The 55,278-nt window shown below is 35.7% G+C and overlaps 4 protein-coding genes and 1 long non-coding RNA gene across 5 annotated transcripts; 1 reads left to right on the forward strand and 4 right to left on the reverse strand.

Moving 5' to 3' along the window:
* Positions 1 to 6,790: 6,790 nt before the first annotated feature.
* Positions 6,791 to 9,238, reverse strand: LOC132270818 (7-deoxyloganetic acid glucosyl transferase-like). The gene is made up of 2 exons (XM_059772025.1): positions 8,254 to 9,238; positions 6,791 to 7,986 (listed from the first exon to the last, which is right to left on the reverse strand). Exons 1-2 carry the CDS (start codon positions 8,765 to 8,767, stop codon positions 7,049 to 7,051), a joined length of 1,452 nt encoding a protein of 483 aa, XP_059628008.1. The 5' UTR covers positions 8,768 to 9,238; the 3' UTR covers positions 6,791 to 7,048.
* Positions 9,239 to 14,825: 5,587 nt separating this feature from the next.
* Positions 14,826 to 15,657, forward strand: LOC132269875 (receptor kinase-like protein Xa21). Its single transcript, XM_059771108.1, has 2 exons — positions 14,826 to 14,937; positions 15,353 to 15,657. The coding sequence occupies exons 1-2, from the start codon at positions 14,826 to 14,828 to the stop codon at positions 15,655 to 15,657; spliced, it is 417 nt and encodes a 138-aa protein (XP_059627091.1).
* Positions 15,658 to 18,432: 2,775 nt separating this feature from the next.
* On the reverse strand, positions 18,433 to 19,230 carry LOC132270819 (small ribosomal subunit protein bTHXc-like). The gene is made up of 3 exons (XM_059772026.1): positions 18,996 to 19,230; positions 18,811 to 18,875; positions 18,433 to 18,727 (listed from the first exon to the last, which is right to left on the reverse strand). Exons 1-3 carry the CDS (start codon positions 19,213 to 19,215, stop codon positions 18,599 to 18,601), a joined length of 414 nt encoding a protein of 137 aa, XP_059628009.1. The 5' UTR covers positions 19,216 to 19,230; the 3' UTR covers positions 18,433 to 18,598.
* A 27,572-nt stretch (positions 19,231 to 46,802) lies between these two features.
* Positions 46,803 to 48,273, reverse strand: LOC132269877 (syntaxin-31-like). The gene is made up of 3 exons (XM_059771110.1): positions 48,156 to 48,273; positions 47,023 to 47,291; positions 46,803 to 46,922 (listed from the first exon to the last, which is right to left on the reverse strand). Exons 1-3 carry the CDS (start codon positions 48,271 to 48,273, stop codon positions 46,803 to 46,805), a joined length of 507 nt encoding a protein of 168 aa, XP_059627093.1.
* Positions 48,274 to 48,713: 440 nt separating this feature from the next.
* LOC132270820 (uncharacterized) lies at positions 48,714 to 51,216 on the reverse strand. Its single transcript, XR_009469582.1, has 2 exons — positions 50,922 to 51,216; positions 48,714 to 50,599 (listed from the first exon to the last, which is right to left on the reverse strand). It is a non-coding gene; the product is annotated as an uncharacterized LOC132270820 (long non-coding RNA).
* Between the last annotated feature and the right edge of the window lie 4,062 nt (positions 51,217 to 55,278).

The following is a 55,278-nucleotide window of genomic DNA, read 5'->3' on the forward strand; positions in this document are numbered from 1 at the left end:
ATCTGCCCCTAAATTCACTAAATTTTATTTTATTTTATTTTATGCGTATAAGTAAGTATTTATAAAATACCCCCATTAAATTTATAAATTATCTCCCACAAAATTATCTATTTCTAAAAACGTCTTTAATATTCATTTTCCTTCTTATTTTTCAAAATTCTTTTTGTCATCTTCAAAAACTTTTGTATTCTCTTTCTATAATTAAAACCTATTTTTGCCTTCAAAATTCTCTCATATTTTTTTCTTAAAAAATTCATTTTTCTTCTTAAAAATTTCTTTTTTCTTGCACTCATGCATAATTTATGTGCAATAACCTTCTTTTTCTTTTTCTTTTTTCTCTTCTTTTTTATTTTTTATTCACATATTCTAATGCTATGTTGTTATACTATTATATTTTCGGCCTGTTTGAAAAAAAATTATTTTGTCAATATTAATATGCCCCTAAACCAAATTCATGGCTCTGCCCCAACGTACATGTATGTATAATGGTTAAGTTTAGAAGGAACCACCCATTTGGGGTTGAGTGGTTAGGCGCTCTTGAAATGCTGTTCAGCCTTCAATTTATCCTCTTCTCTGTGAAACTGTTTGTAATGAAAATAACGCAGAAGCACTTTTACAGCTCTACTGTATTTGATAGTGAATAAGCCTTCGTCACACATATGCACTTTTACAGCTCTGCTGCTAATATATTTGCATACATTTTTATTCATTTTTAGTTGGTGACACCACCTGACCAACATGCCGTGTTATATATTACTATTGAATTGAAGACTCTTCTTGCTCTGATTTGGTTAATGCCATGAGAGAACATGAAGAATTATAAATGCATGATGCTTGGCACTCATGAAGGCGATTGTAAATCAAGGTTTGAAGATATCAGAAAGTACGAGGATGACAACTACGTACAGCAGGTGAGTTGATATGACTCCGCTGTCTTTATGGACTCATAAATGCATGATGCTTGGCACACATGAAGTAGATGGATGCTAGGTATTCTATATATGAATTTTGGAATTTATTTTGCCATCGTAAGCAAGGAAAGTAAAAACAATGTCATAGTTAATTTGTTCATGCAAATCGTTCACAAAGAGAACAAAGAGTTACTTTAAATTCACAAAGTAAAATAAAATTTATAGAGAATTTTGAAATATTATTAATAGTTGAATTAAATAATTTTTTGCTCTTTGCGGTACATATATTTATATTAATGAAAACCCTAAAACTGTAAAAGAAACTCATACAAAACTAACACCAAGTAAAAAAATAAACCCAAATTAAATTTTAAAAAAATCTAAAACTCTAAAGAAAAAACATTGAATAAAAAATCTAATCAATAAAAACTAATGAATATAAAAATACAGAACATTCCGACTTCGTTTAGACCACGAATAAGAATCTCCAAATAATCAGCATGCCCACTATAAGACAAGAAAATGCGATTTCGAAGTCCTAAACAGAGATTTTCAATCAAAAATCAACATAGTTAGCGCAGCTTGCTCAATGAGTCATTTCAACCACCAAAAAAAAAAAACTCCTTTCATATTAAAAACGAACTTGTCAAACTATCCTGCATTATTAATTACCCATGCCCACCAATGGTTACAATGTTACACCAGTCTATACATTATTTCTTTTTATGTTGGTCATTAAAAAAAAAATTGTAATCCCCATATTTACTACTTACATGCGTACCAAGCTGGGTTAGGTAGGGCTACTTAGCCCAAAAGCAGAAAACAAGGCTAGGATGCTATTTGACTGCTCAATTCAGCGCTTAATTCTAAATGTATTCAGCACTTATCCAATTAAATGTGTTTGATAATACACTTTGAATATCCTAAAAACGGTATGCGCCACTTAAAATGGGATAAAATTTTAAATGACAGAGACATCACTTATCACTGGTGAAAATTCAAAAAGATATTAAAAAATATTTATTTATAAATTACCACTTAAAAACTTTGAACACTTCAAATTCAACTCTTAAAATTTTTAGTACTTAATTTCCAATTTTATCAAAGAGTACTGTAAAACCCCTAATTTTAAAATAATAGTCTCAGTATTATTTTAAATGTTTTAATTACATTTTTATTTATTTACTTGATTATTTGGCTATTTGATTACGTGTTTAATTGAATTGGTTAATTAAATATTTTATTTGCTTAAATGCTTTATTTGACTTAACTGATTAATTGAAAGTATGTGCTTGAATGTTATTTGAATTAGTTGATTTAATTGATATGTTTTGTTTATTTGTAATTAATTGTAGATTAAATAATTAAATATTTATTTTGTTTTATTTTATTTTATTTTATGGATATGGTTAGTAATAATGAACCTACCAATTGGGTCGCATGGACTACTTAGATAGGAGGTTTAATGGGTAAGGATAATTACCCATGAATATCTATATATATATATATATATAAGAAAAGTAAATAATTAATTAATATTATTGTAACTTAGTATTAATAATCTAATGTATATATTTTATATATTTGTGTAATAAAGATATATATAGATTATGTACGTAATATATTTTTAGTTACTTTTTTAATATTTTAATTTTTTATTTTCTTTTATTAAGTTGATTTAGATTGGGAAAATGATTAGGTTATTTTGTAAGTTAGTAAAAGGGAGTTAGAAATTAAATCACGTAGTATATTTTGGAGGAAAAAGGCAGGGAGTTTAGAGAGACAAAGAAGGAAAAAAAAAAAGAAGGAAAAAAGGAAGAAGGAGGTTAGGATTTTTATTAAAATCCATAAAGCGAGTTCTTTTCTTCTGTTCTCCTTTGTTTCAGATTATATACATGCTAGATTAGTTTCAGAATTATTTAATTAAATTAATTGAACTTAATTGCATGATTAAAGTTGAAATTACAGTGTATGTATATATATATGTAATGGGTTTGTGTATATGCTTGGTAATTTGGACAAATTGATGCATGATGTATGTTTTACAATATTTAAATAATGTTTATGAATTGGGGTGGAATTATTGAGACGTTCTGGGAGGTTGAACTGTTATTAAATCTGTTTTAATGATTTTAAATTGTTAAATTAGATTTATGTAAGATTTTAAAAACATAATTTAAGTACACATGTTAAGTATGAAATTTAATTAATTTAAAAGGTTAAATTAATTAAACATGGTTGGATTAAATTATTTTAATCAATTATTTGATTTTAAATAAATTTGATCAAATTGTAGAGAAGTACAATTATTTGAGATGCATGTTAATTTTTATGAGATAAATTCAATGCATGCTACTTAGAATTGTTATATTTTGCTCAATTAAATGCAAAAGAATATCGGTATGATTTATATCATGCTATGTTTGGATTTATTTGATGTGATGTCATAACTGTAGCATCATTTTTGGATTGTATGCATTATATACACTAGTATGGGATGGTGGCACATTAGAGATGGATTAACTAAAAACGTTAAGTTCTACCTATTCATATATAACGGAATGGATTAACTAAAATGTTAAATCCTACATATTTTCATATCAAGTCAACTGAATCATTTGGATGACATACCGAAAATTTATTTTATATTTGGATAAGACAGATTATATATATATAGTTATATGTCAGGATATGAGCTTGAGTCTCAGGGTCATGGTTAGGGTGCGTATATTGCCAAGGATGTGTAGCTAGATATAGTATAGTTGTGTACCCTAGTAAGTCTAGGTACTTATGCCCACTATATGTGCGTTTTGCATGTTACCTGCTATTCAGGTTGAGGCAATCCTATAATCTAATGAGGTTCCTTTAGTATGTATATATATATATATATATATATATATATATATGGACTATTAGTTATTGTTGAATTAATTAGGATGTATATGAGTTCTGAATATTTGTTTAGGATATAGTATATTAGAACTTGTTTGTGGGCCTAACCCACCATTATTTTTCAGGTGTTCGTCAGTTCCAGACTTAGGGATTATTCGTGCTGAACAGAGACGATCTTTTCACTCCTCCGTCTTAACGTATGATTTCCTTATTATTGTTTTAGTCAGATATTATTTTATTTCCGTTAGATTTTGGATAAGGGGTCCACGTGATGGATTTCCAAGTTATAATTTTAATTAATTACTGGTATCAGAGGATTTTGTTATTAGAGGTTTATTATTGGATTAATTATTAAAGAATTTATTATTTTAGTTTCTTTCAGTTTTATTATTTATTGTTAAATCTATTTTGTATTTTGTATTCGTTTAAATACTTTAATTGTTTGATGTTTTCTCGGATTTGGATTTGGGCCTGATCAACCCATGTCTCGGAGTCGAAGGATATCACATGTACCTAGGTCTTCTAGAATATTTATAGACATGTGTCATCTCTTGTATACTTTGTGTTTTAGTACTAGTATAATTCAATGCACTTTAAATTGACAATTCAACTGCAATTTAATAACAATATAACGCTCATATATCAATGGGTGTTGGATTGTCAATTTAAATGGGATGTGTATTAAAACTATATACTTTGGAGATCATCGAAACAATACGTAGGTGGAATAAATATATCCTCTACATGCAACTGAAATTTTTGTTCGAATCACTAAAATTGAGTGAGGGTACAACTCAATTTCACAACTCCTTATATATAAACATGTATATATATACAGTGACAAAACTTGGCATATGTAAATACATTGGCAGGGTGTGAGTGTATTGTTGCTTCGGGTAATGGTGGGGTATTAACGTCAATTAACATTACTGATATTGTGTGATGTAAATATGACATTTAAAATTTCAAATGCCAATGTAAATAAGTACATTGATCGTCGTAATGACCCAAACCTAAGAGGTGTCAGTGCAATTTACCATATATATATATATCATAACTCAAAACTCATGGGTATGGTTCACATTCCTACCATGGAATATAGGATATGATTGCTGTTAAATTGCGTCTATTGTCAAGTCCATTTCATGGTAGACAAAGTTCTCATTAATTGTTGTTGGGACACTTTAGATTCATGTCACATTTCGTTCAATCAGCTTATTAAAGCAATATCTAAAGGATAATATTTACCTACTCACCAATGAGTTGAAAGTATATGCTTACCTTGACGTGGTGCAAAATTAGTGGAACACGTATCCCTATAATATACAATAATAAAAATTAAAAGATTTAAGAGGTTATCCAGATTAAACCCAATATGATCCAAATTTAACTCTCTTCCCCTCTCTCACGTTACTCTTTTTATTCAGGGAGTGAATGAGAAGAGGATCTTGTCTCGAAAAAAAAAAATCATTTTAAACTAAAATTCTTAAATAAAAAAATATTACAAAATACAAACAAAGCACCGGATGATGAATAGAAAGAATAACTATAAATGTAATGATACATAAATATTAGTTTTCCACTAAAAAAAAAAAAAAAAAATTCAGAAATAAGCAATAACAATCTATCCTCTAATCAACAAATTATTTATCAAACTATGTGAACCAGATTTTATGTAATTTGGTGTACTTTGTATCAAAATAATTGATATATATATATAAGGATTACATATTAAATCATGAAAGATAAAAGTCAAAATTTCCACTATTAACAGTAGTTTAAGAAAAAGAGAAAGAGGGGAAAAGTTAAATTAGGATTTGATTTGCATCCATTTGGATTGACTTGGTAAGCATTAAAAAATTTTAATTTTTATTATTTTCTGTGACTGTTATATTCCTCCAACATATTGGGACCGCCATGGTTGGCTCTCCATGCCTCACTCTTTCCATTGCTAATTCACAACCATGTTTTCTCCTAAATCCAATTGTTTTCATACTTATATACGCACGCGCGCCCACAGAGTAATGAAAGTATCTTTGGCATTCATAGAAAGATATATATATATATATATATATATATATATAGGTTATATGCAATTTTTATAAACAAATCCTTGCATTTTAGTACTAAGCCCATGTGTACAAGGGTTCAAGCCTGTAAATTCTATCAAACATACTTATGAGTTGCGCCGACCAATTTGCACCCTTAATTCGTCTATCAATGTATCAATGTGTATGGTAATGCTCAATTTGGAAGAAAGGAAGGGGTGGGAGAAAGACAGGATGGAAAAAGCAAATTTTCTTTGTAAAGAAGATATATAGATGAGTCATTTTTTATTTTTTACAAATTTTATCACTCCAAGTACAGATAAAAGACGCGAAAAATAAAAAATAAATAAAAGACTAGACTATTATAGAAGTTATAATTAAAACTCTCTTTCATTCTCTTGTAATAAACAAAATAAGGTATTATCCTATTCTATACTCTTTTTCATCTAACCAAACCAAAAGAGGAAAAAAAATTTCTTCTTAAAAATGTCTCATTCATCTCTTCTTTTCTCCCTTTCATCTAACGCAACTGCACTTCCACAATCCAATAGTTATAATGTTACACCAGTCCATACGCTATTTCTCTTCCTGTTGGGTAAGGCTGGTGTACCTTTTACATATCTAAATGACATGATGGCCCCTGTATAGCTACAAGCCACACAAAAATAATAATAATAATAATAATTTAAATTAATTTGTTACGTGGGATGTAGACATTCTTTTGATGGCCCATATTTACTAGTGTAGGACTGTAGGTCCAATAAATGAACTATGCCCAGCCCCACTACCCTACATGGCAATAACTAACAACAGGAGTCGATGCCCATACTTTAAATTGACAATTCAACTGCAATTCAATAACAATATAACGATTTTGAATGAATGGGTGTTGCATTGTCTATTTAAATAAGATGTATGGTAAAATTATATCCTTTGGAGATTACCGAAACCACATATCGATGGAGTAAATATATCCTCTCTAACTAGAGATAGAGAGGATATATAGAGTAATTAGAGATAGGGTGGTAGGGTTAATAATACAGAAGTCGGTTGGAAAGTAAGGTACATTCAACTAATGCACAGAAAACATAGCCCCTGATATGAGACAAATACAGAAAGAGTTACAGTTATTGTGTGATCCTCACTTTGCTTCAAAAGTCCAGTTTTAATATAAATAACATCGGATTAAATGTATGATCATACAATCATCGATTTTATGCCCTGAATTAGACGGTCCAAATTAAAGTAGGATGATCCACCTTCACTCACAGCTCGTTTGGCCTTCTTTGCCATCTGATCCGCTCGTTGTTGGAACTCATCCTTCCTCACTTCCATCAGGTCTCTAACCATCTTCTCAACCACTACTCGATCACATGTATCTTTCATGTCTAAACCGAGCTTCCAAACCTCACTCACTAACCTACTATTAACCATTTGGTCCGCAAAGTAAGACCAGCAAATCATTGGCACTCCTGCAGTTATACTCTCCATACTCGAATTCCACCCACTGTGAGTCAAAAACCCTCCAGTAGCAGGGTGTGCCAACACCTCTTCCTGTGGGGCCCAACCCACCATGAACCCTCTTTTTCTTGTACCCTCCTCCAGCTCCGTCAGAATCTGACTCTCCACATCTTCGCCGGAGGCGAAGAAGTCCGGCCGTATGACCCACAAGAATCGTTGCCCACTATTCACCAAACCATACCAGAAGTCCATGTGTTGCTCTCTTGTCATGACAGTGATACTTCCAAAGCTCACGTAGATGACAGACTTGGACGGCTGTGAATCAAGCCAAGTCAAACATTTTCTGTCTTCTTCCCAGAAACTGACAGAAGTGGTTGAGGTGGAGGATGAGATCATCTCGGCGACAGCGAGTCTGATTCTCAGGTGAACGTGTAGTGGTCCGATGGTGTATATATTGGGGAAATGTGTGTGCATCTGAGAGAGAATGGATTCTTCTAAGTCGTCAAAGGTGTTCATTATGAGGGCATGCGCTACAAGATTTTTTCTGCACTCAGTCTTTAAGAATTGAAGCTTTGGATCATTGATGTCGTCAGCACGGAAAATCGGGAGGTCACGCCGCCGGAGAAAACCTTCCATGCCCGGTACACTTTTAACAAGCAAGTCCATGTCATTTCCTGAACGCATACTGACTTAATGAGAGCAGCATATGATCATGTGGTTAGTCAATGAAAAGAGTGTCTTTTCTTTTCAGGTCATTAATTTTCTCATATTAAAGAAAGAGGTTTGTTGTCTACCGTTACCTCCCTCGTATGATTGGTCGGAGAGCCATCGTGTGTTGAGTTTACAACCTCTCTCTTTCTTTTAGAGAGAGGGATGGCTCTCCTCTCACACGAGAGTTATTATCTAAATCTCATAAAGAAAACAAGAGTGGCAAAACATGCCTTTCAAGGGAATTTCATCTGCTTCAATGACTTGGGGAATACAGAAAGAAGTCCAGTAGGAGCAAGCACTGATGGAAGGGAAATAAATGAATGGTATTCCCTTTTCTATAGCGAAATCACCTAAAAAACTTAGGATCGCGTCTGCTATGATGCACGTCAGGGGCTTTCGGGTTTCAGAGCCCAGGCAATTGGTGGATGTCATCAACTCCCTGAAAAGTGGTCCTACTATGTTAGGAGGTGTAACTTCCATGACTCGCATACCAACACGCGGATGGTCTTCGGGGAGGCCATCCGATATGGTCTTAAAACATAATGCAGGATGGAGAAGGGTGCCAGATTGGACATTGCCGAGGCGTAAGAGGCGGGTACGGCAGTACTCAGAGATGAGTATGGTGACATGGAGGCCATGAAGACAGAGAAGCTCGGCTAGGTTGAGCGTGGGTTTCACATGGCCCTGAATTGGAAAAGGAAATAAGAGTATGTGAGGTGGGAGTGTTGCTGGTTGGTGGTCCATCGGAAGATTTTTTATTCTCCAAGCAGAAACACAGTGAATGACCAAGATTTTTATATATGGTGTGAAAGGTGGAGCTTGAAATGTAAGAATGAACAAGAGAAAACCGTATCACATACAGAAGGATAGGCTGGGATTAATTAACCTTCCAGTAGGTTGGGCCTAAGTTAATTGGTGCATCGGTTGAAGAATGGTCCTTTTCAATGGTAAAAGGGTACGAAGCACCGTCGCCATTGTACCTGCAACAACAATTCTTAAATTTGTGGTTCTCACTGTAAAACTCACAAGATAAGTCCAACTCCTCTTAGCATTCCTCTTTATATAGAACTATGGAAATTTTGGTACCACGTGTGTTTCTCACTAGTCCACATAAATTGTGTTTAATTTTTGAACTAGGAAAGTTCGGGGGGTATATGGAAAATCATAATTTGTGAGAAAGAAGGCTAATGTAAGTTGAGAATATTATAAAGGTATGATGGTGTTGTCCGAATAGCAAATAATCAAATCTTAAAGTGCCTCTACCATATGTCCCTAGGTTCAAATCTGCTTCCTAACTCCTACCAACTCTCTTACCATTGATAGGTTAAAAGAATATATTTGAGATGGCAAGCCTCTGGTGTCTTTATGAGCTCGTACTCAACCCATTTTGTCTTTTCAACATCCTCACCCTTCCGCCCACACTACCAACTACTACCACATTAATTCTCAACAACAGTAATTAAGTTGGGTGTTTCAAGGCCACTCACATTCAGTTACACATTTATTTATCCCACCTCCAGCATTAAGCTTACAGACAAGGATTCTTTCCAATGCTGGACTAGGGTGAGATTGAATTGTTAAATGGGACTCATTAGTGGTGATACAATCTCACTCATTGAATTCTGTACAGGAGAGGTCCAGCACTGGAGAGGATCCTTGTCCTAAGCTTGCATGGCAGCGGCAGCGACAGACGTGAAGAAGAGAAGAGGTGCGTAAAGAGAGAAAAAGAGAGTTTACAGCAATGGCTCTAATTTAGATGGTATAAGCTCTCTTTCCTTTGAAGAGGTTAAGTGTTCGAACTCTAATGGTGCAAAAAAATATATTAGTTGATATGACTCTACTATCTTTATGGCTTGTATTCATCACTCTATTTATATACATACACATTCCAGCGCTGAGAAAAGACTTCATAAACAACTGCAAAAGACCAAGAAAATTTATAATATATATATATGTGTGTGTGTATGTATAATATATATATATTATACTATATATATATATTATACATACACACACACACACACACATATATATATATATATATATATATATATATAAAGCACAAAAAAAGTGTATGTTTCACATTGATCCCACAATGGAATATATGTTATGATTGTTGTTAAATTGTGTCTATTGTCGCATTTCAAGGTAGACAAAGTCCTCTTTAATTGTTGTTGGCGCACTATATAAAGCACAAACTCGTGTATGGTTCACATTGATCCCACCATGGAATATATGATATGATTGTTGTTAAATTGCGTGAAGTGCATTTCATAGTAGACAAAGTTCTCCTTAATTGTTGTTGGGGCACTTTAGATTTATGTCATGTCATGTCTTGTTCAATCAGCAATATTTAAATGCCCAATAGTAATAGTGACGTGACTGTTGCATTCCTCTACCATATTGGGACGCCATTGTTGGCTCTCCATGCCTTCCCTCTTTCAATTGCTAATTCATCTATTCTCCATCATGTTTTCTCTTAAATCCATTTGTTTTCATACTTATATACGCGCGCCCACAGAGTAATGAAAGTATCATTGGCACTTATTGAAATATATGCAATTTTTATGGCAATTAAACAAACCCTTGCATTTTAGTACTAAGCCCATGCTTGGTCAGGAGGGTTAAAGCCTGTAAATTCTGCCAAAAATACTTGTGAGAAAATAATACTTAATGAGATGGCCCACTCAAATGCTGCATTTGGTAAGAAGAAAGGAAAGAAAAGGGGGTGAAAAGAAGATAGGATGGAAGAAACAAATTTCTTTCATTTATGCTTCGTTTGGTTGAAGGGATGGAAAAATAGATAGAAGAGATAGAGGGAGGGAGGGATGGATGAAATTTCCCTAGAGGAGGGAGGGTGTCTTTCCCATTTTATATTTGGTTGAATGGAATGGATGGTAGAAAGAATAAATAGAGTGATACTTTTTTCTTTTTTGGTTAAAATGAAAGGAATGATAGTTTCTTATATTATTTTTATTAATACACCATTTTATATAAAATTATAAAAGGTAGATATTTATTTCAAAATTTTTTAAAAGGTTAAAATTATAAATTATAAATTTATAAGTAGTTATGCCTTATTCTCTCCTCTCTTCCCCCCAAAAGTGGGGAATAGAAAAACATAAAGGAAAGAGTGATGAAGCATCCCTCCTTGTTTCCTCCCTCTCTTCCCTTCCCTCCAACCAAATATGAAAATATTTATCCGTCCCTCCTCTCATTCATCCCCCCCTCAATCCTTTCCTCCAACCAAACATAACATTAGTATAAATGGATGAGTCATCTTTTCTTCTTTACAAATTTTCATCCCTTCAAATATAAAAACAAAGCTATTATAAAAGTTCTAAAATTACAAAACTTTCTTTATAATTAACACTAGCCTCTCTTCCCTCTATTCTAATAAATAAAAGAAGGTATTATTACATTCTCTTCTCTTCTATTCAACCAAACAGAAAAAGAGAATCTTAGGGATATCTAATTCATCTCTTTTTTTTCCCTTCCATTTAATTTTTTTTCTTTCAACCAAACGAAACATAAGAGAAATGCTAGAAATAGTGGTTAGCGCAACTGCCCTTCCAGTAGTTTATTTTCCCGCTGTGTTACACCGGTCCACACACTATTTCCTTTCCTGTTGGCCAAGGCTGGTGTAACTTTTACATATCTAAATGACATGATGGCCCCTGTATAGCTACAAGCCACAAAAAAAAATATAAATAAATAAATAAATTTGTTACATGAGATGTATACAGTCATTTGATGGCCCATATTTACTACATACCAAGCTGAGTTAGGACTCTAGGTCCAATAAATGAACTATGTCCAGCCCCACTGCCTACATGGCAATAACTAACAAGGCATTGTGGGCCTTGTGGCCCATACAAGAGATGAAAAACGTATACAACAACGGGTGATATTTTTAATTAAAAGAAATTATGATAGTGAAGACATTCCAGATTTGTTGAAAATATATAAAAATATATTTTCAAATTAATTATATAGTTGATGTTTGGTGTGAAAAAAAACACGCGCGCCCTTTCTGAAATATTATTTTTATTACTTCGTATTTAAAGTTAAAAGGATGTTCCTCTATAAGATTTAAAAATTGGGACTGTTTTGTTGGTAATTATAAAAACAGACAACTGTACAAAAAGTTCTGTTTTGTTCAATTTTCTAAAAACTCAATTATAAAATTGTCTCTTTTATTTTTTTCTTCTTAATTGGTACTCACACACACATATGCCTCCATTGAGGCTTAAACTCTTAATCTCTCTTTGAAAATTACAGACCTGATACCACTAGGTCACTGACCTGTTGGTAAAAAAGTGTTTATTTTCATATAATTATAAAAGATTGTTCTCTGATAACAGTTTTCTGTTTTATAAGTTCAAAGTTACAAACTAAGCAAGCCTAGTGTCACACATTTTAAACTCTTTATATCCCGGGAGTTATATATTTTTCAACTTTTTAGCAAGGGGGGAATTACTTGCCCGAAGTAAGTTTAAAAATCAAATAATTGTATAGTTTCCAACAAAATTCATGTATGTCCAAAAAATAATAATAATATAGAATAAAATTAAGACAAAACAGCATAATTAAGGCGGTTATAATTTGAAATCCATGCACCAGCAGGGAAGAAGGGAATGGGATTGGAAGTTTAAATCCAATCTTGTAAGGCCGTTGGCCTCAAACCACGAAAAGTACTTATTCTGTCTCCGTTGAAAGACAACCAATTATTGCCGGCCTGTTTGGACTTGGGTCGATTTCATACTTCAACCATTTGAACAAGGTTCGCGACATGGTATATTTTAATTCCTTAATGAAAGAAAAAGAAAATGGGCCGTTGCCATGGTTGTAATCATTTGCTCTAAACATGCTCAAATAGGTGACAAATTAATCCCAATTCAAAGTTTGTCATCAAATTTTACTTTTTATTTTTTTTTCAAAGTTAATTTGAATAAAAGTAATCCTAAGCTACCCCGCACATAACTCCCGCTAACAGTGGCGAGTGGGAAGTCTCAAGTCATCCATTAGGTGTGGTTCCCAATTCCCCAATGGATCAATGACTTATTTGAGACGATTCAACTCCCTACGAACACTATCTTGTGTTCATCACCTTGCTGCATATGATCATAAGTATCCTCCCCAACGCCACTGCCAGTACTAGTAGCTTTAATGGAAATGAGAGAGATCTTCTTGCCTTGCTGAAGTTCAAGTCAAAGATTATTCATGACCCTCGAGGTGTCATGAGCTCGTGGAATGATTCTTCCCATTTCTGCGAGTGGGAAGGTGTTAAAGGTGTCGTCCAAAGGTTTGGTGGGTTCATTGTCTCCTTATGTAGGATACTTGAGCTTTCTTCGAGACCTAATGCTCTACAACAACACACTTCAAGGTGAAGTCCCTCCTCAACTTGGTCAACTGTTCAGGTTGCGGAGATTATACCTCAACAACAACAGCTTTGAAGGAGAAATCCCAGGTAACCTGTCACAAGAAACTACCACAAGAACTTGGTTCAATGTCCAAGCTCAAACAACTTATCATTCATGTGAACACTTATTTAACGGGAGAGATCCCTTCTTCCATTGCCAATCAATCTTACTCTCTCATTCTCTGGAAACTCTCTCTACCCTTCAAAATCACTTCACGGGAAGTTTTCCAGGTGCTTTGGGTCAATTGAAACAACTAAGAGAAATTGGTTTATGTCGCAATAAATTCTCTGGTCTGATACCTACTTCAATGCATAATCTATCCTTGCTTACTATTCTCTCCTGGTGTGATAATCAACTTCAATGTAATCTTCCACCGAGCATTGGTTTGATGCTACCTCATCTCCAACTCTTTCAATTATGGGGTAACCAATTGTCCAATAGTCCAACTGTTCGAATCTAGATTGGCTTGAACTGGAGGGCAATAATTTCAATGGGAAAATAGCAGTTGATTTTAGAGGCCTCAAGAATCTCTGGCAATTCAATCTAGAAAATAATAGTTTTGGAGGTGGAGAACCTGATGAACTAGACTTCATTGGTTCCATGCCAACTGTAGCAATTTGGAAGTATTAGGTATAAGATATAACCAATTAAGAGGGATGTTGAAACCTAGACAATAGCCAATTCACGGGTACAATTCCAGCTAACATTGGTAATCTTCAAATATTAAAACAATTCGATCTTAGAACAAACAAATTCTTTGGAGAAATTCCATATTCTTTTGGAAACTTGTCATTGTTGATCAAGCTTTACACGGGAGACAACAGACTAGAGGGGAATATTCCGTCGACTCTTGGAAACTGCAAAAATTTGTTAAACCTGGAACTTTCTCATAACAAACCTTGGTGGAGCCATACCCAAACAACTTTTGAGATTTTCAGGTTTATCAAATTTGGTTGGTGTGGGAAGTTATGGATCTGTCTATAAAGGAATCCTTAACCACAATGATGCAATTGTTGCAATCGAAGTATTAAACCTTCAACATCGAGGAGCTTCCAAGAGTTTCACCGCTGAGTGTTAATCAATGAGAAATATTTGACAAATTTGGTAAAGGTCATAACTTCCTGTCAAGCATACATTTTCAATGTAATGATTTCAAAGCTCTAGTTTACAAGTTCATGCCCAACGGGAGTCTAGAGAGGTGGTTGCATTTGAGTCCAGAAACAAGTGATGGACAGAATGAGCTGCAAAGCCAAAACATGCTTCAAAGAATAAACATTGCAATTGATGTGGCTTGTGCAGTAGAATAATTACACATCCATTGTGAAATTCCCATCATTCATTGTGATCTAAAACCAAGCAACATCCTACTTGACGGTGACATGGTTGCTCATGTCAGAGATTTTGAGCTGGCAAGGTTTCTTCAAGAATCCGAAATTCAAAACCAAAGCAGTACAATTGGAGTAAGGGGAACTGTTGGCTATACTGCTCCAGGTAATCACTGTACATTACTATTGTTTTTTTTTTTTTTTTAATCTATATTTGTTTCCTCTAGGATTACAATAAATTTGCTTCGGTAAATACGCTACAAGTTCTCTGTTAGTTGTGATGTAACATAGAACTGGAAAAGAAGAAAAAACAATATGGAATTGTTAATTGGTTCCTAGTTCATTAAGGCGTAGAATTTCTGATCATTAGAGTTTAGTCACTTTTCAGCCCATAATTTCAAATACAAACAAGCATTCTCATTTTGTTATGTGCTTCCCACCTTTGTTAATTTTTCTGATCTTTATTTTTTTATTTTTTTTATGATCATCGAAATCATGTTTGATTCAATTGCCAAAATAAAAGAATCATGCTTGGTTTTGTTCTTTTAATTTTGTGGAATTTTAACTTCTGTGCATGGCAGAGTATGACTTGGGAAGCGAGGTGTCAACAAAAGGGGATGTATATAGTTATGGAATCTTGGTGTTGGAGATGATGACTGGAAAGAAACCTGTTCACAATATGTTCAAGGAAGGCCTTGACCTTCATACCTTTGCTAGGATGGCTTTGCCAAACCATGTTACGGAGATAGCAGACCCAACGCTTCTAAAAGAATCAAGAAACAGCAGACCCAACGCTTCTAAAAGAATCAAGAAACGACATCGGAAAGGAGTGTTTGATTTCCATGATCAGAATAGGAGTTGCCTGCTCCATGGAATCACCACATAATCAAATGGACAATACTGATGTTATTCATGAGCTGAATTTGGTCAAGAACATTCTTCAAGGCATTCGAAGAGGTCCTAAGGCATAATAGTAAGAGTCAAAAAATCAAACTTACATGCCTGTTATTATTGGTTGAACTCCTCAGTATCCAGAAAATGACAACTCATCCAAGGGCCCTTTTTTCTCCTAGGTACATGATGATTGTAGTAATGGGAAAACTTGGTCTTCATTTCTAAGGTGTGCTGAATTTTGAGCAAGCCTTGTCCATGGCCAATCATTATTCAATTAATATGAATTCTATACCTTGAAAACACAATTCCATGTTTTAAGTGCATATAGATATATTTATTAAGAATCACAGGTCATTAGGATAATAGTTTCCTTGATAATTCTCTCTTCTCTTTTGATTCTTCACAGAGTTTACAGGGTCATGAAGTTTGAAAGCGGTGGTCTGAAGAAACAACCATAACTCATGTTTGAGAAGCAAGGCAACAATGCCTGTTATTGCAGTACATAGCAGTCATGGGTACTGGATTCATATGTATGTATACGAGTACATATATCTTTTATATGCATAAAATGTTAAATACCCATAACGTATAGACATTGTTTCTTGTATTGTGCATCTTTTATACGAGTACATGTTATTACAAACATATAGACATAGTGTGGGTATCTAAATAAAAGAGGTTGGATAAAGTTCACAAACAAATAAATCATATCTAAGAATAGTAAGCAATTGATCAGTTTTGGGACGGGATTCTTTTCCATCTCCGTCACCGTTTAGTATAGCATCCCTCATTCCTGTCCAAAACCGTTTAGCAGCAAATCCGAATATATACATGCACAATATCTAATGTGATCGCAAGCCTTGTGAGCAAGGAGAAGCCTTTTTATATTACCCACCTCGACACCACATTATCACTACATAGCCACCCCTATAGATGCAATGCAGTCCCTGTTGAAGATACAACAGTGCCGCCTCCTCTCTTTCCTCCTCTGCTCACATGTCCATAAATGACTTCTATGTCAACCCAATAGCCTCAAAGGAGAAAGTCCTGTATATGTTCAACTTCTTCTCCATAAATTTTAAATGTGGAATATATATATATATGTGTATATTAAGTCGAGAAATAGGTAATTGCTATTAAAATACTCTGACACTAATGTATTTTGACACCTCCATCGATCTCACCTCTTAATCATAATTACAAAAAAGCTTTTAACATGATCCAGAGACAGAATTTACACCAAATTATGAAGAGCTCTGGCATATTAAGAGTTTTAGAAAGACCAATTTTCACATAGAACAGTACCAGCCCTTGGTAATGTTTTGACCTCAAGAAGTATTTGATAACCTTTCACTGTCCTTTCTACAATTTGGAGTTCTTTGGGTTTGCGCCCCGAAAATGGAGCGTAATAACCCTAATAACTTTTTCCTGATTTGCAATTCTTTCTACCTTGTTTCAAAGTACAAAAAGGCAACCCTTTTTTGGCATGCAAATTGCTACTCTGCTAGGTACAATACGTCAAATTAGATGACTGTTCAAGGGAAGGGATTTTTAATTTAAAATAACTCTTGTGTGTTGGACTGAAACCTTCCACCACAGATCGTGATCCTTTTAACTGCTTAGATCTCTTAATTTCACAATATTTTTAGCATTCTAGTTCAGCCTTAAACCAGAATCCAATAATTTAATCATCAGCACAACCTTTGTGGACAAGCATAGGCCTCAATAGTCAACATAGGGCATCATTGTCATCATCCTTACCTTAATCACATAAACATAGGTAAAATACTATAACCAATAATGTAGGTAACCGGTAACCTAACTGTTATGTTCAACAATTTGCTTAAAGAAGTATTCCACCTTTCATCAGTGCTATCAAACTGCTATTTTCTAAATATGAAATAAGCAACAGAAGAGAATTGAGAAGAAGAGGAAGAAAGATGAGCATGTTTATCGTATGATAATCTTCCCAGTTAAATCCTTTTCTTTGAGCCTTTGACAATATGCTGCTAGGGGTCTCTAACAGTAATATGGAACTAAAATACATCTAGAATGATATGGGCTGCCTAGCAAGGCTCTCCTGGCTAAAATAAAGCCAACAATGGCCATCCTGTCCTACACAACTTAGAAGATGAGAGACACTAGAGGATCTCTATCAATTAGTTTCCTGATATTGAACAATCAAATGGCACATTTCTCTAGATTGCACCATTTTTATGTCCACTACAGGACTCTACACCAGAAAAAAATAAATAAATAATTTTGTTTGAAACAGGGTATCAGCTACTCTAAAACTCAGCCAACATTCATAAATGATTTATTAGAACTACCATTAACAGGCAGTAACTAAAGAGAAGATTCATTTAGCCCACCCATGTAGTTGGAAATATGCACTTCCTATAATACCAACTCCATCTAGCAAATCACCCAACATCAAAATACTTTTTTACTACTCAAAATTAAAATTTTCATTTCTAAAAGATATGCATATGATAACAGAGATAAACCCTTAACTCCCAAAAAACTTGTGGAAAAAGTTTCAAAGTGCTTTGGCCAACAAAAAAGTCCCAGCTTTGTCTCCGTTTTCCAATGATTTTTAACACTAATTTTACCGTTTCTGTGGACCTTATCCATCCTTAACCATTTTCATCCTTTCACACTATTTCTAGTCATTTGAAAGTAGACCCCAATAGTCACAAGTTCATAACCTCAAATTTTGTACGTTTTTCCGAACAGCATTGAATTTTATGATGAACTAATTCACTAATTAAGATGAAAAAACCCAATGCGCAGATTCACAGGGAAGACATTACAAACAAATTGCAGTAATGATTTGCAATTACGAATACGCAAAAGCACAACTTGTAACAACAAAAGTAATATAGAGATCAGAAATTACATTGCCAACCAAATTGAGCTCTCCATAGATTAAACTAGAACAGAGACTCATCAATGTCGATCTTCACCACCTCATCGTCATCAAAACGGTCTTTCTTTGGCGGCGCCGGAGGAACCGAAACCCTGGGAGGGCCTCTCCCCTTATTCTTGTTCCGGGGCCTCGCCTATACACACATTTATCATAAAATTTAAAACCCTAATTTCATGTAACATACAAAACCCTAACTATTATCAAAAGAAAACTCACATTTCCGAATGAGTGGTTGAAGCGCTTTCCTTTGGCGGTCTTCTTGTCACCTCTGCCACAGTAAACTAATAACAAAGAAATTAAAATTTGAAACAGGAACAGATGCAAACATAAATACATATATATGTGTGTGTATATATATATATATATATATATATATATATATATATTGTGATTTTACATACTTAGTGGAAGCGATGCAGAGGTGGAGAGTGAAATTGAAGAAGTTGGGACAGAGATGCCAACAGAGGATTGAGAGTGAGAGAAGGATAGTGAAGGAGAGAGCTTCAGTGACTGTGAGGCCATTGGTAGTGTTCCGAGTACCACTGAAGCCATCAGTGTGACGAATGAAGAGATAAGAAAGATGAGTTCTTGACCATTCGCTGCTAAATACATGTTCTCCATCGAAACGCAGCGTTTTAAATTAAAAATATCAACAAAAAAAAATAGATATATATATCAATTTCATCGAGCAAAAACAATTAAATGGTTTTATTCAACCAAAAAAACAAAAACAATTAAATGGGCTATGGAACTTGAGCCAGAGCCCGATATATGGGCTTATAAATAGTGGACCTGGGCCTGAACTCATTCTTGAGAGTACCCATCATGATGAAGAGTTGGGATCCTCTGTGTTGTGTGTGAGTTGAGATCCGTCCGATGTTATAATTCAGAGTTGGGATCCTCTGTGTTGTGTGTGAGCTGGGATCCGTCCGATGTTATAATTCAGAGTTGGGATCCTCTGTGTTGTATGTGAGTTGGGATCCGTCCGATGTTGTGATGCAGTGTCCGTTCAAGAACGGAACATTTTGAAGAATGCCCCAATCTCAAAGATTATTAAATAGAACACACAAGTGGATTCCAGACACTATATGTGGTGATGAGGAATGAGTTGTTAAATAAACTTATGAACTCCATAGCCACATCATTGTTGCTTGAATCTTGCATTTCTAGGCTATGAATATACATGCGTAATAAGTTATTATCCACAAAATTTAATTTTAGTCCACAATCTAATGGGTCCCAGAATAAAATCCTACTCCACTTGAATTATATCTTGCCCCAGTTTTTTCACGATGAAGAGTTGGGATCCTCTATATTGTGTGTGAGTTGAGATTCGTCCGATGTTGTAATTCAGAGAGTTGGGATCCTCTATGTTGTGTGTGAGCTGAAATCCGTCCGATGTTATAATTCAGAGTTGGGATCCTCTGTGTTGTGTGTGAGTTGGGATCCGTCCGATGTTGCGATGCAATGTCCGTTTAAGAACGGAACATTTTGAAGAATACCCCAATTTCAAAGATTACTAAATAGAATACACAAATGGATTCCAGACACTTTATGTGGCGATGAGGAATGAGTTGTTAAATAAACTTATGAACTCCATAGCCACATCATTATTGCTTGAATCTTGCATTTCTAGGCTATGAATATACATGCGTAATAAGTTACCATCCACAAAATTTAATTTTAGTCCACAATCTAATGGGTCCCAGAATAAAATCCTACTCCACTTGAATTATATCTTGCCCCAGTTTTTTCATCCTAAATATGATAATGATTGAGACATTTTTCTTTTTCCATTTTCCTTTTTCTTTTTTTCTTTTTTTTCTTTTTTTTCTTTTTCTTTTTTTATTCCTTTTGATAGGTTATAGACTTCTAGTCAAGAAATAAGTTCCTAGTTTCAATAGGCAATTTTATTAAGACACATGCTCCCATTGTGACTTGAAGCCATTTGAAAATGTAGAGGAATTTAGCAATCATCATGAAATAAAGTTGGAATATAATCAAAACAAAAATTCATCCCACCCATAAATAGGCCAGCTTGAATTCGGCCTAGCCCTGGTCCATGCAATTTCGTCACAAGTGCACAAAATAAGGAAAGAGCTCTTTAAACAGCTACAGAGAGTAATCTTACTTCTCTAGTCATCCATCACCTTAAATCAGCAGATAAAATAGAAATGAGGTATACCAACTCATTAGAACTATTTCTTTGAACATTAAAGCTATCAAGAAACACAATGGGTTCACAAAGTGGTAGGCAAAACAATGGACTGATTTCAACTAGTATAATCAAAAACATTCTAAAACATCTGATCATCCTCATGCATATACTGCATAAATAGTCATTGCAGAACACAACATATGAAAACATTCAAGAAAAATCATGAACCAGAAAGTCTAAAAACATCCGATGGGATGCAGTTTGGAACCGAGTGCACAGTACAACTTGGATTTTTCTATTCCATGGAGGGATGGTACCTGTTTGCACACGCAAAAGAAGAAACAAAAGTTTCATGTCCGCCTTATCTTTTCTGTGCAACTATAAAGTACTGTACAGACTACATGCTGCTCATAAGAGAGGTTTTATATATCCCAAGGGTTCACATCCCACCTGGTCTTGCGCTTGGCCCGCGCCTCTGTCCCACGAATCACATTTTCTGCTTGTCTTTGCGTTGTAGCTGATGTAAATGAAATAGCCCGCCATGGGGTTAGTTCTATAAAATTGCCGGCCTCGTCATCATCATCACTACTAATCCAACCATGGCAAGGTTTTCGCCTTTGGGTTGGAAAACTACTGGCTGGTGGTGGGGAGGGGAGCAGAGGTGGTGATGAATGCATTTGAGTGTTGTCACGAGGCATTCCACTGTTTCCACTTGTAGAATTGCTGTCAACACAGCCGGTGGCATTAACTATCTCCTTCTGATGGCATTTTTGGTCCAAACTACTGTTTTCCCCTTTTCCATCTCCTTCTACTGACATAAGATGGTGGGAGGGGAGCAGAGGTGGTGAAAAATGCATTTTAGTGTTGTCAACACCACCAGTGGCAGTAACTATCTCCTTCTGACGGCGGTTTTGGTCCAAATAAATGTTTTCCCCTTTTTGATCTCCTTCAACTGTCATAACATGGTCATTAATTTCTGCAAAGCAAGAGCATTTATCGTATCAACAAAGAAAAGTATGCGGATTTTGAAATTTCCAGTTACAGTTTTTTAATGATTTATTCAAGAATGCATTCTTGGTAGATGTGTGAATTTCTGGTATACTTCATGCTTGAATGTTGTTTGCTTAAATATGGAAAGAATGAAGACAAAATATATCATTAGTTGTCGATAAATGCTGGGTTTTAGCAACGAAAGAACTCGTGCTACTCATAGAGAAAATGTGAAAAGCAAGGATAACAGTTACCTGTTCTAATAGTCCCTGAAGCAGTGTCCACAAACTCAGAGCATGTAAGTGGAAGAACTCCTCCCGAGGGTCCAGCAGCAAGTCCCATGGGATCATCTCCAGCTCCACCTTCTTGCAATGAGTCCGCAACCACAGAGCATGTAAGTGGAAGAACTCCTCCTGAGGGTCCAGCAGCAACTGCCATGGGATCATCTCCAGCTCCACCTTCTTGCAATGAGTCCACAACCTCAGAGCATATAAGTGGAAGAACTCCTCCTGAAGGTCCAGCAGCAACTGCCATGGGATCATCTCCAGCTCCACCTCCTTGCAATGAGTCCACAACCTCAGAGCATGCAAGTGGAAGAACTCCTCCTGAGGGTCTAGCATCAACTGCCATGGGATCATCCCCAGCTCCACCTTCTTGCAATGAGTCAATCTACGAAAATGGAATTACAGGTAAAGGAAGAAACCAATGGTTAATTACCAAAAAAAGAGTAGTCAATGGCATTACTATTTCATCACCTAGGACTCTGTTGCAGCTGCAACCTAATCCATATGAATGATGTGCAAACTAACAGTCATTCTTTAACCAAGGGCCTCGTGGCCAAGTGGTATCTCCTCTACCTCCCAAAGTGGATAGTGAGGGTTCGAGTTCCCGAAGGGGCAAAGTGGGGTGTGTGCGCTTCTTGCCAATGAAAAAAAAAAACAACCATTCTTTAACATTGAGATTGCAATCTTAGGTTGTGATTGATTTCCTTATTTTTAACAAATTAACTATATGTATTAAGAGACAGAAGGATCAACAGTAATTTATGGAAATCCATAAGCTTATTTATGAAATTTTGTTGGGCTTAAGAAAGCCAAGTGAAAGAAGTGCACATCCAGGTGAAATATAAGTGTAACATTAAGATGTCATACGATACACACACATAAAAATGGGGGTTTACACACACATGCATAGACTAATCCGCCCAAGAAAATTTGAAATCTTATCCAGATTTACCAAAGAACTCACCATCATACATGAATTAAAAGTAGGTTCTGCAATAGATGAGATGTGGTAATTATACAAATGCTATCAGTTAAGAAATTAGTCAGAATTCTAATCCATGAAAAAAATCCATATCAGGAGTACTTATAAATGCTATATAGACATGTTATAAAATATAGATGCATGTATAATCATCACCCTTGCCTTTTCCCATTTTTCCTATTGCAAGTCATTTCTCCTATTAAATTTAGTTTGTAAAATCAATTATAATTACTTCAACAGAGGTTAGTTCTGGACCACCTCTACGTCTCTTACCTTCCATGCATATTACTCTTCTTCTTCTCACTAGTGACTCTGTGAGTGTACGTCATATACAAATGCATGTATGCATATACAAAAATTTAAAAAATATGAAACTTTATTGGTAAAGATTAAAGAACAAGAAGAAAAGAGGGTCAGAGGAGATCTAAGTACAATAGAAAGCTAAAGAAATGAGAAAACAATGAAAAAGAGAATGCTAAGGCTGCAACAGTACTCCCTTCTAAAGTTCTAATGGCTCTCATGGCTGAGAAATCCGCCTTCATATCTAGGAAACCAAGTGATTGTGACACTATTTTGTAAAATTATATATATACTCTTTTGTGTATTAGGATGATCTCCAGATCCAGGAAATGTATAACACCCATTCCAGGATTAGTCTTGAATCACTGTCCACTAGCAATGCACTCACGTGACTCACCCTCTATAGTGCCCTACTACTGACCATCTAGTTCAATGGAGCACATATTTATGAGTAATTTAGTTATAAATCAATTCCCTGGTGAAGTAAGTGGAAAAACCAATACTCTGACATGAATAGTATTTGAACTAGATTTTATCATGTTTGATTCTTTGATTTATTGATAGGCCAGTAATTACACAAACACTACCAATGCTATAGATAAAAGCAGAAATTTCAACCCATTCCCAGCTAAAAAAATTCTTTTATAATGATGGATTACCACGAAGTCATAATATATCTATATATATGTATATCTACAGAGTAAGAAATTTTGTCAGTTATGCCACTCCCAGATTTTCTTGTGGCAATTTGTTGGAGGAAATTCTTTGTTATAATAGAGCATGCTCTTCCTTAAGGCCTGTAGTTTGGGTTATCTGAGAAAATCAAATACAAGATTGTCGAGTACAAAAAATGGTTCACCATTCACTTCAGACTGTAAGGTTGCTGGTGGTGTCAGACCATTGATCATATGAAGTCTGAAAGGTCTTGATGACCAATTATTGGCAAAATGTGTTTGTTATGAAATACCACAGGATTGGAGCTATTTAAATTTTAACAAGCTGTTCCTTAAGTAATGAATGTGGTGATTTGTTTGTGTTTGGGGAAAATTAATACACCTACTATCTCCATAACAGTATGACTTTCCTAATTTTTTCGGGGGGACAATTATTTTTCTTCACACCCAAAATGAAGAAAAGATGGCTTCGTTACTTTCTAAAGTATGAGAACATTTCCAAGATCTTAAATTCTCATGATTTTTTGTTCACCAGAGAAACAAATGAGGCTTAATATTATGTTTGATTATAAGGTACATTTGATTCACCAAAGTTTCTGTCCAACACACTGTTGCAAAAATTAACAGAAAACGGATCAGACACACAAGCAAGGACACACAAAGGACACACAAATTTTATGTGGTTTACCCAAAGAATTACATGTGATAAAACGGTACCAAATACAGAGATTTCAAAATGAATAAATATTCTTGCACTGGGCAACATAACAAGTGCGAAATAAAATAAGATATCCCCAACAAAATTTGGGTTGGGGCAAGCCCTAAACCCCCCACCTTGCATTTATCAGGCTCCAAACTTACCATCACACACCCGTCCAGCAGTCAAAATACAGAGAATAAAATCAAATCTAGAAAATATCAGCAATATTATTTATCATTTTACCTCCAACAAATTTTTCTCTCTGACACATATCTCTTGTTCATCAAGAATGGTGTCAATGAGAAGCTTGTAGGCATCCCCTTCGATAAAAGCCCAACCTTCATCTCCACCATACTCCTGGAACAAAACCCACCTACCTTTGTTACAGATTACAGGCAACCCACAAAAAAACAGCTCACATTCAAAACCCATATAGTATTTGTTTGTTCCCGAGAAAATATAGGGATAAGAAGAAAACATAAAAAGAAAACGAAAGGACTCTGTTTTTAGAAAGGAAAAAGCATATAGGAAAACTTGTGATTCTGTTTGTCTTTAATGCTTTTAATCAGCTTTCTCGGCATCCAAACAGGGGTTGTGGAAAAGAAAAGAGAAATAATTATTCTGATCACCTTGAGAAGGTCCTTCACTGTTGTGCGAACGAGGTTCTCCGAGAAGCCAAACGGAACCATGGCGTCAATGGCGGCGTCCATTCGCGTTAGACGCGGCGGCCGCTGCTGCTACAACATTGATAAAATTCGGTGAGAAAGCAAAACAAACAAGAAAATGCAAGAAAGTGTGGGAAAATAAATATATGAATAGCGAACCCTTCGTCGTCTTCCTCTCGGAGCCATTCTTCTTCAGAGGTAATCGAGTCCTCTGGTACAGCAAAAATCTCTCTCAGATGGAGTATATGATAAAAGGCACAAAATTTTCTCTCTGTTTTTTTTTTTTTTGTTTTTTTTTCTTTCTTCTTTGGTGCCTTGGAATGGGAAAGGACAGAACTACATGGTACAGAGACATTTTGCAGCAGAAAGAAAGAACTCGAGAGACTTGTTAGTAGGAAGGTACGATTTTTGGTTAACGATAACTAAGTAGTGCTAATCATGGTCCTTTACTTTTACTATAATATTACGATTAACAATAAATTATTAAAATTATTTCATAATCACCTGCCCAAAGCCCTAGTTTGTCTGCATTTATATATGGTCATGGTCATGGTCATGGTCATAGACGATCCAATCCAATTAAAACACGGGTTAAGTGCAAAAAAACCTATATACTATCTATAGAGTGTAAAAAGGTCCTAATGTAATATAAAGCTTCCCTATATTATCAATTTGGTATAAATAAGTCCCTGAAGACTTAAAATGACGATGATACCGTCACTTTAGTTGAATAAATTAAAAATAATACTTGCCTTAGGCCACATAAAAATAAACTTCCTTTTTATGTTAAGATGGCCAATAAAACTTCAACATATGTTAAAAATTTTAAAACAAAATAAAAGAATGATTGAAGATAATAAAAACCTATCCTCTTACTCTCTCACACCAACTCTCCTTGCTTTAATATAAAAAGAAAAGAAGTGTCCATCTCCCTACTGTAAATATACATCTATATATGTGTGTATATATATATTTTTTTTCTATTTATTGAATCTTCTCTTAAATTAAAATTATTGTTTAAAATAGTGAGATCAAATTTAGCCCACCAATTGGCGGTTGATATGTATACATGTATATATCAAACCTATTTCAAAATACAAAGTCGTTTGAAAGCAAAAATGGGACAAATTAATTGCATAAGGATCTCAAAGAGGGGGCCGTAGTGGTCGGGAAGTGATGAAGTCAAATTTTGGAGAGAGAATAATTGTCTAGTTCTTCCGTGTATCCAAGAGGAATAGGGTTCATCAAATCAGGGTCCCAAGGGTACATTAGTCCTTTAATTTTGATGGCAAGAAGTCTTTAAATTTTATCTCACTATTTTAAACAATAATATTAATTTAAGAGAAGATTCAATAGAAAAAATATATATATACATACATATATAAATATGTGTAGATGTATATTTACAGTGGGAGAGAGATACTTCTTTTCTTTCTCTATTAATGCAAAGATAATTGATATGAGAGAGTAAAGGAATGGGTTTTTAATATCTGCAATCATTATTTTATTTTGTCTTAAAATTTTTAACAAATGTTGAAATTTTATTGAGCCACCTCAACATAAAAAAGAAATTCTTTTTTATGCGGCCTAAGGCAAGTATTATTCATAAATAATAACTATAAATCTAGGCTATGTAAAATGACGATAATACTCTCAAGAAGCCATTATATATTTTTATTTATACTTATTAGTTTTATTATATTTTTTATTATATTATCATATTATATATATTTTTTATATATATTATCAGTTTATTATATTTTTTTATATTACCAGTTTTTATTATATTTTTTTATTTTTATTATATTATCAGATTTTGTATATTATAAGATTATTATATTTTTATTATATTATATATATTTTTATATTATCAGTTTTATTATATTTTTTATATATTATTATATTTTTTTATTATCTTTTTTATATTATATTATCAATTTTATTGTATTATCAGTTTTATTATATTTTTTATTATAATATTTTTATTATCAATTTTATAATTTTATTATTTATCAATTTTTATTATAATCGAGGTTTTAGAAACAAATAATATGTAAATATGGAGAGGGAGAGGGGCGACGAAATGAGTGTTAAGGGGGTTATATGCACATATGGGTGATGGGCAAAATGGGAATTAAAAGGGTAAAATAAGGTTTTTATATTTACTTTTTGTCAAAAACTGGTAAGAGGGGCTTATTTGCACCTTTTTTTGAATTTTATGGACTAATATGCACATTTTCAAAAAATATGGACTAATTTTACACAAATTCTAAATATCAAGGGGAGTTTTTTGCACTTAACCCTTAAAATTCACCTATTGTAAACATATAAAATTATTAGTAAACATTAGATGTGCCAGATAATGCGTTATTTTAAAAAAGTTGGTATAAAATGAGTGATAAAAAATAATATTGATGTTGAGTTTAAACAACATTTTAAAAACCTTGGTCATAGATCCCTAAGAATCTAAGATAGTTATTAATGTTGAGTTTAAACCAATTACATGTAATCAATCCAAAATTCATTGACATTTTTTTTCCTACTTTAGTCGATCCAAATTTAGTTAAAGAATATGCAATTCCTTGCTGCTACTTACATGTCAGCGCTACACTTATGTGTGTGTGTGTGTGAATTCAATGACTTGCAACTTTTTTTTTTGGGTTAAAACAATGACTTGCAACTTGTTCATCTCTTTCCCGCTATTTATTTATTTTTATTTTTTTATTAGGCCCTCCTCTCATTTATTTAAATTATTTTTTCCTAATTTGTTTCGTTTTAGGTTATAGATTCCTCATTATTTAGTTTATTTCAAGAATAGGAAGAAGTTATAATTAGAACACCTTCACACTATAAGGGTATAAAAGTTAACGTCCGAGTAGCACTGTACAATATACATGGACTAATATTATAAAAACTTATTATTATATTCTTATATTTGTGGTGATTTTAATTTCATTGTGTTAGTTTGGTCCTCCATCCCAACATTCTTGATTCTGCCTGCTATGTATTATATATATTTTCATAATCGAGAGTTGTTATGTACATATCCAAAGGCGGATGCAAGGAACTCTGGTTGACTTAAAGCCCACTTGAGCCATCCAAAAAATAAATAAATAAATAAATAAAAATAAAAATAGTAATACTAGTCCACCCTATAATATATTTCTGGACCGCCCGCATATTAGTTATATTTAACCCATTTTTGAGGTTCTAATCTCTATATATATTTCCTTCAAAACTTTTTTTTTTCTCTATATTTTTCAAAAATACTATATACATTATATAATAAAGGACAAAAATACACTATATAATATATACATTAAATTTCCCACTTTGGGGGGTCACATGATGGTTGTGAAACGCATTGTGAAAATATAGGACAAAGCTATTTTTCGCACTTTAATCCTTTTAATTTTTATCATTTTTCGTCATTTTCACAAAAGAAATTTTTTTTATAATAATATTTAAAATGTCTTGGTAGGGTAATTTGGTCATCTCATACGGGTGGAACTTATTTGTATCAAATTAATTTTTTGAAGGTGTTTGTATATATCCCTCCAAGAATTTGAGAAAAGAAGTGATAATAATAAGAGGGATTTGGAGGGATACTGATGATCATCTCTTCAAATCCACTTCAATTCTTTCTTTTTAAAAATTTTTCCATCTAAATACAATATTTCTTATCATTTCTTTCCATATCCCTGAATCCTCCCATCCAAACTAGGCCTCAGCAACTGTATAATATTTTTAATTGAATGCAAATCTTCCCAAAAAAAAAAAAAAAAAAATGAATGCAGAGTCAATCATGTCTTGAATATAGCTGTCGAGTCTAGACTCCACTTCAGAAGCTCTTTTCAGTCACTTCAAAAGCTCACATCAAACCTATTTTCAGTCACTTCAAAATTTTAAATCAAACCTCTTTTCTCTTGTGGCATATACCGACATTACCTCCCTTCCTATATTAGAGGTGGATATTTAAAATTAAATTTTTTTTTAAGAGAATATATAATTCATGTTTTATTTTTTATTTTTAAATTATTATCTTATCTTTTTTATTTGTTAAATGTATATAATTACCAAATTATTATTATTTTTTTAAAACATATAAGAATAATGAAAAGATAATATTTATTTATTTTGACTTTTCTAATTTAGAACATAAAAAATAATAATAAACTACATGGGACAGAGGTAATACTGATTACTTATAAGATAAATAAAAATTTAATAGGTTTTTTTTTTTTTAATTGCAAAAATATAAGGTCATATGGTCGGTCATACCCACACCAATGACAAACATAAAAAAAATAAAAATAAAAATAAAGTAATAATCAAGTACTTTCACATTGTCTTCTCTGTTCAATATCAAATCTTTATATTTCAATTTATTGAGAATCAAAAACCTCTACAGACTTCTTCAAATTCACTTTGATATTTTAACACAGAGATGAAATTTCACCACTTAATGTGGTGAAATCCAAAGCAAAAAGAAACAGCATTTAACAACATACGTCGACTTTAAAAAGAAACACGTGGTAGATACAGTGGATGGATTGGAGAGCATGATTCATATAGCAGACAAAATCACTCTATTCCAAGCTCAAACACTCAATTTATAGAGTTTGCTTCAATGTGCGTTGCAAACTTGCAGCTAATAAACATAAGATTGCAGCAATAATACAATAATTTGAGATTGCAGCAGTAATACAATAATTGGTTCTCGTTAGCCACATTAAACCACAAAGAATACGAAAACCATCAAGAAGGCCGTGAGCACCTTCAACGTTCGATGAAATTTAGTAACCACCTACTCGATGAAATTTGGGAGCCACCTTGACAGTGCCTCACACCACTTTGTCTCTCTCGGGACTTGAATCCTCAACCTCCTCTTTGAGAAGTGGACAAGATACCACTCAACCTAATGCTTGTTGGGCATATGTATTCTAATTTCATTCCTTGGACTCCAAACGCAATGCGGATGTTTAAACAATAAATTTTCAACCAATAAAAATAAAAAAAATAAAAAAAAATTTTGAAACTTGATGGCCAATTCCCGTTGATGTGCAACCATTGTGGCCAAATGGCCAAAGATCCCTCTGAGTTCTGAATTGTGGATTCCACATTTTGAAGAGCAACTGCTCGACTCTGGGAATAGTTCTCCTGACGTTGAACATCCTACTGCAACATGGACGCTTCCATGCTTTGGGATGGATTGTTCTCAAAAGCTAGCCTTCGTCTGAAACAAGTTTTGACGAAAGCTGTTAACAAGCATTAAAGAGCTTTGGAATCCAGATGTCTGAAGTCAGTATAATACTTTGCTAAAGCAATAGAACATTTAATTTTTGAGTCAGGTATGCAGAACATCAAGTGAAATCTCAATAACTAACATGAAAGTAATGCAAACTCCAATATGCTAGGAATCATTACATGAGAAATAGAGAGAATAAATTTAGTTGCACTTGTATCAGGAAGGAGTACAGCTACTTAATATACCAACAAAAAAAAAATACTTTTAATGGATGATTGAATTGGACTGCAAAAATGAATAGTCTTGTACATGTGCAAGGAACAAGAAGACATAAACACAGGGAAAATGAAAGTATCAGCAAGAATTTGATTGAAATTTTGATTTTATTGCACGTTAAAGGTTCTGCCCAACGAAACAAAAGAGAAGAGAAAACAAAAGTTCTACCAGGAGAGCATTTTCTAAGAACACGTTTTGAAGTACGCGTTAAAGTAAACCATGCCCCCAAATAATTTCTTAAAAACATATTTTCTCATAATCAAGATATCCAAAACTGCATCACATTTTTAAAAGGGGCTTCTATCTTTCTCTCATTCAAATTAAACACAAAACCTCCGTTATCACGTACCCCTTCAAAATATCCATTGAGAACTCTAGTTAATTCTCACAAGTTGGTGAAAGCCTTCAAGTTGAGTAATTTTTCACTAGTATCAAGATTCCCTCAAATCTGAATAAATGCTTAAATTCAAACTAGTATGTTATCAATTGGATTCCGTATGTCAAAATGATATCAAGTCTTACTGCTTTGGTTTGGTTTCAAAAAGATTTAAAATAACATTTTCCAAGACATGCTTCCAAGATCCAATTTTTAAGTATATATGAAACGGCATCATGTCTCATATGGCTTAGGTGACATTCTATTTAAGGTATATGTTAAATATGCCATGTTTTCATTGATTTTTCCCCAAGTACCCAAAAAGAATGGAATGTAGTCCAAGTAATTGATCATGTACTATCCTAACAAGACCAAATCAAGTTTGTATCCTAAGGTACTCCATGACCTATTTTTGTAAACCGATGTGACACCATTATTATAATGGTATCACTAACACCATGCTGCTAGTAATGTGATATATACAACATTAACCTAAACATGGTATTAACATGTTACCAGCTAGATTTTTAAAAGAACTCCACCATGCCTTCTCTCTCAACCAACCCTCCTCCTTCCTCCAGCCTGCATCTTCTTTGTCACCTTCTTAGCCATGCCTTCTGTTAAAGAATCATGGATGTGTCTGAACCTTCTCTTCACCATTCAAAACCATCTTCTGACCCACATTCTCACACCCAACCAACCCCCCCCCCCCCCCCCCCCCCCCCTCTCTCTTCTCCACCTTGCACCTCAAAACCCAATGAGGTCACTCAGTCTGTAGAGAGTTACTCTGCATATGCTGAGGATAGGAAGAATCTTGCATTAGCTCAACAAGAGCTAAAGGAAGCCCCATCTAGGTACCTGGCTGAGGCTAGGAAGGAAGGAACACCACGCACGGGAAAAAATTGCTGCCCTTGAAGCATCCATTAAGAGCCTTCAAAAAGCTGAGAGTACCAAGGGAAAGGGAGTGCCCAATCAACAATACATACAGCAGCTTGGATCCACAGTTCATCAACCCTCTCAGAGAGGCAAGGGTAGATCCATGGGTGGCACTAGCAGAGGAAGAGGTAGATCTAGCCTGAGCCAGACCAACTACCAAGGAGAGGCAAGCCACGCGCCTAAGGAAGCTGGGCATTACACTACTCAGACTGAGTATACAGCTTTACCTGCTGGTCCTGAGGATACGTCCAAGATGGCTAGTGGGTCTGCTATGCACCAGTTCTACCAAAATGGTATAACAGCCTCTTTTGATGACACTCCACAGCACACTGGTCATACCACTCTTAGCAAAGATACAAATTTGACCAACAGATCCAGCTGGGCTGCAGTTGTTGCAGGTCCACTTGATGGCACTCCAAAGATGGACTTGGAGTTCTTTCCACCTCCCCCTCCGGCTGGTGGTAGAACCAAGGTCTCCCCTCCTAAAGGTGTTGCTGAGGAGGGATCAAGAGACTGGGAAAACTGTCTCATAGGGTATTTTATCCAGAAGAAACTCCCCTTCTCTCTTGTGATGGAAGCAGTGACTAAAATGTGGCAGCAAAAGGGACTTGAAGAGGTGTTGACTGATGACAAAGGTTTCTTTGTATTTAGATTTGCCTCTGAGTTGGAATGTAACAATATTCTAGCCAATGGACCCTGTATGGTCATGGGGAAACCTATGTTATTGAAGAAATGGAAGAAGGGCATGATTATCCCTGCAAGCTCATCCCTCTATGGATCAAGTTCTATAATATCCCATTTTAATACTGGACAGCTAAAGGGTTCAGTCATGTTATTAGTGCTGTGGGGAGACCTTTGTTTGCTGATAAGCTCACTGAAACTAAAAAGAGATTAAGCTATGCTAGATTATGTGTTGAGGTTGATGCTACAAAACCCTTTATTGAGGACTTCCTTCTTGAAGTGGAGGATGGAACTTGTATTGACATCAAGGCTGAATTCTAATGGAAGCCTATGGTGTGCTCCTCTTGTCAATGTTTTGGTCATCTTGAATCCAGATGCCCTGTTCAAAAAATTACAAATGATTTGAAGCTGAATGCTACACAACTTCCTGTGAACATGGAATGGTCTATTGTGCAGAAAGACAAGATCACTCCTACTACAAATGAGATGGTGCCTACTGAGAGCAGTGCAGACAATGGAAGGAATCAAAAGGACCCAACACCTACACCCCTCAACCAAGGGACGGAGAATCAAAACACTGATATGTGTAGGGTGGAAGGTGCTACATCAGAAGGGGATGAGGTAATGGTTGAAGGTAACAATGTTTGCCCAAATGTTACCATCACATGTTGTAACCTTGAACAGGCTGCTGTGACCTGTGATGACCATATTACCACGGTGGTGACTGAGGAAAGCACTAAGTCAGATATGAAAGCTACAAAGCCTACCAATGGTGATAAGGATAATCCAGGTTGTTCATCTACTGAATCATTTACCAACACTACTTGTTGTAAGGAAACCAATGACACTGATGCCATTGACAGCAAGGGGAAGAAGAACAACAACAACAACAAGGGTGAAGATGGCCCAAGTCTGCCTGTTCTAGGCTTTCCAGGATTGATCCTCAATTCCCTGGTTTAATGATCCTAGCAGCATGGAATATCAGGGGTCTTAATTCCCTTGAAAAACAAAAAGAAATAAGGCAGTGCATTAGGGACTCTAAGCTCCAATTGATTGCTATCCTTGAAACTAAAATTCAGGAACCCAATATTGACCCTATCCACAGAGCCATTGCCCCATCTTGGCAACTTATTCACAACTACTCATCTTCAACACTGGGTAGAGTATGGATCCTCTTTGATCCAGCTCTCCTTAAGGTCCATAGACTGTCCTCAAATGCTCAGGTTATTCATTGCGGTGTCACAACCATTGAGGATCAGCATCATTTTTTTGTTTCTGCTATCTATGCTTTTAACTCTGCTACCTTGAGAGAGAATCTGTGGAGTAACGTCAATGCTCAAGCTGCAAGCTTCTCCCAGTCCCCTTGGGTTCTTCTTGGTGATTTTAACATCATTAGACACCCTAATGAGAATGTGGGAGGCTCAAGCAACTGGAATTCAGGTATTACTAACTTTAATGATTGCATTAATTTTGCTGAGTTAACTGAGCTTAATTACTGTGGTCTTTTCCTTACTTGGACCAATAAGAGTCCAGGTGATGCTAATATATCTAGGAAACTAGATAGGGTTCTAGTGAATGACAGATGGCTCTCTGATCTCCAATCCTCTAGTTGTGAGTTCTTAGCTCATGGGATTTCAGACCATTCCCCTATGGTTGTCAACACTAGTGTCTACACTCCCAAGAAGAAGATTCCATTTAGATTTCTCAATTTCATTGGGAACCATGATGGTTTCCTTTCAACAGTGGCTGGGGTGTGGGAGATGGATATTCAAGGCACTCCTATGTTCCAGGTTGTGAGAAAGCTGAAGATTCTCAAACACAAACTTAAGGCCCTGAACAAGAAACATTTTAGTGAGATCTCTTTGAGAGTTGCTGAGGCTAGAGATAAACTCAAAGCTTGCCAGATTACTCTTGATACAGACCCTACTAATGTGCACCTCAGGCTTGATGAGAAGACTCTTTTTCAGGAGTTTCATAACTTATCACTTGCTGAGGAGCAATTTTACCTGCAAAAGTCCAGGGTTAAATGGCTAGAGGAGGGGGATAAGAACACAAGTTACTTCATGAAATCTTTTAATGCTAGATGCAATAGGAAGAAAATTGTGAGGCTTAAGTTAGCTAATGGGGATACTACTGAATCTATCCCAGCCATCAAAATAAAGGCTGTTCACCACTTCCAAAACATTTTAGGGAGTCCAGTCCACAGCTATCCAGGAATTGACAGTCTCAGGCTGTGTTAAACAAGTCCTTACCTACTCATCTCATTGATAATCTCACTGTTATTCCATCTTTGGATGAAATCAGAGATTGTTTCTTTGGTTTAAGTAACAAAAAAGCTCCTGGGCCTGATGGGTATAATGCCTTCTTCTTCAAGAAGGCTTGGTCTGTTATTGGTAATGATGTCTCCTTGGCTGTAAGGGATTTCTTTGTTAATGGACAACTTCTGAGGGAGATTAATTCCATATTTATCACTTTGGTGCCCAAAGTTCCAAATCCATCCTCATTGCATGACTTTAGACCTATTTCTTGTTGTAACACTATCTACAAAGTCATTTCCAAGCTCATTACTAAAAAGATTCAGCTTGTTCTCCCCCAAATTATTGGTAAATACCAAACAGCCTTCATTAAGCATAGGAGGATTGGGGATGGGATATTTATTGTGCAAGAACTCATGAAAGGCTACAACTCTTCTACTTCAACTCCTAGATGTACATTGAAGATTGACCTTCATAAAGCTTATGACACTGTTTGCTGGGAATTCTTGTTTGACTGCTTAAGGATTCTCAATTTCCCCCCAACTTTTATCCATTGGATCCATGCTTGTGTCACTTCCACAGCTTTTTCAGTCTCTATTAATGGGGAGTTGGAGGGTTTTTTCAAAGGAACAAAGGGCCTAAGGCAGGGGGACCCCCTCTCACCTTTCCTATTTGTGATTGTTATGGATGTTCTTTCATCAATCATCATCAAAAATATTGCTAAAGACCCTCAGTTTAAGTATCACTGGAGATGTAAGGTCAATCAAATATCTCACCTATGTTTTGCTGATGATCTTATGCTGTTTTGCAATGGTGATCCACACTCCCTTGAGGTTCTTCTTAAAAGTGTTCATAATTTCTCCAATTTCTCTGGCCTCAAACCTAATTTGCACAAAAGCAACATATTTACAGCTGGTATCCCTATGGAGATAAGAAGTGGTATGCTCACAGCTTCAGGGTTTAAGACTGGGCAGTTTCCTTTTAGGTACCTTGGGCTTCCCCTATCTGCTACTAGACTTCTTAATGATGAATGTAGAGTTCTTGTGGAAAGGATCACTTCCAGAATTGCTAGCTGGACTTCGAGGTTCCTTTCTTATGCTGGCAGACTACAGCTTATCAAGGCTATCCTCATCAACATACATGCTTATTGGAGCAACCTCTTTGTTCTACCTCTACAAGTGATCAAGCAAATTAATTGTATTTTGAAGAATTTCTTATGGACTGGACAAGAGATGAAAGACACTGGGGCTAAGATTAATTGGGTTGCTGTGTGTAAGCCAAGGATTTATGGTGGTCTTGGGTTGCCTAACATTGCTGCTTTAAACATAATTTCAATCCTCAGGCACATTTGGAATCTGTTCAATGATAATGGCCAATCCCTATGGTTTGATTGGGTCCAGGCCAACTTAATCAAGAATGGAAGTTTTTGGAAGCTTAAAGCCAGCCAGCTCAGCTCTTGTAATTGGAGAAGGCCTCTCAAGCTTAGGGGCATGGCTAGACCTTTTATCAAACACCATGCGGGTGATGGCATTGACACCTCCTTATGGTTCGATTATTGGTTACCATCTGGCCCTATTGAGAATAGAGTTGAGTCTGTAATCATCTCTAACCACATGTGGGATAGCAAAACCAAGGTTAGTTGTTTGATCAGACATGGACAGTGGAGAATTCCCAACCATTTCAGGGCAATTATTGATGTTAATGATACCCTTCCCACTATAAATGTTGGCAACAAGGATAGGCTGTTTGGACTCTTATCTCCTACAGACTCTACACCAGGAATAGGGCATTCTGGTCTCCCTCGGATACTGCTAACCTATGTTCCCTTTGCCTGAATGAGGTTGAGACTCATGAACGCTTGTTCTTCAGGTGTGGTTTCTCATCATGTATTTGGGACTATGTTCAACACAAATGTGGTGTTTATTGTGGTGATCGTAACTTTATTTAAATGGGTCAATGGATTGGGACTATATGGAATGCTGAATGTAAATCAATTGAGGCCATCTTAGTCAAGCTTTGCTTCTCTGCTACTATCTACTTCATATGGAAGGAGAGAAATAACCGTACCTGTTCAGGGACTCATAAATCCCCTCAAGCAGTTTGGAAGATGATTGAAGACTCTGTTCGCGCTCGGCTTCTCTCAATCAAGATGAAGGACTCCACCAGCTCGAGAGGCATAGCTGCTGAATGGGGGCTCCCTAGTTCGATCAATACAGCTGAGGCCACAGTTAGTTGATTCCTCTGGTTCCTTCCTCCCTCCGATTTATTTCTCTGATTTAAGGGAGGGAAATTTTGTTTGTTCCTTTTGGGCCTTGTTTGGGGCTCTTGGGTTTGGTCTCTTGTGTGGGCCTGGTGTTTTGTGCTTGCTGCCTTTGGGCTGCTTTTTTTGGGCTTGTTGGTGAGCCCCTGTACATCTCTCTTTTTTGGTTATATACTGATTTACTGAAAAAAAACATGTTACCAGCCTGTCATATAAGGAAGGTACTAATATGCTGCCATCCTAAACCACATCATCTTTCTATACACTATCATCCAAGTCATCAAGGTACTACTATGCATTTACCAAGTCACAAACATATAGTATATCACTTATAAGTTAAACATAAAACACGTCCATGCTTTAACAATATGCTAATTGTATCAATTAAATTTCAAGTTAAAACACAACGGTTTCCAAACTTCAACTCACTTTTTCGCTCTTCCTTCCCTATTTCTTTCCTTCTTTTTTTTTTACTCTCCTTGATCTTCCAACGTGTTCTAAGTACAATCCTAAAGGACATGAAATTCAACTCTCAACTTATGCATTAATCCATTAGTGGATGATTACAACTTATAAGGACAGTTTCAAAGCAGCCTTAGTTACACCCCCACTTTGCCTTAATCCATTCCTGAAACTTAATGAAATCTGATTATATAAAGTATATACGAAAGTGGTGATACACCTTATTACTGGATGTTTTGGAGTTCCTAATACCTTCCCCATGCATAAGTAAGCTCCCCAGACCATGAATTATTTTTTTTTTTTTATGTAGACCAATACAGAGCCACTAATAAAAAAGGAGCTCTTTCAAAAATCATTTTCAGAAAATATTATCAAACACTCCAAACACTTCCTAAACGTTTTTTTCTTTTCCAGAATTTGTTTTTAAGGTGGCCTAACACACGTTAACAGAATGTTAGGTGGCAACTCCATAATAATCTACCATCAGGCTCATCGCATTATGGTAAAATATACTCTATCACACATGACCTCGTTTTTACATTGTTTTCATAAATATATTTTCTACATTTCAAAAGGAATAAAAGGAAAGATGAGACAAGCTTTAAAAGGGATAGAACAAAGAAAGGAACCAATTACTCAAAATATTTGTAGATTGTTTGATGTCCATGCTTTGAAATTTAATTTCATTAAAAATGTCTTTTCTGGTAACTAGATGAAATTGTCAAGTAAATATGGTAAAACTCCATTCTTATCATCAAACTAGGGTCCGATTGGATGAGCATAATTTTTTTTCCTGTCGTAAAATATTTTACATATATAATATTTTTCAGAAAACAACTTCTAGTGGGGCGTGCCAGAATTCACCGAGAACTCAATAAAATAATAACCAAAAAAATATTCCCAATTTGCCTGCGAATTGTTATGAGAATCAAGCGATTATTGAGACTTGGAATGACCGACCCGTTCCTGTTTGGGGCTGTCCGGATTTAATTTTGTTCCATTCTTCTTCCAAACATTTATCAATTTTAAAACACTTGTCCCACCGGGCTGGCAAAAAAATTTAGGCAGAAAGATGTAATTTGTCTTCCTTTGATCGAAGTGCACTCTCAATTACAAGTAAGCCAAACACGAGAAAGTTTCTTACAAAACAATTAATTTGTTTAGAACAAAAAAAAAAAAAAAAAAAAATTTGTTTTGTATAGTCCAAGTAAAAGTTGTGCTATCTCAATCTTGTTAGGTCCCTGGCTCCCTGCTAGTTTCACATGTGAACTCCGCTATCCTAAAGAACACAATCTTGTACTGATATACTTTGTAATAGTTGGCTCAAAATTCCCTCTTTTTCTTCTCCTTCTCCTCCAATTAGTTACACAAACTTCTTTCACTACTCAAATGAATATTCATTCTTGAAAATACAAATCTCTCAACTATACATCACTTCATCCCTTCTACCAAAAAAAGCTCTAATAATTGCAAATTGAACAAAAGAAAACAAATAAAAATTAAGATTTTTACTGAGGATTTATCTCAAGCAATTGGTACATAATTTAAGGAGAAAAAAAGAGAGTTAAACACCATATCTTGCAAATGGGAATCAGAAACAAAATGGACAGGAACAATGCCTAGAGATAGTGATGAGACAAACAAGCTTGATGAATTAAAATTTAAATCAATCCAAAACTCATACAATTGCTGTATTTGAGGCACCTTTAACTCTGGCATTAAAAACTATGGTATCCACATTTGACAACTCAGCATGTTAAACACTCCTTTGTTCAGACTAATAATAGAATTTTCTACTGTCAATGATGTCAAAAAGCTTGCTTCCAAGATTCTATATAAAACAGCCCAGGACTTGCAGTGTAAATCTTCAACATCAATTTCCAAATAGAAGGAAAAAAAAAAAAAAGAAAAAGAGTAAATTGTTTTTGACAGATTCTGCATATAAGGGTTCAATACTCTCTAGATTCTAATTGAGTGTGACTTGTTCATTTTCAGGTCCAAATTATCAATCAATAAAGAAATATTTATTCATGGTCTAAAAGCAAAAAAGAAAAAAAAAAAAAAAAAAAAAACATGCAGAATGACATGAGAACACACCTTAGTTGGTTCCCCGCTGGAATTCAATTTAAAGGTGATCTGGAAAAATAATAATTGCAAAAGCAAAAGGAATATAAAGAATTTAAGAAAACTCAAATTTATAGAATAAATGCATAAAATGAAATTAATACTAGGTTACTAGTAGTGGAACAGTGGAAGGCAATCAATAAAGAAATTACAGAAACAATATAACATCACCATATACATAATGTGTTATAAAGTGCATAAAAAGTACAGATAGCAGATTAGACAAAACATTTTACAGGAATTTAGGAAAACCAAGGCAGATAAAATATCATATCCTTCCTTACTGACTCTACCCGCGTTGACTTTGAATTAAACCACCTAAAGTCTCTCAATTCTATATAAAAGCATGCATATTCAGAAAACAGAAATAACACAGAAGCACAAGTTCCAGGGTATACTAGTGCTTATAGGCTTACAATTCACATTGCTTGTGTATTCTAGTAATCCTTTGTTTGCTAGAGTTTTGTGTTTTTGCATCCATCGTCATACATCTAGCATTGTGAATGGATCGTTCAGTTTTTGAAGTATCAATTGTTGTGCATAAAAACTTTGACCAACAAATCTACACATACAAGAGGATTTTAGTAGCAAGGATATAGAAAATCAGCGGAGAAGCAGATTGCAAAAGGGATGGATCATGAATTAACGGCTTGAAGATCTGGAGTTGATCTTACATAAGTCTGATTCAGGATGGACTAAGGGATTCTTCTGGTAACATAGTCTGTACATTCTTGTAAGTGATTGTTTTTTTCTACTACTTTAATATTTCACATGCATGATTTACATTATGGTTGGATTAGCATATTTTCTTACTAGTTAGTTTGATTCTTAAATTGTTATTAATTAGTTATAATAAAAAATTAGTTAAAGTTACTCAAGATTTGTTCAAGACCTATTCACCCTCCCTCTAGGTGTTAATCTTAGGGGTGGCAAATTAACACCCTCCCCCCGGACCTATTGGGATGGATTTGAAGTGGTTTTGATGGGGTGCGAACGGGCTGAGTAATAATGGGGTGGGAACGGGCTGAGCAATAAAAGGCTGCACAGATGAGGGGTGGAGACGGGAATAGATACCCCCGCCCCACCCAGTTTATATTGTATAATTACTTAAATATCTTATATAGTACTATAATACTAAAATACCCTTTCATAAACTAAAACACCAAAACCCTATTATCTTATCCTTTACCATTTCATAAACTCATGTCATTACTATTGTTTTCTAAAAACTATAAAAGATTGTTAAATGGAGCAGGGTGGGGGAATCTAAAGTGTGGCAAGGACCGGCTAGGGGATCTTTAATAAATCAGTTTGGGTGGGAATAGGTTTTACTTTATGTTGGAGAATTACGTGATTTATGTAATTGTTAGATAAATTTGGAAAGTATTAACTGTCTGATTTTGTACTAATTACAGGCTAATATAGCTGGTGTATTAAAGTTTAGGTTGACTTATTTTATTTTCTGATCTTAGGGATTTGATTGTATATTCCTTAATTTACTGAATTCTGATCTGATTGTATTCAGCTTATAAAGGTCAGGCTGCTTTGTATTAGAAAGTCATGAAATATACTCCAGTTTTTCCCAATTTCTGTGTTATGGTATCAGAGCACTAGGTACTCTTTCTGGGATAAAATATTTCATCATTTACAGATTTCATAACAGCTTGGAGTTCAGTTTTTTACAGAAGAAAAAAGAGATGTCAGAGGTTACACAAACCAGCTCTCAATCGGAGGAACCTACAATCCAACAACAGGTTCCTGGAGATCTACAGAACATTCAAGCTGCGTATAGGCTGAATGGAACGAAGTATTTAAAGTGGTCTCAACTTGTTCAAACCTTTCTGAAAGGGAAGGGCAAGCTCAACCATCTTCTTGGAAAAGGGCCTAAGAAAGAAGATCCAAAGTTTGCTGCTTGGGACGAAGAAGACTCAATGGTCATGTCATGGCTATGGAATGCTATGGTACCCAAGATAAGTGATACTGTCATGTTTTTGACAACCGCTCAAGAGATATGGGAGGCGATCAGACAAACTTATTCGAAGAAAAATGATGCAGCCCAGGTGTACGAGATCAAGGTGAAGCTAGCTGCCACAAAACAAGGGAACAAGACTGTAACAGAGTATGCCAACACTCTGAAAAATTTGTGGTACGAGTTGGACTATTACTAGGTTCTCGAGATGAAGAACAGTGAGGATGCTGCGTTGTTGAAGGCTTTCATAGAAAAAGACCGAATCTATGATTTCTTAGCAGGCCTTAATCCGGAATTCGATACTGTAAGAGTTCAGACTTTGGGGAAAGGATTATCCTCCCTAAATGAAGCAATTGCAACTATTCGTGCTGAAGAGAGCAGGAGAGGAGTTATGTTGGATTCGCAGCCATTGGAAGGATCGGCACTCCTTACAACCGCTGCTAGTGAGCAAACTTTCGAGAAGAAGTCTTCAGCTATTACTGATTATAAGAAATCTGACCCAAAGAGGACATTCAAAGAGAATCTGGTATGTAACTATTGCAACTGGTCATACGAAGGACACCTGCTATAAGCTACATGGAAGGCCACAAAACATGAATCAGTCAAACTGGAATTCCGGAGGAAGAAGCTGGCAGCAAAAGGGAAAAGCCCACGTTGCACAAAATAGCACTAATAATACCAGTGATCAACTGAATTCCAGCAGCAGAGAATTCTGTAAGGAAGACATTGATCGCCTCCGATCCCTTCTTAATTCACTCGAAGAACCTACAGGTGCCTGTTCATTAGCACTTTCTGGTATGTATTCAGGTTCTCATGCTCTTAGTGTCTCAGATAATGTTTTAATCCACCCACACTCTTGGATTGTCGACTCAGGCGCAACCGACCATATGACCAACTCATCCCAATCTTTTTCTTCTTATAAACCATGCCCAAGTAATAAAAAGATCACCATAGCTGATGGGAATTTAGTCACTGTTGCAGGACAGGGGGACATATCCTTAGGACCTTCCTTGTGTCTTAAAAATGTTTTACATGTGCCCAAATTGACAACCAATCTTTTATCTGTAAAACAAATCACCAAGGATATGAACTGCAATCTTATTTTCTCAAAAAATTCATGTGTGTTTCAGGACCGAGCTTCGGGGAAGACGATTGGGCATGCTAAAGAAAAGGATGGTCTCTACTGTCTCGAGCCCATGAGTGGAAAAGTGAGTACTGGAATTGGTTGTTCATCTGTGCTTCTGTCTGATTCCTCCACAAATAAAGACAAAATTCTCCTTCATCATTTTCAGCTTGGTCATCCTTCCTTCAGAACTCTTAGTCTTATGTTTCCTTCTTTGTTTAAAAATGTTGATTTGAAACAACTTCATTGTGATATTTGTGAAATTGCCAAACACAAACGTGTTTCCTTTCCTTTGAACAATAATAAATCATCAGTTCCTTTTTATTTGATGCACAGTGATGTTTGGGGTCCTTCACGGGTTGCTAATTATTCTGGGGCACGTTGGTTTGTCATTTTTATAGATGATTGTACGCGGGTAACTTGGACTTTTCTCATGAAGCAAAAATCTGATGTAGCCAATATCTTTCCAATATTTCATAACATGATAAAAACACAGTTTGGGGTGAAAATTAAAAGGGTGAGGACAGACAACGGGAGAGAATATTTTAACCAAATTCTTTCATCATATTTGAATCAGGAGGGAATAGTTCATGAGTCCTCATGCATTGACACTCCCCAACAAAATGGGGTGGCCGAAAGAAAGAATGGACATCTTCTTGAAACTACCCGTGCTCTTCTTTTTCAAAGACAAGTTCCAAAATATTTTTAGGGGGAAGCCGTTCTTACGGCCACTCATCTCATCAACCAATTTCCTACTAAAGTCTTAGATTTTAGAAGTCCTTGGGAAACACTTTCACATCATTTTCCAGACTTACTTACTCCAAACAGGTTGTCTCCTCGGGTATTTGGCTGTGTTATCTTTACTCATGTTCATGCTCACAATCGAAGCAAACTTGATCCCCGAGCACTTAAATGTATTTTTATAGGTTACTATTCAACTCAAAAAGGTTACAAATGTTACCATCCGCCTACTCGGAAAACCTACATTTCAATTGATGTCACATTTGTTGAACATGAGAGTTTCTTTCATCATCCTTCTCCTCAGGGGGAGGTAACAAGTGATGAAAAGGATGATGATACCGATGTCCTCGATTTCGATCTTATGCCCAAATTGTCACCACCATCTTTGAGTCCAAGTTCTGCAACCACTCCTGCCTCGGTTTCCTTTGGTTCCCCTCTTACCGCGGCTTCTCCAAGTCCGGATCACATTCATTCCCAGGTTTCACTACCTACTTCCGATCCCAGTTCTGATATTCCTCCGCTTCAAAATCCAAGTGTGACATCTCTTGAATCTCAACCACAATCTCCTCCTAAAAATCCAACTCCATCAATCAATCCAGTAGTCACTAAACCACTTCAAGTTTTTTCGATAAGGAAGGGTGGCAAGACTAATCCGAAGCAAGCCCAAAAGTCAGAACCTATGCTTGGGAAAGAAACCACTCAGGAGAAAAACACTACTCAGGTAAACAATTCCACTCTTGTGTTTGATGAGACTGATTTAGAACTACCCATTGCAGTTCGAAAAGGTACCCGAAGGTGTACACAACATCCACTCTCTCATTTTGTTTCCTTTGAAAAATTATCTCCCTCACATAGAGCCTTCCTTACTCAGTTAAACTCAATAGCCGTTCCTAAAACATTGTCTGAGGCATTAAACAGCAGGGAATAGAAGCAGGCCATGAAAGTTGAGATGGACGCACTGGAAAAGAACAAGACTTGGGAGATGGTCGAATTATCGAAGGGAAAAAAAACTGTGGGATGCAAATGGGTGTTTTCAGTAAAATTCAATGCAGATGGATCTCTTGAAAGGTACAAGGCAAGGCTAGTAGCAAAAGGATATACCCAGACCTTTGGTGTTGATTATCAAGAAACTTTTGCCCCAGTGGCAAAAATGAACACAATAAGAATTTTATTGTCTCTGACTGCTAACTTTGATTGGACTTTGCAGCAGTTTGATGTAAAAAATGCATTTCTGCATGGAGATCTTGAAGAAGAAATATACATGGACGCTCCTCCAGGATTTAGTTTTCCGAAGAAGAATAGGGTATGTAGACTAAGGAAGGCACTGTACGGATTGAAGCAATCCCCAGGGCTTGGTTTGGCAGGTTTGCAAGAGCAATGTTAGCAATGGGTTACAAACAAAGTCAAGGTGATCATACTTTGTTCATAAAACACTCTTCTTCAGGGGGAGTTACAGTCCTCATTGTATATGTAGATGATATTATTGTCACTGCCAATGATCAAGCTGAAAGGGAAACTCTTAAAGCTAAACTGGCCACGGAATTTGAAATAAAAGACCTAGGCAAGCTGAAATACTTCCTGGGAATTGAAGTTGCTCGCTCCAAAGAAGGAATTTTCGTCTCACAACAAAAGTATGTTATTGATTTACTGAAAGAAACAGGAAAGATAGGCTGTAAGCCCGTGAAGACTCCCATTGAACCGAATCATAAGCTTGGAGAAGCTGTTGATGATGAGCCAGTTGACAAAGGAATGTATCAAAGACTTGTTGGAAGATTAATCTACTTGTCTCACACCAGGCCTGACATCGCCTATGCAGTTAGTGTAGTGAGCCAATTTATGCACAACCCAAAGGAAGTACATCTCCAAGCAGTATACAGAATCCTGCAATATCTAAAATCTAGTCCAGGTCGAGGCATATTGTTCAAGAGAGGATTGTGCTTGAACTTAGAAGTTTACACAGACTCAGACTATGCAAGTTCAGTGTCAGATAGAAGATCAACCTCGGGTTATTGTGCCTTCCTAGGTGGGAATCTTGTTACATGGAGGAGCAAAAAGCAGCCAGTAGTTACAAGGTCAAGTGCAGAAGCTGAATTTCGTGCCATGGCTTTAGGAATATGTGAATTATTATGGTTAAAAATAGTCCTGAAGGATCTTGGAGTTTCAGTTAAAAGGCCGATGAAGTTATATTGTGATAACAAGTCAGCCATCAATATTGCACATAATCTAGTGCAACATGACCGCACCAAGCATGTGGAAGTTGATCGCCACTTCATAAAGGAAAAGCTCGATAATGGACTAATTTGCACTCCGTATGTCTCAACAAGAGGACAACTAGCTGTTGTACTAACCAAAGGGTTAGCCAGTCCTGCGTTTCAAAGAATTGTCTGCAAGCTGGGGATGGAAGATATTTATTCCCCAGCTTGAGGGGGAGTGTTGGAGAATTACGTGATTTATGTAATTGTTAGATAAATTTGGAAAGTATTAACTGTCTGATTTTGTACTAATTACAGGCTAATATAGCTGGTGTATTAAAGTTTAGGTTGACTTATTTTATTTTCTGATCTTAGGGATTTGATTGTATATTCCTTAATTTACTGGATTCTGATCTGATTGTATTCAGCCTATAAAGGTCAGGCTGCTTTGTATTAGAAAGTCATGAAATATACTCCAGTTTTTCCCAATTTCTGTGTTACTTTATTAAATGGCAACGGGGATGGGGACGCCCACCACCCTGCACCCCGTTGCTTCCCTAGTTACACTATTGTAGTCAGAGACTAGAGTTCCTCCAATATACTTCTCATATGCAAAACAATATCCACTTAAGTTACAAAATACCATATTAAGAGATCCAACAAAGATCCTACTATTGTACTATTTCCTTGTGTTCATTGTGAAAAGATACAACAAAGATCCTACTATTGTACCATTTCCCTACTTGTACTCATTGTGAAACAATTTTTTTACATGACAATAGAAAGTTTAAAACCAAAAAAAAAAAAAAAACTCACACTGCAGGTTGCAAATTCCCAGATGAATTAGATGAACTTGACCAAGGAGGTGGCTCGGTTACGGTATTTGCTTGATGCCTTGAAGGGCTTTCTCTTGATACATTTGTAGAAAATATCTGTTTCCTATTCTCATGAGCTTTTTATATTCTGTAAAAAGAACTAAAGTGATGTTACAATGATGAAAAGGATATAAGAGGTAAAGCAAAGGGTAAGTACCATTCCAGTAAGTACGACCTCTGTTCTAGCAGTTAACACATCCTGAGACTGCTTTGTAGCCCCCATAAGTTTATTCTTCAAATCGTCACAAATGGTAGTCGAATGAACAGCTCGATCTTCAGAATAGTTTCCATCAGCTATCTCCATATTTTGGAGGGTTTGCAAATCAGAAACTGATATGTTAAGCGCTGTGATGTCATCTTTTATTAAAGCAGTTAATTCTTGAATTTTCTTGATTGGATCATCAAATATTGATGACCTTTTGGCCACTGCATGTCAGTAAAAACATCATCCAGATGTTAGCACAACATCATCCAGTTGCTATAGTCTGAAAACTGATCATATCAAAAACATCACAGGTTTACCGTTCTGAGATTCTTTAAGATGTTGGAAACAAGAAAGAGATGCAGTAGATAATTGAAAAGATCTTCACCGAATCTATCAAATTTTAATACAGATTTGGGATTCAAACATCATTTCATCATGTCCGAAGTATGGAATTTTAAATTGTAAAGTGAGGCAAAAACTACAAGCCATTATTGACGCAAAAAATTGAGTGCATCACAGAATTTACAACATCAAGGAAAGATATATCATGTTTTGTGTTTCTTTGTTTCCCCAGTCCCGGTGCAGCCAAGGAAAGGGGGAAAAAAACAGCAAGAAGAAAATCATAAGCTGCAGAAAATGTGATATTAAGATTTCAGACAACCCCCACCACAACCCCCCCATCTTCCACCCCACCCCCCCCCTTCAAAACCCAAAACCAAAAAAAAAAACTCCTGGCACACCCATATGTCTGTCTCAAAACATGTTCTTTGGAAAAAGAGAACAAGAAAGACAAATTTGATAAGGCTTTGACTTTGCTTTAGAGCCTCTGAGTATCATGATTCAGAAGTGGGTCATTATGCAAATCTTGTGGTTTTAAAAGTCTTAGAAGGTAGATTATAGATGTTGAACAAAAGGTTAGTCTTGTTTCATATAAGGAACTTCGAGGGAGGGAGATAGAGGTTTAGCAACACATGTTTTTCTCACCATTCCTTCCCATGATGATCTAGACCCTTGATTAGGGTGTCCTCGTCTCCAACATTATTAATTGTTGGAAATAAAATCCATTTAGTGGATCAGAGAACTACATTTTGACTGTCTTAAACCAAGCCCTTGATTAGGGATGTTTCTTTCTTTCAAAAGCAGACTGGGTAGAACCAAGACCTTAAGATGGAATGACCAAACTACCATATCCAGCTTGGCCATATCAGGTCATGACCTAGACTGGTAACGCTCCTCCTATGAAGTACTTTTATGCCTGTCTAATAATTGACATCTTTTGGTATAAATTAATATACTCCTTCTATACATTATACCCATTCATGCTACACACAACTCAAAAGTACCAAATTGGAGTTTTGGCCATATATGCCACAGACCGCAATCTCTACAACAAAAAAGTGCTGATGCAGACTCCCAAACACTGGATGGAAGAAGTTGCCAAATTGAAAGCACTTATTGAGGATGGCCGAACCACAACATGTCAACACCAAAAAGGCACTAAGTTGGGTTGAGTTTAATCCCAGCACATCCACATGCTATATTCTACCTTGAGGCAAACTCTCTGTATGGGTGGCGACCTTCCATGAACCAAAATGGAAGGCTGAGGATTCAAATCCCCTTAGGGACAATTGTGTGTGTGTGAGTAGCTTACCTATCCACCAAAAAAAAAAAAAAAACACCCTTTTGAGTGGCTAAGCACCGATATCTACAATTCATGCCAACAGAATTATAATTTCAAAAGCCTCCACAAAAAGTGCATTCAAGATAACTTAGATTAAATTTTATTGAAGTCCACAATCTAATAGGTTCCAGCATTAAATCCAGCTCCACTCAAATTAAATTTTGTCCCAATTTATTTATTTATTTTTTTCCTTTTATTTTGAACAAAATATGATAATAAGTGAGACCATTTTTTTTTTTCCCGATAGGTTCTCATCAAGAAATGAAGTCCTTTATTCCAATAGGCAAATTTACTAATGCACATGCTCCTATTGGGGCATGAACGCTATCCCATTTAAAAAGGTGGGCATACCACTCGAGTCAAGACTTTAGTATTCAACATGAAATAAAGTTGGATTGTAACCAAAACTAAAATCCATCCCACCCATAAGTAGGCCAGCATGAATTCGGCCCAGACCTGGTCCATGCAGTTTTATCACAAGTGCACAAAATAAGGAAAGAGCTCTTTAAGCAGCTAAAGAGAGTATCTCATTTGTCTAGTCATCCATCACCTTAATCAGCAGATAAAATAGAAATGAGATATACTAACTCATTAAAACTATTTCTTTGAACATTAAAGCTGTCAAGAAGCACAATGGGTTCACTAAATAGTAGGCAAAGCAATGGGCTGATTTCAATTGGTATAATAAAAAACATTCTAAACATCTGATCACCCTCACGCATATTCTGCATACATAATCATAGCAACAGAACATATCAAAAGATCCAAGAAAAATCATGAACCAGAAGGTCTAAGAACATCCAATGGACGCAATTTGGAACCAAGTGCATAGTAGAACATGAATTTTTCTATTCCATGGAGGGATGGTACCTGTTTGCACACGCAAAAGAAGAAACAAAAGTTTCATGTCCGCCGAATCTTTTCTGTACAACTACAAAGCACTGTACAGACTACATGCTGCTCATAAGAGAGAGGTTTAAATATCTTCAGGTCTCACATCCAACCTGTCCTCTGTCCTATGAATCACATTTTCTGATTGTATTTGCGTTGTTCTTCTTCCGAATTTATTTGGGCCTACCATAAATTTTGGACTAATAAATTTAATCATTTAAAATATAAAGTCCAACTCTTTAGCCTAATTAAATTAAAAAAACAAAAAAAAATTAAATAAAAAACAAAGAAACGAACCTCAAATGTAGAGACGATCAACTCTGAATTTCAAAGGTATCGTTTAAAATTTCAAAAAATTCATCTATTTTGTTTTATTCTACTTACTTTCTCTCTTTTTTCCTTTCTTTTTCAGTACAAGGAACATAAAGAATTCTATTTTTTCACCTATTCTTTGTCAGTTCTGAAACAAAAATAAAGAAAGACTTCATTTTTATTGTTGTGTTGTGATTTGTTTCAAATCAAAAACATATTAATAACTACTTGGTCCATACTCCATACGTGAGTATGTGACTACTTGGTGACGATGATTTTGAGGAATTTGTTCAATTTTGAGGATTTCTGTTTTTGTGTTATTTTCTGTTCTGTTTATGTCTCAATTTTTTGTGTTTTGGCCTTATTCTTGTTATATTTTACAAACAATATTGTTTAAAAAAGTATTTTGAATTTTTTTTTACAAATTGGTAGAATCTTACTATTTACAATCAGATCCAACGATTCCGATTCTACTGCAACCTTGAAAAAATACTATAAGATGTATGAAAATCAGAGAGAAAAACATATCAGTAAGAAAGTTGAAATCCAGCCTTTAGTGACGTAGGCACTCTGCCGAAACACGTAATATCTTGTGGTTTTTTTTTTTTTTTTTTTTTACAAGGTCAACAACAAGAAATCTTCCAACTGCAATAAAACATTCAAATAATAATTATTATGAGCAATTAAAACTTGAGAAATGGTAATCATAGGATCAATAAAGTGAAATTAATGGCATTCAAGTTTGACTTTACCTTTGGATCTCTTGGACTATGTTTCTACTCTTTGAAAATTTAACCAATAATGATTAGAAATAGAAGTGTATATAACTATTTTTCACTAATTGGTACTCTGATTTCTAAACAATCCAAAATTTTAACTTTCCAAATCAATCAATCAATCAATCTGAGGAATTGATAAATCAGAGATTGAATCAAAGCAAAAGAGAAGAGATACACCACTTACTCACCTTCTTCAAAGAAGCCTTGTCAACGAGCTTTTTGACGAACATGTGTCTTGAGTTATGTTCACAGAGTAGATGTGAAGCTATGAATGATCGGAAATGGCGACGACAAAGAAGAAGAAGAATGAGTCTTAGCGAACTTTGATGCGAGAAAATCGCCAAGAAGAGTATAATTAGTGAGAGTGAATTGGTGGTTGTTTCTATTTTTCCGTGGATACTGATCCGGAGGGGGTAAGGGGAGCATGCGTCAAGGATCCCTTAACTCGCTTGTAACGGGTTCGGGTTTCTTTTCTTTTTAATATATTTTTAATATCATATAATTACGGGATAGGTGTGAAGAATGGTTCTTCTTTATTTTTAAGTTAAAGTGTATCCTCATGCATGAGATTTGATAAAAAGACACACAGATAAAAGTTATTTATTTGGACAATGACACCCCTTTAAGTTTGAAAAATGAACAAAGAGACCCTGACAATGATGAATTGACTTTATTACCCTTTGATATAAAATTGATATTTTAATTGACTTAAATACCTTTGAATCAAACCCAAACCTAAACATTTCTCCCTTTATCTCTGTATGTATGTATATTTATATATACACACACTACATAATTACTGCCGCCGCCATCATCATCCCCAATTCACTGACCACCACCACACAAAACCCAACTCCTCAAAATTACACTCATATATATCTATATAGATATATAAAACAGCCAAATATAGATATATACATATATATATGTATGTATAGATATATACACACAAAATTACACACACATGTGTATATAGATATATACACACATATACAAAACAGGGGAGCCAAATAAGGTCTTTTTCACAACCGAGCTCACCGCCGTAGTTCCGCATCACAGCCGAGTCCGCCGTCACCATTGCTGCCATCACGCCGCGAACTGCCGAGAAGCTCACAACCGAGCTTCTTCTTTCCCGCCGATGCCGTGCTGCAAGGACACAGCCCATCTTCTTTCCCGCCGGTTCTGTCAATTGATCACTCGACTGGAGACACTGTTTGCTTCGAGTGCAGTCTGAATAGAGAACTTTCACCAACGAGTCCGGCGACAACGACCCGGTCCGTGTTGGAGGACCCACAAACCCTCTTCTCATTGACGATGGATAAACCACCGTCATTTTGAAACCCAATGGTGTTTGCGGCGGTGACACCAACTCAGCCGACGAGGTGCAGGCGGCAATGCACAACTCGCCAACCTCTCAACCCTCTCCAATTCGCCTCCTAACACCCGATCTCTTCGATTCACCTCCCAACCCTCTCTGACTAGATTTCTTCGTTGTGTGGGAGGTGTGCAGCGTCATCATCTCTCCAAGAACAACAATAAACTTCCAAAAATTGAGTAACTTTCATATGTCTGTCCTTTTGTCAAACCTCAGGGAGTGTGACTATACTTTACCGTTATTTTTAATATCTTTTTAATATGATGGATATTGTGGCAGTGGGAATTTGTGGGGCTGGGGGTTGTAATTTGGGGTTGGCTATATCAGGAGATGAATCCTCGGTAATGGTGGCAACTATGTGCAGTTTGGAATTTCTGACGCTCTTTGAAGATCGTTCTAATCAATTGGGTGAAGTGCAAAAAGCACCCTTCGAGTATGCTTACAGTGCATATCACACCACTCCTGTGTAAAAAATATCCCTCAAGTTTTAATTTGGTGCAATTAAGTCCCTCCAACATATTTAAAACCAAACTTGACTAAAGTAACCTTAGTCAACAATTTTATAAAATATATAAAAATAAAAAATTTTGTAAAAAGACCAAAAAGGACAATAAACAGTGATTATTTTTATTATTATTTTTTATTGAACACGTCCGCGTAGACTTTGTAGAAGCCCTTGTCGGTGTCGGAGTAGTCGGAAAAGACGGAGTTGGAGAAGAAAAAGAAGAGGTCGGGGACGGTGGAGGAACCGGATGGGATGGGATCGGAGATGAGGATTTGGGAACGGTACGAATCGTACCAAGCACGTTCGCGAGGGTCAGAGAGGACCTCGTAGGCGTTAACGAGCTCTTGGAAGGAGGCGGTGGTGTCGGCTTCGGATACGCTAAATTGGACGAGTTTGTCGGGGTGGCGCTGGAGGGCGAGCTTCCTGTAGGCTGACCGGATCTCGTCGGCGGTACAGTCACGGTCGAACCCTAAAACCTTGTAGAGACATCACATTTCCGGCGACGCCGAAATGTGAAACATCTTGTCTTAGAGTTTCAAACCCGTTGTTTCCACCTCCGATGGTTTGGGGAATTGAAGGCGTCGCGACCTTTAGAGATAAGGAGATCAGTGGAGGAAAGGGGTTTCGACAAAGGAGGAATCAGACGTGGTGGTGGCGGCGGCGGCAACGCCTCCATTCTCTTTCTCTATTGATTTTTATTGCCCGATTGTGGGTTTGGGGATAGTGGGGTTGACGGTGCCTCCACCATCGACGGAGACGATGGTGGGTTTAATTGGGATTTTTGTGGGTTTTTCATGGGTTCAATTGGTTGGATTTTTTGTAAGTTTTTCATAGGTTCAATTAATGGGATTTGGTTGTGGTAGCAAAGGTTGCAGTGATAGGTGGAGAAAGAGAAAAAAAGGGGTGGGCAGTTTTGGCGGGCGGTGGTTGCGATGGTGGCGACTGGTGGGTGCGGTGGTGGCTATGGTAGGGCTGTGAAATGGTAGCCGTGAGTATGAATAGGTCGTGGTGGGTGTGGTGGTTGTTGGCCGCATAACTGGTCCAGCGATCTTTGCACATTTCGACACCTCCTTCACCTTCATTATGATACAATTTGTTTATAAATATTAATATATAATTGAAGGCTAAATTGTAAAATGACACAGCTTAATGGGCATTTTTGGAAGAGTAAAAGGGCAAAATAGGTACTACAGTAATAATTTATGTCAGATTTATGACAGGGGTAAAGGTGCATAATTTTAAAAGATTAGGGGTGTTTATTGTACACTTCAAATAAGGGGTAAAAATGCTACTCAGAGTATAATTAAGAAGTGTTTAATGCACTTACCCCTAATTAATTCGACCTTTCTGTCAAGTGATCACTTGTTATGATTGAAATTGAAATTGGGGATAACTATATTGTGCCATCTGGGAATGGCATACAACCTATCGATTAACCACCGCAACATTGTTTGATGAACAAGTACTTGGTTGAACCTTTTGATTATTTGCTAAGCCTTCGGTTTCTTCTTTCTTGGCTGAATCACCAAAATGGTACAATGTCTACAAGTTTGATTAGGAGATCGTATATGATGTTATTTATATTCCTGTGTGTATATATATATAGAGAGAGTGAGGGACTTGGAAGCCCTTAAGAGCTTGGCGAGGTAGAGAGAGAAATAGTGGGTGGTGATGTCTTGGGATGTTGGTGGTCGATCCACAATGAGAAGAAAAGAGAGAGAATTCTTATTTGCTGGTCAAACTAATTTTACTTAATTATCTATTTTAAAATTTTAAATTATAAAATTTTAGTATTTTGGAATACAAGTTTTGAGGACATTTTGGACCTTAAAAATAATCCTTGATTTATATGTAATTACTTTACTTAATTTTTTTTTTCTCCTTTCTCTTTCTCTTTCTCTTTCTCTTTCTCATTTCATTAACAAATCAATCATATATTAAGTAGGTTTGTAAAAATTATGTGAGGTCTTTGGTATGACTTGTGCTTGGTTATTATTGGTAGATATATTTATATACAAAAAGTATAAAATAATGACATGAGCTAAAGATAATTACTCCAAATAAAAATTATAAAATATTGGCCAGAGCAAAAAATAATTAATCAATTTTATATATATATATATAAATTTAATGTGACATTTACACAAAAACAACAACAACAATAATAATATTATAGACAACCGTTAAAATACTCTAATTAACTTTAAATTGGCCAACAATTAATACCCACCGCCTTTCCTTTAGTCAATGTCAGATTTTTTTTTTCTTTTTGATTTTTTTTTTTTTTAGAAGGGGGGGAAATTTGGCTGTTTATTATTTACATTTTCAGTTGTAAATAAAGACAATCGAATATTTTTTTAAAAAAATTGAAGGATGAAATAAATTTAAATTGATCTAAAATTTGTTAATCATCTTAGTTTAGCGATTAGGAATGTATTTCTATTTTTTTTTCTTTTTGTAATTTTTAAAAATGCTGCCAAATTAAATTATTTTTAGGATAAATTATTTTTTAGAATTTGTTTACCTATAAACAAGTGCCAACTATAATTACTAATTTTTTTAATAGCATATCAATTTATTTATTTCTTTCTAAACATTATGTATTCGAACTTGGACTTCGTCACCCCAACTTGTGTATTTAGTGCCATCTAGAAGGACTAGGATC

This window comes from Cornus florida, unplaced genomic scaffold (assembly GCF_030987335.1).
Source record: "Cornus florida cultivar Cherokee Brave unplaced genomic scaffold, ASM3098733v1 CherokeeBrave_3.0.0_Hap2_Chr08, whole genome shotgun sequence".
NCBI lineage: Eukaryota > Viridiplantae > Streptophyta > Magnoliopsida > Cornales > Cornaceae > Cornus > Cornus florida.

Excerpts from the sequence above, each read along its gene's own strand:
- LOC132270818 (XM_059772025.1), bottom strand. The coding sequence starts at position 8,767 with ATGGACCACCAACCAGCAACACTCCCACCTCACATACTCTTATTTCCT. Across the intron at positions 7,987-8,253 it reads AGATGAAATTCCCTTGAAAG|GAAATGACATGGACTTGCTT; the intron begins GCATGTTTTGCC and ends GTATGCGTTCAG.
- LOC132270819 (XM_059772026.1), bottom strand. The coding sequence starts at position 19,215 with ATGGAGAACATGTATTTAGCAGCGAATGGTCAAGAACTCATCTTTCTT. Across the intron at positions 18,876-18,995 it reads CTCTGCATCGCTTCCACTAA|TTTACTGTGGCAGAGGTGAC; the intron begins GTATGTAAAATC and ends CTTTGTTATTAG. Across the intron at positions 18,728-18,810 it reads TCAACCACTCATTCGGAAAT|GCGAGGCCCCGGAACAAGAA; the intron begins GTGAGTTTTCTT and ends ATGTGTGTATAG.
- LOC132269875 (XM_059771108.1), top strand. The coding sequence starts at position 14,826 with ATGGTTGCTCATGTCAGAGATTTTGAGCTGGCAAGGTTTCTTCAAGAA. Across the intron at positions 14,938-15,352 it reads TGTTGGCTATACTGCTCCAG|AGTATGACTTGGGAAGCGAG; the intron begins GTAATCACTGTA and ends TGTGCATGGCAG.
- LOC132269877 (XM_059771110.1), bottom strand. The coding sequence starts at position 48,273 with ATGGCCAAGCTGGATATGGTAGTTTGGTCATTCCATCTTAAGGTCTTG. Across the intron at positions 47,292-48,155 it reads TGGTTTAAGACAGTCAAAAT|TGGCCAAAAGGTCATCAATA; the intron begins GTAGTTCTCTGA and ends ACTGACATGCAG. Across the intron at positions 46,923-47,022 it reads AGGTCGTACTTACTGGAATG|ATATTTTCTACAAATGTATC; the intron begins GTACTTACCCTT and ends AATAGGAAACAG.